Source organism: Molothrus aeneus, chromosome 12 (genome assembly GCF_037042795.1).
Source record: "Molothrus aeneus isolate 106 chromosome 12, BPBGC_Maene_1.0, whole genome shotgun sequence".
NCBI classification, from domain to species: domain Eukaryota; kingdom Metazoa; phylum Chordata; class Aves; order Passeriformes; family Icteridae; genus Molothrus; species Molothrus aeneus.
In genome coordinates, this window is record NC_089657.1 from 16,285,576 (window position 1) to 16,346,523 (window position 60,948).

At 46.8% G+C, this 60,948-nt stretch overlaps 2 protein-coding genes across 4 annotated transcripts; one reads left to right on the forward strand and one right to left on the reverse strand.

Annotated features, from left to right (window-relative positions):
- Positions 1-24,226: 24,226 nt before the first annotated feature.
- On the reverse strand, positions 24,227-34,826 carry C12H3orf18 (chromosome 12 C3orf18 homolog). 2 transcript variants are annotated; one of them, XR_010784401.1, is made up of 6 exons: positions 34,747-34,826; positions 31,023-31,417; positions 29,661-29,686; positions 28,061-28,190; positions 25,621-26,806; positions 24,227-24,698 (listed from the first exon to the last, which is right to left on the reverse strand). XR_010784401.1 is itself a non-coding variant. In XM_066558200.1 (5 exons), the coding sequence occupies exons 2-5, from the start codon at positions 31,254-31,256 to the stop codon at positions 26,726-26,728; spliced, it is 471 nt and encodes a 156-aa protein (XP_066414297.1). In that variant the 5' UTR covers positions 31,257-31,417; positions 34,747-34,826; the 3' UTR covers positions 24,227-26,725. The 2 variants fall into 2 exon arrangements, 1 of the variants encoding a protein (XP_066414297.1); XM_066558200.1 differs by having other exon boundaries at positions 24,227-26,806.
- Positions 34,827-35,040: 214 nt separating this feature from the next.
- Positions 35,041-60,256, forward strand: HEMK1 (HemK methyltransferase family member 1). 2 transcript variants are annotated; one of them, XM_066558040.1, is made up of 11 exons: positions 35,041-35,174; positions 37,561-37,987; positions 38,453-38,544; positions 39,517-39,610; positions 51,155-51,304; positions 53,335-53,399; positions 55,196-55,245; positions 56,459-56,564; positions 57,277-57,372; positions 59,103-59,216; positions 59,553-60,256. In XM_066558040.1, the coding sequence occupies exons 2-11, from the start codon at positions 37,727-37,729 to the stop codon at positions 59,587-59,589; spliced, it is 1,065 nt and encodes a 354-aa protein (XP_066414137.1). In that variant the 5' UTR covers positions 35,041-35,174; positions 37,561-37,726; the 3' UTR covers positions 59,590-60,256. The 2 variants fall into 2 exon arrangements, with proteins under 2 accessions (XP_066414137.1, XP_066414138.1); XM_066558041.1 differs by lacking the exon at positions 35,041-35,174 and adding an exon at positions 35,248-35,475.
- Positions 60,257-60,948: the final 692 nt, after the last annotated feature.

A 60,948-nucleotide genomic window follows, 5' to 3' on the forward strand; every position in this document is an offset into this window, starting at 1 on the left:
TGCTTTCTCCATACTCAAGGAATATACTAGGCATGGGAGAATTCCACTAACAGCTTCTGTATAGAATTGAATGAGAAACTGTCCCCAGCTTGGAGGAGACATGCCTGAGAAGTATAGCAAAGGTGGAAGAGCTGTTGACTGCCTTCCCCTGCACAGGAACAAGGGGTTTTCAAAGAAAGCCTTGGCTTGAACCATCATGAATGTTCTTGACTTCTCTGTTGTAGGGTGGTTTTTCTCATGTACAGCAAAATCATCTCTCCTGAGAAATGCTGCTTTCCTATCTGAATTTCTTTGCTGAAAAGGGAAGACCAAGTTCCCCTAGGTAAAATCTTGTGTGATAATTTATGCATTCATTATGCTGGCCCAGCCTCCAAATAGATGTTTGGCTGTGGAGGGAGTTTCCTCACCCAGATGAATCACTCACTGGTATTTATGCCATACATGCATGATAATCTTTTTGATCTCTGTAGGCATCTGGGATTCTTCTGCTTGGGTAACTGGCAGCCAGCCTGGCTCATCACAACTGGCAGCTGCAAAGGTGGAGGCTGGCTAGAAATAGCTGAAAATTGATAAGACCCTTTTGGAGACCTCTCTTCCTTTTGCTTTGAAGGTGTAGCATGCTTGATTGCCACGTTTGCACCATTGCTTACACACTGCCCTGTGTCATCTCTGTCCCCACAGCACAGGGCCTTCCATAAGAGCTGGGTGAGGGGGGAAGTGAGCACAGGGAGTTAGAAGGGGCAGGGCTCAATGTGGACTTCAGAGCCCCTGCATAGTCTTACTGGATGCTGAATATTCTGAATTTGCTCTCTGCAAATCCCCATCAATCTGTGGCTTAAAGAACCTGGGGAAAGTGTTGGAGTGGACAGTGTTTTATCACTAGCAGGCCAGCTCCCACCTGCATTAGCACATGGCCCCATCCAAAGGTCACTTGGGTGAGCTGAGCAAGACTTTTTCCTATCATGTAGGCTTTTTCTCTTTTATGTGCATCATTACAGACATGAGCCCTGCACCTTGTCTCTGTGCAAGGTGTGTGTAATGTTTAGGTCATAAAGATTAAGTCTTGCATTTGCCCCTGGACTTGAGAAGAAAAATCAGCCCTTATCAGGAAAGCCTGTATAAACAGCTCATTTCTACTTTTCTGTTACTCCCCCTTACTCAGTCCTGTTTGTCTGTCACAGTCCTATCAGCACACTATTATTGTCACCTTTAATCAACCCATGAGTGTCTAGCAGGGAGGTGTTTTGGTAGACATGTGTGTGCTTGGGAGTCCTTGGGGCCCTTTCCTCTAAGGAAGTTATGGAGAATAAATGGTCTGCCAGAGTTTAAAGTGGTGCTGCTGGAGTTATGGAAGAGAGAAGTGCTGTGGAAATACCTGAGATCTCAAAATGGTGTTGCCAGAATGTTGAAATGCAATTGAAGTGTGCAGAAAAGAAGGTGGAAGGAAAAAAGATCCTGAAAATAGATTTCCCAACAGTTTTAAAATTAGATTTTCCTAGTGTTTGGTTTCTAACAGCTTGTAATCAGCTAATGCTTGTGCTGTCAACGCAGGTGCTTGACCATCTCTGCGGGTTCCACGTTGTGTGTTTCAGTGACTGGTGGTTTCTGAAAGCCCTGCCTGCTCAGCAATGAGCTTGTGGGCATCTTGGTAATGGGGAAAAAACCTGCAGCTTTCCCTCTGGGAAATGTGTGGGCAGAGTGCCGCTGTGTGGTGACACGGAGCACGGCGTCCTTGGCGCGGGGTGGGGGTTGAAAGAGCATCTCTTTGAAGCTGATGGAAGGATGCCTGATTTCTTTCCAGGGTTTGGGTTTTGCCTGGTAAAGGAGCAGGAGCAACTCTCCAGACTCTTATATTTTGGTTGTATATTTCCTCCCCAGGAGCCTTTTGAAAAAGGTAAAGCAAAACGTGTTCTGCTCCAGTTGTGTGTTAATGTCATGCCTTTCCTCAAAGGACAGGGAACTAAAGAGGTAGGAACAGGACACATACAGATAACATGCCATGTTCTGAAATTTTGTCCAAACAATATGTTACAAATTGCCTCAGCTGTAGACAACACAAATTCAGGTAGTTGGGGCTGTGTTTTCTTGTACCTGTGCCAGCCATGCCAGGACTGTACTGTGATCATATCTCTATTACAGTGTGCATTCTGCACCCATAATGCTTATACTGAGACTAAAGTTGTCTTAGTTACTTGTCCTGGCATCCTCATAACTTGGTCATTTGGCTTTACTAAGAGGTCTCACACCTTAATTCTTGCTTTTCACTGCTTTTTAGCTTATATATATACAAGTCTGTGGATAATTTGCTTTGGGTTCTGCTGCAGGGAAGGGAAGGCTTGCTTCTGAAGCTGTTTGTTGTAAGATTGAATGCAAAAGAGAACAACAGTAAGCAGCAGCCACCTTGCCAGGGGCATAGCCTGCAGGCTTTCCCTGTGCTATAAACCAGGCACTGGCTCTGCAGCTGTGCCATCCATATGCTCAGTGGCTCTTTGCAGACATCATTCCAAAGCAGCCAGGCTTCATGAGCTCTTCAGCCTGATCATAAGAAATTTGGTAGAATTTAGAAGTGTGTGTGAGCTTCTCCTTTTCACTGTCCCTTTCAGTGTTGTAAGGAGGATTCAGCTGCTGGTGTCTTGAAGCTGCACATGGGATCCATGTTGTTAAATCAGGGAGGGGAGCATGGTATGCACCACATTACACCTTCAAATACACACACACTCTTTATGTGTGTGCTGCTCTTCCCTGCCCTTGGAGGGCAACTAAGGAATAGTCATGAGCCTGAGCTGTCTCCCTCAGAAATACACATCTTTCTCCATGTGTCCACCAACCCCCAGCCTTTTAGTTTCCCATCTAGTCCTCCTTCATACCTAGCTATTTGCTGGTGGAAGGTTCATTTTGTGTTACAAAGGTCCTTCAAGCCCATCCCCAGGCAGTCTTTCACAATGTCTCCACATGGCTTAATCGACCAAAGTGTGAGCTCTTTCTAATTCTAGCTGCACCTTTCTTGCCTGCAGCAAAGCTGTTCCCTCTTCACATTCTCAGTTGTCCCACCTTCCTTGTCTGCACATTGTCAGGAACAGTAACTGTCTGTTGCTATAAAGGTAGAAAAAGGTCACCCTTTTTACCAGCTGACAGTGCTTATGGCATTACTTTGGCAAGATTTATTCTTCCCATTGCAAGAATCAAATTCTATCGCCTCTGGTAATTAATTTACAGAATTTTGGGTCTGAAATGGTGAAATATTCTTTAGCTTTTCCATATGAATCACAAGCTTTGTAGCTGTAGAACCAGATGGGTTCTAAAGCTTCAAGTAATACCCAAGTAGTTCAGGAGATTTTGCAGCCATGGAGGACAAGTAAAAATTCATTCTGGTCCCCAGGGATCACCTTTTCTGGCCCTTTCATAGATGATTCTGCATAAACATACTTGACCACAACTTAGTTAGAAACTTCATGTCACAGAAAAGAGAAGTTGCCAGACACACTTCATTTCTCAGGGAATATTTGTTACTATCTGTGCCAACCCTAGTGCTTGTGTGACCCATTTGTAGTTTCTCCATGGGAAGAGGCTCCACAAACTCATAACTTAGTCCAGTGCTTTGCTGTCCTGACCATTAAGTCATTAGACTTTCCTCAGTGTTCAACTTAACTTCTGCATTTAAACTAACTCTTTATCCTATCCACATTATTACTTTCCTAGATGCTGCACTACTCTGTGTATTGGAAAGTCATTATCATGTCTGTCCTTGGTGCTCTCCTATCTCTTTCTTCACAAGCCATGTTTTCTAAGCCTCTGATTTTTTGGAGGCCTTCCAGCAAGTTCACAACTTTCTTAAAGTGAGATTTTGTAACCCCATGTCATCCAGAGAGTTTGAATGAAAGAATTAAGAAGTGTAGTATTGTGGGGCACACTTCCATTACAATAATAAAATAGAGCATGGCAAATCTATTTCTTATCTTGTGGAAATCACACCTCAGCCTAATCTCCAGTTAAAATATTCATTAATGCAGTCTGAATAATAAGCACATATAGAACAATTACTGTGAATCCAGCTTTCCTTACACTTAGGAGATACAGGTTTGTACACATGAGAGGTTCTGACAAGATCAGGATAGCAGTGAATGGAGCTTTTTATACACACCTGTCTCTAACAGAAAGGGATTATACATAAATGAATCTCCAGCTGGTGTTAGCCTACATATCTCACACTGGGCCACAGTGACCAGTCTGGTTTCTGGAAGACTGAAGATAAGGAATAGGAATACAGGCAAAGACTTGCACTGCATTGTGGTAAAATCTGGATGCTTCCTAAAGGAAACTAGTGAGTGTCTTGCAGGCATAACCTAGCCCTTGTGCATATCAAGTCTTGCTGCAAATGTATGAAACTCTCTGGGAACATGAATGTCTTGGCAGGTCACTCAGACTGTGCTAATTTGACCCCATGCCATCTAAGGAATCCTTGTACTCTAGATTTGACTGCTGCTGCTTTTCTGTTGACTGGTGTAGGTCATGCTTGTTCCTCCTTCATGGGACCTCCAAAGGGGACATTTCATCAGATGGTGCAGTTGAGACCAGGCTTTAGCCCTAGTGGGCACACTGCTTTGGTACCTAATATTTGGAGATGAGGAGAGGGGTGCAACAATGTTTGGGGTTTTGGGGGTTTTTTAAGGCTTTAGAGCGTGAGATTTAAGGATCTTTGTCTGCCTAATTTTGCAGGAAAATTGTTTGAGTGGACTTGATAACTGAGCAGGGAAAGCTGTGTGCTTTTCTGAGAAAAGTATGATAGGAACCAGCACCTGCAATCTGAAAGCACAAACCAAACTGTAAATTAGGCACCCTGTTTAGAGGGATTAGGCACTGAAACGCGTGTCCAAGGGTGTGGTACATTCTCCATCCCATGAGACCTCATTATCTGCAACTCCCTGAAAGGAGGTGGTAGCCAGCTTGGGGTCAGCCTCTTCTTCCAGAAAACCAGTGTAGGATAAGAGGAAATGGCCTCAAGCTGTGCCAGGGGAGATTGAGGTTGGGCATCAGCAAGAATTTCTGCACAGAAAGGGTTGCCAGGCATTGGAAGGGGCTGCGCGGGGAGGTGATGGAGTCACCGTGCTTGGAGCTGTTCAGGAAACAGCAGGATGTGGCACTTGGATCCATGGTTCAGTTAACATGGAGGCATTTGTTCAAATGTTGGATTTCATGATCTTGGAGGTATTTTCAAATCTTGATGATTCTGTGATTGTCTTCAGAAACACATTTTCTGGGACTGATGGTTTTGTCAAGTGTAAGATTTTTGGGCTCAGTCCAAGAATAATGATGAAATGTCAGTCATTTACATACAGAATGATCAAATAATTTCTCTTAGCCTTAAATACTTAAGAAATTATGAAGTGTGGATATTAAATTAAAGACACTATTTTCCAATATGTGCCAAATAAATATTAAATAGGACTCCATGTTCCAATTTTGTATCTGACATTTCCTAACTGGAAGTTTAATTTCTAGAATATTAATAATGTTCTTCAGCACTTAAGGACTGTCAGCCATCTCTGGTTTAGTGTTGTAGAATCAAGTTTAATACTGACTTGCTGGGAGGTGTTTGTATGAAATGCAGATTTCTTCATTTTGTACCAAGGGTAACAATTCAAGTTCTGACTCGGTCATTATGATTACACTATGTTCATACAGCATGCTTGCAGCTTTTTCTCTAGTGATATTTAAAAACAACTTTTTAAAAGTCATTTAAAAATGAAAGAAGTTTGCATATTTTCATATGGAACAGTAATGCATATGTAGGAGCATATTTGATAAATATTTATATATATACATTTAAATTAACAGACAATAATTTTCAGGTACTTGATTTCATACACTATTTAATGATTTTTGGATTAGACATTGTTGCAGGGGTGATCAAAGGGCTCTCGTAGCCTTTCGTGTTGATTTTGCTTTATTAGTGGTTTGGAGCTCCAAACAAAATCTTGAGCCACTTTGCCTAAGACATTAAATTACATGGTAGGAAATGAATCTCTTCCCAAAGGAAATATTGTCTAAATAAGCCAGATGCTACCTGGTTTGTTATCCCCCCTTTACATGTGGAAAATTGAGTACAGAGCAAAGGTGCCATTCCTGAGGTCACAGGGAAAGCACGTGGCAGCCCCAGGGACTGGACACATTTCCAGAGCCCATGTCAACAGCTTTAACCAGAAGATCATTCCCTGTTTATAAGGTAGGGCAAGATCAGTATTGTTCCAGACTGCAGTAAATTATTTAGGTGCCATATTTAGATTTAGAGACGTTACTGAGGAGCTCAAGTGATGCAAACCTTCTGTATGGATGACTCTAAGGAAAAAAAATTGTCAGTGGTACTGTCACTGTAAGCTATTTACTACTTGACATAAAGAAAAGCCTCAGATTTTGTCTCTAAGATACTGCAATGGGTTTTTTGCAGGTGCAGATTGAGGCATTTTAAGTCTATAGTTTTGCTAATGGTGGTGTGCCAAAAAAACCCAATATAGGTGTCTTGAATATGTCAAGGCAGTTGCGAAAAGTCTGTGTTTTCCTTGGCAAAATAGTTTTGGGGAGTTTTGTGAGATCTAATGGCTGTTCACAGAACTAATACAAAATACCTAACTTAGAGCTATGCAACATCTCCTTTTTAAGTATGTTTATGCTTAACTGAGCTCAGCTTCCCATTTTTATTTGTGGCTTAAAGTAAATGCCCTGAGCACATTTTGCACTCAGATTAATAACCACTTTATCAACACAAGCCTTCCTGGGGCTGCCCATTTGGGGTTTTTGTTTTGGTGTGGTTTTATTTCTTTCATAAAACAGGGTCAGCATGGTTCTCTCTAGCATTTGTAAAGAGGGAAGTACATGAATAATCTGTCCCCTTTATTCAGATCATTCCTTTCACTTTTGGAAACTGGCCTTATTTTCAGTTATCAGGCCGATACGTGGAAGCTGGCTGGTGTAAGTGGTCTGGTTGGGGATTTTTCTTGGTGCTGGTGGTTGTGTTCAGTGTGTGATTCCAGGCGTGTCGAGGGGAGCTGGGTTTCACTTGCAGTCACTGCTCAGGGCTGCCATCTCTGGAGATCTCCGGCAGCGCTGGTTCCATATCACAGACTGGGAGCACAACCCACGGTGCTGGGCTCGGTCTGAGGCTCCTGAGATGAGTGTGTGTGGAGACCTGGGTTAGCTGCCTCTCACCACTACAGGGGGCTCCCAGCTGCTGGATACCTCTCTTTCTCTCCTGCCTTCACTGCTAGCTCTGCTGGGGCTGCGTCAAGCGGTGCTGCCCAACTTCTCAACAGGTAAATCTTGTTCCTTTCTTACGGCGTCATCTGAAATGCGTATGCAGAGCCAGTCTGCAAGATGCTGGGGTTTATTAAAGTGTGGGGATTAGTGAATTGCAGGTTGGTAATTGGGAAAACCTACTTTCAAGCAGCCTGAAGTACAGAATTTGCTGCCTTGTATGTCCCCGTGCCAGGTGCCACAATGCCAGTCCTTGGCAGGAAGTGCAGAGGGCCATTTCCTGGCTTGGCACAAGTGGACAGTGTTTTGCAGATGTCAGTAGTTGAGCTGTACAAGATATTCTGTAGAGGAAAAAGGCTCGATGCTATCTCAAATCAAAATAGCTGTGATTTTTAAATTCTTAGTAGACACAGATTTCTGCTTTTCCTGTTATTTTCCTGTATATACTGTTGGGTTTTTCTCCACCAATTTAACTCTGCAGTGCTTGGGGTGCTTGCTTTTTGGATGAAAGTGTCTGGACAGAGACTTTAAGATAAGAAAGAGTTCTTTGGCTAATATTTGGGTCTTTGGACAAATTCCTTGAGGGAGAATTCTACCAGGCTTCTAATGTGTACTGCTAGGAAGTCTACAATCCACATAGGAGTCTCACTGATCTGGCTTGATCATTTTGGGAGAATTGCTGGAAGTGTCCAGAGTGTGAATGACAGGTGTTTCAGACCCCAGGCCCCAAGACTTGGGATCCTGGGTCTGGTACAAGGTTTCCTTGGATAGAGGCAGTGAGCTGAGCCGTGTCCCCTGCCTGCTGGGGTTTGGGAGGGGTGGGAAGTGCTGTGTGCCTCTGGGGAACCCAGCTCCCACTCAAACGCTCTGTGCCGGGTTCCCAAGGGCAGGGAACTCCACCTGACAGCTTTGGGCCAAACTGGTCCCACGAGCCTTCAGCTTCCTGGGGAAAGAGGGTGAGGGTGTGTTCTGCTGCTCAGCAGGATGTGGCTAATCCTGAGCTCTATTTCTTCAGTTGCCACCACCTCTCCTTTGTGCTCCTGAGCTCAACATGGGGGAGGCTGCTCATGCATTCCTCTAATGATGCCTTGCTCTGTTCTCTGCTGCTGAGAGTTCTTCGTGTCACTCTGCAAAAAAGGAATTACTTAATCCTCAATCCCTCCACCCCAGGTTGAGGGAAGTATTAATACTTCAGTGCTATTCCATAATCTTACAGAGAGAAAATGTGAAGCGTAGAAAGATTACATGACTTGCCAAGTTCAGAGTCAGAAAGAGATTCCAGATCTCTCTTCCTTTCTGCTCTTGGTATCCCCACAGTGCTTTTCCATGGCTCCCTGGGATGGTTAACCGCCTCCTTGGTTTGCTTTTTCTGACCATAAGAAGCTTGGAGCTTTGATAGGGTTTAGAGGCTGATGATGCTGAGGTAGGATTGAGGTTGAACTCACTGTGGAATTCTGTGGTAACTTCAGGGAAAGTCCTGTGCATGTGGACTGAACAGGACCCCAGCACAGCCCGGACCGTATGTGTGGCTTGACACATTGCACAGGCAAGAGCAAAGCCTCCCTTTGCTGAGGAAGAACTGGGAATACTTCAGGCTAACTACAGCAGAACTATGGTGGTATTTCTATGACTAGATGGGGTATGGATTAAGGTGAACATGGTGCCTCTCAGAGCAATAACTGGCTTAGGTATCTGGACAAAGAGAAGATGGCAGACAGTGCATCAAGCAAGGCTCATTCAAGAGAGCTCTTGCAGTGATGTGCTGATGCTGGGCATCGAAGAGTTGGGAAAGAGGAAACAGAGCCTGTTCATGTTCACATCATTGCTTGAAACTCCATAATCATCAGCCCTTTTCCCATGTTGCTGTGTGTGTCTCTAATGTTTAAAAAAAAAAAAGAGCTCCTAGACCCAGTTTTCTGGTAGATAGGTCATTATTCCATAAGCTCCTGTCCCAGCCTTGCCTCCTTTGGTGGCTGTGTCAGAGCAGCCCCAGGCAGGATGGCCTTTGGCCTCACTCAGACTCTTTGCCCTCAGCCCCATCTGCAGGGTAGCTCAGCATTCAGGGAGCTACACACCAGTTTGTGGATGGAGAGCTGAGACACACGGGGACACTTTGATTGGGGTGATGCAGAGGAGTCTATAACAAAGTGTGAAATGTAGCTCTGTTGAGCTACAGAAGCTCTCATTCAGACCTTGAGCAAGTCTCTAGAGCTAATGTGAAGCACGGAAGCCCTTATGGTTCCTGTATTTTTTGTCCTCTGTAAATTTAAATAGTTTGTCTTCTGACCTGGGTATTTTATCAGTCAAGATATGCTGGAGGTGGTGGAATAGCTTGCTGGTTGAATCATTTTGGAAGCCACTGCTATTAACGTTACACAAGAACTGAATCTTTCCCACTGAAGTATTGCTTAGCTCATGCTTCTCAGATTCATGTGAAGTTAAGTTAGGCTGTCTTTACTGCAAATAGTTTTGAGAGTAAGCATCTTTATCATATTCAAAGTGTTGAGATCAGATTGGAAAGGGTGCAAATGACAAACAAAATGATCAGGAGATACAATCGCATCCAAGAAACAAACGTGCTGGTTTATTCAGCCAGACAAGAGAGATGTGGAATCTGGTACAGTTTAATAATGGAGGAGAGAGAAATGTTGCTGCTGAAGGACTTGGTGATGCAAGAACAGGTGACAATAAATTGTTCATTAAAAAAAAAAACAACTAACTAGCAAGGAACTAGGAGACTTTTAAGCATGAGATCAAAGAAGCTTTAGACTTAGCCACTCAAAGTAGTCAGGGAAATCACCTAGAGAGGTTAGTTATGATTTTGAGAAATGATTTATGAGACAGTGGCAGTTACCTTCTGTTGCCACAAACCTGATTTAGTAGCTCATAAGTTCCTCTTTTTACAGAAAAGTCTGGCAGAAAAGGCACATTTGCCAGAGTGTTACTGCCACTGTACTTTCCCAAGGGAGCTGTTCCAGTGCATGGCTATCCTGCCTTTCTGGTAGAACTGTCCATGGGGAGCTGCAATGAATTGTGTTATATCTTGATCTACTGCGAGATCTGAAAAGATGTGAGCGTTTGATTTCTCGGAAGGTGAAAGTAATTTCTCGTAATACGAGCGCAGGTTGTTATTGCTGCAGTTATTGGAATGAGAGTTTTCTCCCTGCCTGGCTCTTTAGATGCCTTGACTAGCAAAGTCTTTTATCCCCCTCTGCTTGATGCAGGGCTTGGGCCAGATTTTTCCTTCTGTCTTTTACCAGAGGAAATAAAGAGTGACCACGTTGATGGAGCCAGTGAAGCTCCCCTGGGTTTGCTGTCACACATGACAGCAGCACAGTGGTGCTGTGCTGCTAAGTGGGAGTTGTGCTTGGGAGATAACTCCATCACTATCTCTATCATAAAATGAAAAGTTAAGGCTATAATGCAAGGTCTCTTATAATCACACTCTAATTATGCTTTGTAAAAGGCTTTGCAAGCTTTTATTTTTTAAGTGAGCACTGCAGCCAGAGCAGTGTTTCTGGCAGTGAATCACACACGTGGTTTGGGAGGTTTAGTGCAATGTCTCAAGCATCCCTGTGTCATACTGTGTCTGTCCCAAGGACATAGCCCAAAATGTAACCTCACTGAGGAAACAAACAGGGAGGGGTTCTGCCCTTTAATTTACCTGCCCAAGTCAGCAGCCTCATCCCCAAGGCTTCCTCTGTAGTCTATGGAAAGGGAAAAGTCCCTCAAGAACACTGTTCAATACTCTGTGTTAGGCTACAGCTGCATTGTCCCCAGGAGAAGCTTTTCTTTCTGAGAATTTGTGATGTGAGAAAAACTGGCTTTGTACAACTTAGGACTTAAATCAGGTGTAAAGTACTATGACTGTGAGCATTCCCTGCCCTCTGCCAGGTGCCTGGGAATGCATCTGGGACATGATGCTTTCTTTTGAGTGATGTCTCTACAACACAGAGGTCTCAATCCTGCCAAAATCATGCATTCACATCCCTGTGCCATTTGTAAAGTTTGTTTATATGGCTGACATAAAGGTGGTCTAAAGCCCACAAACATTTGGATAGGTTTTTCAGATCTTGTGCCCTTGGTGGATACAGTGTAGGCCTGGGCTTTATCCCTGCTGGCTCCAATCCCAGCAGGGAATGCAGTGACCCTGGAAGGTATACTTGGCTTTTGCTATACAGTGTGGCTCAGAATTGGTTTGGGGGTTTATATGTATACATGGAAAGTTGTTGAGAAATTTGAAGTAACATTGCAGTGGGTGCTTTTGCTTTGTCCGTGTCTTGCTTGAGTCATGTAAAGGTGACAAAAGCCCTAAGGGCTGATGCTTGTATAGTTTTGCTTGTGTGTTTTTCTTTTCACACCAGGCTTTGAGAATGATGTGCCTTTGGTGGGTGATAGGTATGTGGAAGAGAGATGTACAAAGCAACTGCTATCTCTTGACAGTCTCTGGCATTTGTCTTCTGCAGTCCTGCCTGTAGAAAGCTGGCCAGATATGTTAAAGGCATTGTAGAATGTATTAGTTTAGTAAGGTTTAGCAAAAAGTCATTGTGCAAGAACTGGCTTTCTTTGCATCTGGGGAAAAATTCTGTGCACTGTGGTTGCTCCCACTTGAATAATGACATGCAAAATTTGGATTCCATGCAGGTGTCAGTTACAGTGAACTCTTGAGGGAGTTTGTGTCAGTAAGAGCAGTGGCTTCAGTGTCTTGTCACGACTGTGCAGATTGTGTTAGGATATGGAGTGAAGGTTGGAAGTTCCCTTGCTGCATCTGTCAGTGACACTGTCAGCTTCTGCATGTCCTGCCTGTGGTGACCAAGGAGGACATGCAAGCTGAGACTGAAAAATAGAATGAAAGTGTTGAACTTCACCCTCCTATCAGCACAACCTCCTCCAGATAAGGAGCTGTAATCTCTGCTCAGGGACCTGGTCTGGACAGCACTTTCACACTTGTCCATTCCTATGGCCATATCTGTTCCCTTTCCACTGGCAGCGGAGGGGAGGCTCAGGCTCTGGAGGCTTCAAGCCACCTTTGCAGCACACTGGGCTCATCCAGGAGCAGGTGTGTGTGACATGAGCTGGGCCTGGCTTAGACCTGCCTTAGGGAAGAGCCACTAAAGCTTCTCTCCTCCTAGGGCAGTCCAGAGCCTCAGTGACCCTCCCCTGCCTCAGCCAACTCCAGGTGCTGCCACCAGCCCGTTTGAGCCCCAGTTCTGACCAGAAAATGCAGGCTCAAGGAACTGTACCTGGCCAGAGGGCAGAATATTTGTTGCCATCCTCAGTTAAGGTCCTCTCTTCTTTGCAACTTGAACATCTGATCAGACCACAAGACTGTGTCTGTAAAAGCACAGCTCTTCTCTGAAAGAGACTGCAAGTGTTTCATGCTTGTCTCTCAGGGACTTGGTGGCAACTCTGCGTGGCTTGCCAGTAGAAAGAAACTTTTTTTTTTTTCCCCTTCGTGCCTCTCCTCCAGATGCAGCCTGAACTCAGAGACCTGAGCTGTAGTCTTTTCATCACCCTCTGATCAGAGGGTTTGATAGAAAAGCTGAGTGTGCAGCAGCACCTGTGAGCTGGGGCCCAACAGTGTGCACAAAGGGACATCCAGGGAGTTCTCTTGGTAGGGCTGCTCATGCATGAGCTGGAACTGAGCCCAGATGCTGCCCTCCAGCATTATTTTGAACAAAAAAGTCACACTCTTCTACATGGTGCAGCTGTGCCCTTACTTAGTGCTGCCTTTATTGCCTCAGGTAGAGCCTGCTGGAGGGACCTGGGGACTCAGCAGTGCTCAAGGCCGATGGGGCAAAGAGCTCTTTATGCTTGCTGTTGTTATCTTTCATTTAGCAGGTGGAAAAGAAGAATTAAAACAGGTAAAGTGAAGAGTTGCAAAAAAAAAAAAAATTGTCAGGTGATGGTTTAGCAGAGAATGTAGAAATGCATGATTCATCTAGATACTCCTGCTTTTCTAAGCAATAAATGGTGCCACTTTCCTAACTGCACTGTTCTCAGCTGTGTATTTTGTGATAACAACTACTGACAAAGGAGGATTCAGCTAGCACTGCTGGCCTCTGTCCACCTGAGCTCAGCCTCCTGATCCCCTCCCATCTTCTTGAGCCCTCCCTTGTGTGCAAGAAGGAAAGGAAGGCCAAGGTCTGGAGGTGCTGTAAGTGCACTCACATCCTTGGCTAGGTTTTGACTCCACACACAAGCAAAACTTCAGTGATCCCCACCTCTCCTAATGTGCCTGGGATTCAGGTTTCTGCTGAGGTTCTGGTCAAGGTCTCCCTTCCTCTTCCTTCTTTGGGATGTGAGGGTGTCCAGGCTTGCAGTCAGACCTCCACCTTCTCTGGCAGACCTGTCAGAGGAGAGAGAAGCAGGGAAGGTCACTGGTTTCACTGGTTTCTATGTACTCTCAACAGCTCATGATCTTGTATATTTCTTAGAGCAAATAATTTGGATCAGGGCTCATTCCAACCACAGCAGGCACTAAGCAGAGCTTGGGGCCAGGGAGGAGGCTCACAAGCCTGCTGATTCAGACTTCCAGCAGACAAGCCAGTGCTCAAGATCCTACCAAACCCAGGTCTAGGGGCTTGTGCTGTCCTGTAGAAAACAGTGAGCTTCATGTAGGACCAAGGGCTGAGTGCGGTGAATGGGGTCAGGCCATCTCTCCAGACAGTGCCTGTTCAATCAGTGACTAAGAACAAACTCTTGAGAGGCAGCTCCAGAGCCAGACTTCTTAGAATTTGTACCCTTGGACTTGTTCTCTTAAGCATCCTCATGTAAGGCTCTGTTAGCTGTAGATTTTGGTCTCAGGATTAGCTTTGGTATTTGACAGTATAGGAGCTCCAAAGGAAGCTTTGCCCTTGACTGGTGCATTTATAACTCACCACCACCACTTTATCTCCCACCTCCTTCCTTTTTGGAGGAAGCCTCCAAAGAGTAGAGCTTAGAGAGCTGCAGACATTCTCTTTTGATTCAGATTAAACTGGGAAAGGTAGATACAGGTACCAGCATAGTCCATGCCTGGAGCAATTCAGTTCCTTTGGACAAAAGCCTCAGAAAGCTGAGGAATAGGCCAGGTAAAAAAATGTGCTCTATAGATTTTCTAGAACCAGTTATGCTCCCAAATGTCTGCTGGGTCCTGAACTCTTGCAGCTGATGAAAACAATAGCAGCTGCCATGCCTGATTCTTTCTCATTTCAGCCTTGCAGGTAGAGGAGAATCCATAACAAGATAAAGCAAAAAGAGGAGACAAGTTTTCTTTCCCAGTCCAGGAAAAAGAACCTGTTGGATTATAACCCGCTAACAGTGGAGAGTGCCAACATGAGCAGCGACGGGGCAGAGAATCCCATCTCATCCACACTGACCCAGGGCCTGAAGAGAAAGAGGGGGAGACCAAAGAAGCAGCCACAGGTGAGAGAACATCATCCCAAGAGGATGCCATGGCAGTAGCTTGATGGGATCTGCAGGCAGCCCTGGGAAGCTGCTTGCTAACAAGGACAAGGGGAGGAGAGGTGTTCTGGGGTAAATGCTGGGGCTACCCAGGACAGCAGCAGGATCTGCACCCTGGGAAATCTCAGCTCCTGGCTTCAGAGGCGCCTCTGATGTGACAGGCAGTGACAGTTCAGCTAGGACATGTGTAAGAGGGGCTGGCCAGGTCTCTGTTCTAGCCTGGAGACTTTCATGTGTCATCACCCTCTGTTTATGCACCAGTAATTGGATAGAACAGGTGAGGCCCCTTGGCTAGAGTTCTTGGAACTTACTCATTTCCCCAGCCCAAAAGACAAAAAGAGGTAGGAATATTGCTGATCATCTTCTAATGCACTTCCCAGCTGGAAAAGCAGAGACAACCAGCTATTTAGGGGTCTGGGTGTTCTTAGTGGGGTAAGGCAGTTCAAGACCAACCAGAATGAGAAAACAAATTGTTTCAGGGATCATCCTGCTTAAATGGTTTTCTCCTTTTATCCCAGGAGGATGGTGGAAACACAGCTATTATCCCACAGGATGCTGTGGAACCACAGCCAGTGAAGAAACCACGAGGAAGACCAAAAGGAAGCAAGAAAATTACTGTTCTAACTGGAGGAACGGTGAGAGGAAATGGGTTATACTCATTTACAGAGGAGAGAAGCACTGCCAGAGAGACCAGCAGGGATGTTTCTCTTAGCTTAAAAATAGTCAAAGTTGCCCCTAATTCAGCTCAGCTTTAATTACCACCGTTGGACAAATCAGTTACTGTGGTTTTAGTCCTTACTCACCTCCCAGCCTTCCTGTGTTGCCACTGCCTGTTCAGCAGTTTCCTCCCAGTGTTTCTCCTCCACCACTGCCAAATAATCACAACCAGTGCAGTCAGGCAGGTGTTTCCTCCTCAACTGTCTTCTATCCTCACCTTTTGCTTTTTCTGTTACTTGTGAGACAAAACCTTTTCTACAGAGGTCACCTTGGCCATGTTCAGTGGTTTAGTCACAGTGCCCAGCAAATCTGAGAGCTGACAATATTTCCCCTTTGTTTTCAATAAAGGCAGGACCTTCTGCTGGGAAGAGGCGAAGAGGGAGGCCCCGCAAGTGGGTGAGTACGGTGTTCAGTCCTTTCCCTCTTCTCCAGTCACAGATCCTGGGAACTTGCAGCTGTGTTTGCCCTTCTTAGACTCTGTGTCTGCCACAACATTCTTTGAGCTTTGGTAGCCTGGAAATAATTAGGGAAGCTCTGACTGCCTTCCTGATGGCCTCCAAGATTCAGCTACTGAAGAATTCTGAGAGCCATGGGGAGATGCTGTACTTAATTCAAGACATACCAGACTTCCACAGTATAGCACTTTCTCAGGCTTGGAATGTCAGACCAGAGATTCCATCCTTTCTTAGAGAGGGGTTGTCTTCCCAGAAGACTTGAAAGACTGAAGCAATTGCTTAGCATGTCAGTTTGTCTCAAAAGAAGAAACTTAAAATTAAGCGAAAAGAGAAATTTGATGAATGGAGAAACTTTGAGTCCTGTCAGCAAGAGACTTTCATGCAACAAACAAAGGATTAGTAAGAGTTAGTAGCTAAGAAGAAAACATTTCAGGTGTAAAAACAAGACAAAATCCTTTTAATCAATAAGGATATTCAGTCCTGTGAACTACTCATGGTATGTTACCTGTCATTAGGAGTGATTAAAAACCTCCACAACAGCCACAAACCATTATTTAGTGTGCATCACGTTGCTAGATCCAAACCCAAGCTGTGCACTTGCTGCAGGAATCCATAGGTTTGTTGTACAGCTGTGGTGGCACAGGAGTGCTCAGGAGGGAAAGGAGCACTTCTGGCTCAGCAGAACCAGAGGGACAGAGCAGCCTGAGAGGGCCATGCAGAAGGCTTGGAGGGAAAGGTCCACCAGCCAGGAAGTGCCAGGATTTGGGAGAGAACAGAGGTCTTTTCTGATGTGACAGTGACCTTGCATGCAGATATTTCCTGGATAGTGGGAAGCTGTTTGCAAACCCTGTGCAGAAGGTCCCAGACAAGGGGACTGTTGCATAAATCTGAATGTTCCTTCTCTGCAGTCCAGGTAGACTGTTACCAGAGAAGGTAAGAGTCAAAGCCCATTGCTTTCCCCAAGTCCATTTACCTTATGTCATTTAAATACACTGATTAGGGAAGCCTGTGTTACCAGTGCTTAAAGCAACCAGCTGTGCAAACTGGGATCCTCAAGCTCTGTGGAAAATCATCAGAGGCAGAAGTGGCTGTGTCTTACAGAACAAAACCTTAGCCAGTGAGTTCTGCTGGTGTCATTTCTGGACTGACAAATCTCAAAGACAAGCAGGAGTTTTTAACATTTCAAGATGTGTCATTTTAACTTTGGTTATTGAAGGATTCTGATGTTTCAGTTCAGAATTAAAGAGCTGAAGAATTTTTGGGGAGCAAAACCAAAGCAGAAGAAAAAGAACAATAATTTTGGGTTTAACTGTCAATAGACAAAATGTTTAGGTGGTCAAGTCAGGGAAGAATCTGAATTATAGAAAATATTCTTGATTAAAACAATCTCCACAGCTGCATAATGGGCAGCTTTTTTCAAAGTGTTGGGCTGTGTGTCACAAGGCTGATATTGGGATGGTTTACTATGGATTCTGACAAGTATTCAGAGACTTGTGAATGTGTGTGGACACTGCATGCCCTGGTGTGTATTCTTGCCTATGGTTGGATGTAGGAGTTGGTGGCAAATGGATGTGCTGTCAGGGCTGCACAATCTTCTTTAAATAATAATCCACCTACTTTGCATATTTTCAATTTTGTCTTTCCATACCTAATTTTGCATGGGAGGGGGGGGCTTGTTTATTTTTGGTGTTTTTTCTTTGTAGCCTCAAGCAGTGGTCCAAGAGGGAGAGTCTCAGGAAGGAAATCCTCTGGAAAGCAGTGACTTGAATTTGAACTCGGCACCAGCCACACAAGGTTTGAAATTAGATAATCATAATTACATGAGACTAAACAGTAGAGCCACACTCTGGCAAACCATGCACTTACCCACAAAGCTCTGGCTGTAGTCTTCCTGGTAAATCCTATAAACAGAGGAGCATTTGGAAGGCTTCCAGGCACATTCCTTCCATCTAATTCAGTTGTTACTAATTCAGCAGGAGTGGAGGTAGAAAAAAAGGAAGGGAAGAAAATCTGTCTGTCTTTCCAAGAAGTCACATATCTGAGGTTCTGATCATTGCTACAGCTACAGCTCAGTGAAATTGTCTGGCTGGTGTGTAAAAAGTGAAAATAGTCTTTTGTAAATGTCCTGCTTTACTTGAGAAACTTTATGAATAGAAGATCCCTTGGTATTTGGGACATTTTAGTACTCTGAATTAACTCCAGAATGCTTCCTGGATGTTCTTCCTCTCTCCTTCCTGGCCTGTACTGTAAGGCAGAGCTCTCTTCTCTGGCAGTGGCTGGCACTGGCAGAGGTGCCTCAGCAGCACAGACATTGATGGCACTGGCCAGTTTCTGTGGAAGGCTCCAATTTATTTAAGGCTCTCTGAGATGAGATGCCAGATAACAGTTATTGCTGTTGTAGGAATGTACAGATGCAATACACAGAGCCCCAACCTCACCTGATCCCTGCAAAAATACAAAATCTGACTCTATACCATTCAGAACTGCTTCTGAGGTAGATTCCAGGAAAACTTGTGTGCATCTGTGTCCTACCTTCAGAGAGCCTTGTAGGAAGCTCTTCATGAAATGTTTTCCCTGGGGGGAGAAGGGGCCAGGAGCCCAGGGGAGGCAGATGTTGCCTGGTTTGCCATGTGGCAGCACAGCTGCTCCCTCCTGCCTTTGGTGTGCAGCCCAGCCCGGTTCTTAGAAAGTCCCTGGAAATGCCACATGCTGAAATGCCAGAGGAGTTAACCTCAGTTGCTCAATTCAGTTTCCTCTGGGGCTGCTGCTCCCATATCGCTTCCTGCCACGGAGCCGAGCGCTGACATCAGCGGAGCCGCAGGCTCAGGGGGATGAGCTCACCTCAGGCCCGGCCCGGCCGCCTCCGGGACAGTGAAACATCGCCCCAAACCACAGCCAGTGGGGCCTTTCCTCCTCCTTTCGGCGTGAGCGGGGCCCGCGGCAGCGGCAGGAGAATCCGTTTCCCTCCTGTGGCAGGGAGGCAGCAGCAGCTGGGACAGGAGCAGCGGATGCTGCGGTCGCTGGAGGGGCCGTGCAGAGATGATAGTGCAGCCCCAGCCGACAGGGGAGCGTCTGCACTTCTGTGAGAACAAAAAACGGCCAGGAAATCACTGGGGATAAGCATGTACAGTATGAAACCAGGCAATCCTCTGGAAAAGGTCTTAAGTTGTTATTTGCTTAGGAGCTTGAGATGGAGTGGTAATCCTGGCTTAAAACTTCTGACTGGAAAGGAGAATGCTGTTCTGGCTTACTGGAAACAGTAGATCCTGGGGCTTGTGTGCAAGCACAGTGCAGCTGTACCAGCAGCTTGCAGACAGGTAGCTTCTGGATTAACCCATTCTGTGGGTCTGGTTTAACTGGGGTATTATATGCCTGCAAGATTTTGTGCTACTCATGCAGGAGGCTACTGCTCTGAGACTTGTTAGCAGGAGTCTGTGATCACATAATGATCTGCTATAGACACAGCCAGAGCTTTGGCCATTGAGGGCTTTGGTATTTTTTTTTTCACTTCCAGGTGAGGATTTTTGAGGTGCTGCACCAGGGAGGGGATGGGAGGGTACAAGTGCTTGCCCATCCTGCAAGTTGTACACTGCACAAAACTCCGAGTGGAAAATGGATCTGCCTGGACTTTGTGTCTGCAGCATTCATCTGAATTGCTGAAATAAACACTGACTGTCTCTCAGTCTGTTATGGAGAAAATCATGATATGCAGCAAGAGCTGCATTAGAAATACGCAAGATTTGCAAGCCTCCAGTGGAGCAGAGAGCTACTTTAAAGCCAGCTGGTTTTTATATTCCGTGGCCTTTGCCTGGGGATCTAGCTCTGCTTTTCCCAAGGCACTGGTTATGGGCAACTCCAGGTTATCCAAGAGCAGGCACGAGTTTGTTCATGGATCAGGCTCAGTTGTGTGTTGCCACCTGTAGATGCCAATCACAACTCCAGCATAAACATTTCTGGTTTTATGGGTCAAGAAGCATTTGGGTTTTTTTCTGTGAGTACCATTACTGAAGGATTGATGAATCTCATTTCATGTGGCTCCTAAGCCACAGTGGCAGATGTGGTTTGTCTGAATAACTGTTCTTGGCTAATGGACTGTAGGTGTGAGGGAGAAAGAGGTTGCTTTATGGTAGAATTTCCAGGAGCCAGTGCAAAGCCCAGAAGCAGCCTTGGGATCTTGCTCTTTTTTGTATATTTTGCTATCCTTGCTTTCTTTTTCATACAAGCTTTGTCTACTTTGTTTCCTCTGCTGCCCCAATGGTCACCTCAGCTCTCCTGAAAGCCAGGGGTGAGGCACAGATCAGAGCAACCCTGTGTAGCCAGAAACATTCCCCACTCACACCATTTCCAGACATTCTGCACATCTACTTCCCTGGTATTTAATATTGGGTAGGGCACTTGGGTACTTGGTGTCTCATGAAGATTCAAGGAAATACAGAATTGCTGTCAGCAGAGGTGGTTGATGAGTGTTTGAAGAGCAGAAACCAGACAATTTGACACAGACTGTCACTTCTGGGCCTTCAGTAGCCTCATGCTGAGCCCTGCTGCCAGGGAAGCCATTTGTGTCAGGAGCTCCATTTAGCCTGGAGCTGGTACAAGAGCAATGGGAATGTTGTTGTGAAGACCTTTGGTTGTTGGGGAGTGGATCCTTGTCACCTCTCAGCCTTGTAAGAGGTACTGGGCAGCAGGGCTCCTGGACTCAAAGCTCTAACCCTCTGTCTCCTGTGATCTTTCCTTTAGACATCACTGGAAAAGACGGCTCCAGGTCTGGCAAAACCACTGGTCTTAGGAGATGTCTGAGTAACATCCCTGCTGCAGCTCAGTAGTGTCCCACCTGTTTGTGTCTTGCTGAAGCCAGAGGAGTGGAAAGCAAACAGGACTTTTAATGTTGTATTTCACATTCTTCATTTGTGGTAATTTTAGCCAAACTCTCTCCTGTTGCCTGTGGACTTGCTTACCCCAAACATCCAAACAAGGATTTAGGGGAAGAAATGGCATTTTGCCTTGTTGGAGAGATGCCTTTTAGAGTTTGTAGTATATCTTCTGTGAGTATAATAATTTCTCTTTAAAATACTTGGATAACCTAGTGCCTTGCCCTGTCACGGAGAGCAGTACTTCAACAGAAGTTGACTCAGCAATACAGGTACAGGAAAGGAAATCTATTTACACAGCTAATGGCTGAGCTTGTCTGCCATATCACCTCTGGCAGGCTGATGGAGTTAAGTTTTGCTGTGTTGCCCATAGGGACTGTATCTGAAAGACAGCCTTTGAGTCCTTCCTTGACTATTTCAGAACAAAACACCTTCATGGCATTTCCAGCTTGCCCTGCACTGCTGTTCCAGTGGCCAGTAACTTGCATGCTTTAGAGGAAAGTTTGCACCCTGATGTCTTAGGGATTGATTCTGAAATGTTTATCTTAATGTGATCAGCTCAGGGCCTTCTCCTATAACTTCTTCTGGCCTGGTGCTCTCCCCCCCGAGTTTGATAGCGGCTCCAAGTGCACAGTGCTTACAAGCTTAGTCACAGCCACTGGATTTCATCTCTTCAAAGGAGTGTCTGTAAAGAGCCAGTTAAAAAGTTGCTTCCTTGCAGAGCCTCAGGATTCAATTGAAATTAGTTTAAATTCAGTCCCTAACATGCGTGTGTGGGGTCCTCTAGTGTCACAACTATGCAAATAAAAGCTGCTGATAGTTCAGTTTTGGGAGACAGCAGTAGCCACTTGGTTTGAGATTGTTGCTGGCTGCTCTCAGTTTCACACTGTTTGAAGATTTGTGCTTTTGGTGTCAGAGCTGTTAAATTCTGAGGAATTGAGGGTATTTCCAATATCCAGTTACAAATAGTGAAATCCCGGTGGTGTTTTCCATCTCCTGGATGTTCTGCCTGCCTATTAAAGGGACAAAGTGGGTATTTCAATTATCTCTGACAGGATGTAAAATTGGCTAGCTTTACAGTGTTAAATATTTAAACAGAACATAATTGGCTTTAAATTTATGGTGGTGCATAGCAGAAGCCCATGAAATGGCTGTCTATATTGAACTCATTTATTATCTTTTCATCAGAGTTCTGTTCCCTTGGCAAGTATTTATTTAACACCAGAAAATGTATGCAGAATTAAGAAGGGCTGATTGGAGAGATAATAGGGGGGAAAGTGGGGTTTTTTTTCCTTTTGGGTAATTTTGTCCAGTCCATCTAGTTTAGTACTGATAGGTCCTGATCCCATTAATTCTGCTTAGTAGTGATGAGAGTCCTAGTCCTAATTCTGTGTGGTATCTGCTTTGCCCTAAGGGTATTCTCTTGTCTATGGAGCTTGGTGGTCACAGCACAAAATTGCATCACAGATAATCTTTGTGCCTCCACTACCAAGTAGCAGAGAAATCTAGGACTAAATGGATTAGATCACAGGGACTGACCTAAATCCTGTGCTATAGGATGAGCTGTGCTGCCAGATACAAGGAGTTTGACCCCCAGCTCCTGCTGTGGGGATAACTCTGGGTGGGACATGATACAAGTGAATCTGTACTGTTGATGGGGACATGAGAAGGTGCAGTTTCCCTGAATTCTGCTGCTCTTCAGTGCACTCCCAAGTTCAGCTGCAGTTCATATCTGCATTCAAAGGCTACTCCAGTAGCAGCCCAATATATTTTACCAACTTCTGTGCCTGATTTTCAGTTGAATTGGCAGGTTCAGTACTCTGTTTGCAGGCTGTACTGCCTGTTTAATTAACCCCTGCTACCTGAGAGCAGTAGCTGTTGCAGTGTGAGACTGTAACTTCAGCTTCTAAATGGATTAGGGATTACATCTGTAAGAGACTCAAGCTTTTCCTGTGACATCAGTCAGTCCTTTCTCAGCTGGTGGCATGGAATAGGGGTGCACACTGCCTTGGCTAGATAGTAAATCCATCTGCTTTAGGTCAGCAGTATTCCTCTGGGAAGTGCATGCAAAGTACTTCTTAAAATTAGATTTTAATTTTTTTTTTTTTTTAGTCTTTGCTGCCTCTTACCAGTCTGCTGAAAAACCCCAGAACTTGTTTCCATAAGAATGCGAGTGCTGGAGGAGAACAGAATTCCACTCTTTTAGCAGCTCTTCTGTGTGTAGTTGAAACCCCAGTTCATAACTTCAGTTTCCATTAAAATGGAAGTTAATGCCTATGAAAGGTGGACAGAATTCCAGACATCTTCAGGGAGCTGGGATTTCACGCTGGATCACTTGGATTGTCTTTTTTGAAATGATAAATGTTTTTATTTCCCAATTAGTTAATTACCTTTTCTCTGTAGACAAAGCTACCTCTAAGCAAGTGCATGTCAAGTGTTTTTAAGCTCAGGCAGTTTTGGTCTGACTTGGCCAAAAATAAGAGGTCATTACAGTTGGTTAAACCACAGGAAGTGACTGAGGTTTGTTGTCTAGCAAAGTTTGGAAGTTTCCCATAAATGGTTTTGGTGAAGGCATAGAGAGTGTTGGCAACTTGCAAATTAGCCTTGGAGTATGTTAAATAAAGGTCTTAAACAAATGCCCCTCAGGCTCCTGCTTTGCCTCCTCCTTGTGCAGCACCTTCAGCACACACATGGCTGGATAAGGTGAGTGTCTCTTGACCTGGACTTCTGGGGATTATAAACAAAAATTTGGTCGTTCAGGAGCAGCCCCAGATTGATGTGAAAACAAGAAATAATAAGCATGAGGAATCACACATGGAGAAAATCAGCCTCCTCAGCCCAAATGTGGGGGCCTAATTCCATCCTTTTGTGTGTCTTGGAGGCTTGATTGGAACACAAGCCAGTTCTGCTTCACATGTACACCCAGAAGTCTCCACAGTCAAGTCTGTTTCTCCCCCACATGGTTCTGTGGGCTATACAGCTATTTAGCTTTAAATACAATTAATTCTCTGCCTGTGCACTGCCTCTTGAGTTCATCTGACAGCTTTCCTAAGTAGTCCCAAGCTTTGGGGCTGTGGGCCAGATGAGGCAGGAGCAAATCTGAAATCTATCAGCAATGTCATCATGTTATTCCCCTCGGTGTGGGCAGAGCTGCAGGTGAGCTGATGAACCCCTGGTTTGTACAGGAATTCATCTTAAGGGTAAGTTGGGATTTCTTTTTGGGCTCTGGATGCCCAGGACTGGCAGCTGGAAGCTCCTGCCTTCCTGCCTTCTCCAGCAAGCCTTTCTGAAGGGATATGAGTTTCTGTGCTGTAGAACACTAAACTTTGACCCCCACAGAGCTTCCCTTTCCAAGTTTTTCACATTGAGTTCAGTTTTTGAAAGAGCAGGGGAATTCACTGCACACAAATTACCAGCAGATACTGGGGTAACACTCCAGCAGTTCCTGTGGGAAATTGCAAATGACAGGGGAAAAAGACAATCACACTAGACTTTCATGTAAATAGTTTAATTATATTTCAATGCATTAAAACACAGAAACACTTGAATTAAATTACATCATAATGCTTCTGCTAAATTATACATCCAAGAACTGTGAGAGGAGGCGCTATGGAACTAAAAGAATATGAGCCCAGCAATTACCCATAATATTCTTTTAGTCTTATTATCTGTACTTCTTTACTCTTAAGGGCAGTCATCACAGGACAAAGCCTACCATCACAGGGAGAGAGGTTCAAGACAAGTCCTGTGTAGGTGTGTTTGTTGTTGCACTGCAGCACACAGAACTGGGAGAAGGGCACACACTGGGCTGAGGCATTGAGGAAACAGCTCAGCTCACACTTGCTTTTTGTTGACTTTAAAACAACCATTCAAATTCCAGTCCTAAGAGTTCTGGGGAAAATGCTGCAATTTAAGACAGCTGGTCACCCGTACTGCCACGTGCTTCCCTGTGCTGCTGCAGAGCCTGGAAGGGGGGACAGGCAGGAAGGGAGAAATCAGCTGTGGCTGCTCTCAGTGAGCACTTGCAGGAGCTGGCAAGTGTGTGTCTGTGTTGGGAGGTATTTGTCTCTAGGCTGATGGCTGGGAATAGCCACAGACGGACTCCAAACGCTAAGGACCTAATCTGCATTACACTGAGTGTTTGTACCCATGCACCTTCCTTCCAGCAGCATCCCCGGGGGCAAACAGCAGCAGCCTGGGAGTGCCTCCTGCCACATCTCCTGGCAATGAGGATTGGGCTGTTTTTCATATCCCAACCCCTAAAATACCCCCAGAAATCCCTAGTTCTAAAAAGACAGCTGGATACTGAAAAACTAAAGCAATTTAGCCCTGCAAAGCTGCCCTGAGGGAAGCTGGAAGAGGGAAGGCTGGTAAGGAGCTGTACCCTGCAGGGGTCAGGGGCACAGGCCCAGGAAAGAGTCTGCATTTAATGAATATGGGAAAAACAATCACACAGGGGAAGAACAAAAACTAACTGGCAGGTCCAAACTTGCAACAAAGCACATGGTACCTGAATTGCCACTCTGAAACAACTCCTTGCATAAAGCTTTAGACTGCATTCAAATTTTGGCTTGCCCTGATTCCCTTTTAACTGGTGCTGTGGATGGAATAAAATCTGATTGACAATGCCTGTAACCACACAAAGATCAGGAGGTGATCAGGGCACAGCTGGGCACTGATGCTGCTCCCTGGCTGCTCTGCAGCACTTGGGGCCAGTGCCCACCAAAAGGCTTTCAGCCAACAGACCCCCACACTGCTCTGCCACATGCCAAGGTGGCCAGAGACCCCTTGGCACTCTATTCCTCCTGCAGCCCTGAAGGATGCACAGGCAGAGATGCTTCAGGGCTACAGGGAAACCCCTGGCTTACCTGTCTAGTCCCACCTACCTGTTCCTAGCAGGTAACTCGAGCAGAGGCTAAGGCAAAGCTCTGTGTTCCCTTCAGCAGGAAGAAGAGAAGGCTCTGACTGCAGGTCCTGGCAGGTAAGGAAGTACAAACCAGCTGTTAGTCATCTCTGGGGGCAAACACTGGGTTGTTGTTGTTGAGCCAATACATGTTTTTCCTTTTTTAAAAGAAAGTATTTCAAAGCTTAATGTTTTTTCCTGGATAACGCTCTGCACTGTAGAAACTTCCCTGAGCCAAAGCAGGAAGGGAGAAATGGTATTGGAACCCTAGTTCTGCTTAACTCCTCTTTGTGGCCCAAGCACTCTTATTCCTAGCTCAGCAGCAGGGCTCACATAGCCAGATAGTGATAGGCCCTGGCTCTAGCTGTGGGAAATCCCCTCTGTCTATAGAGTAGCTCTAATTTGGGATATTCAGCCACTTCCTCAGTTAAGATGCTATCAGCCAGATCTTCACTGTTTCACTTTTTCAAGCCAGTGAATTCCCATGCTACAACACCTCCCTGGTGCACATTTACCAGCAGCCACAGGCCCGGGAGAGGATAATCCCTTGGTTCTGTTCTCCTTGCTGTGCCCCAGGTCACCCCTTAGCTGGGGCAGGCAGCTCTCCTGGCTCAAAGAGGCTTTGCCACCAGTCCCCAGGACTGGCCAGAGCTGTGGTCACTGCACAGAGAGGCTCATCCAGCACTTTCCTTGGGGCCTGGGCACACAAAGCCAGTGCAGTAGTTCTCTGAGATGTGCCCCTCTCTCCTTCCCTGACCCAGCGAGCACAGCTCTGTGCTCTGACAGGTTAATCTACACAAAGCAGGCACTGTTCCTAAGCTCAAAGCTTGGTAGGTGGTGTCAAGCAGTGCCAGCCCAGAAACTGGAGCTCAGGAGGTTTTAATGGTAACACACACACCAGAAAATCACCACTGCCCTCACAAAGGGTTTATTTCCCAGAGTGGTGGCACTTCCTGTGCCCATGTGTAACACAAACCAACAGGTGACCAGCTGGGCTCAGTGGATCAGCCATGCTTGAGGGAAGTCACTGCTTTGTTGGTTTCATCCTCCTCGTTGTCAGCAGGATCCCGGGGCAGGTCAGGGCCCGGTCATGCATTGATGGCGTTGGCCACGTCAGTGAACACCAGGCGGCTCGGTCTCTGCAGGGCTCCCTGGCTCGGCAGCAGCACCTGCAGGGGAGCAGGAGAGCTCAGAGCCCTCGGGGCTGCACCTTGGAGCGGCATTCACCCTCCCAGGGGAGCCATTCACCCCTCCCAGGGGCGGCTGCCCGGCTAACGAGGCGTTAACAAGGCTGTGACAGGAAAATACAACAGCCTGGAGAGTTAGTCAGCACATCCATGCCAGTTTAAAATCCCCACGTCATTGGATTACTGGGTCTCACTATTTATATATACAAGGCAGCATGAAAAGCTTGAGATATCAAGAAGGCCTGGAAATGTGCATTTGCCTGAACTTGAGCTGTTGTTTTAGACTCTCCCTCTCTTTTTATATTGAATCTTTAAACTCTTGTATTTCCCAAGCATTAGCAAGAGGGACCTGAGGCATCCTGCTGGCCAGTCTGTCCCTGGAGAGGATGATTCTGGTTTTACTGGGATGAGGTTAACTCTGGCCTTAAAATTTCCCCCCCTCTACTACCTCCAGGTAAGCCCCCATGTGAATTAATAGAGGGATCTGATGTTGTTCTAGTATGTGCTACTCAGAGAATAAGATTCTTTGCTTTTATAGACCACATTTCCTGCTTTCCAAACTAGTATATTTCATGTTGGTTATCTTTCATATTCCAATGTGAAATTTGAGCTCTTCAGCATGTTAAGAATGTCTCAAGGTAAGTATTTTATAATTACACTTGTATTTATTATTTCCTCTTTCCTTTTCTGCCTACACCAAGCTTGCTACAGATTTTCTGAAGGTATAAAGTGTGTGGAAACTGAGAACCGTTTGGGAGAACTCCTGCTCCTGGACAGGAAAAGCAGGGGATGACATGGGTAACAGAGAGCAGCTGGAAAGGAATGCATGAAAGGAAAGGTATGTCTGCTCCAAGGACAGGCTGTGTCACTGGGTAAGGGACACCTGTTCCAACCATCCTGCTGGCTCTTTTAAAAAGGCTTTTTGTGTAGTAGTGGTGGTGACAAAGGGAACAGACAACACTGTGAAGCTGGACCCAAACAGTGGTGAGAAGCCCTTCTTTCAAATATCTCCTACCTCTTGTTACAGTGGGCAGGAGAGAGCCTCCTGTCAAACACTGCCTGACTCCTCAGTCCACCCTAAGCACTCCAAAACACTCAGGCCTCTACCTCCAGGGCTGGCAGAGATGGGGAAGTCCTCCTGAGATCTTCCCTACCCTGCAGCCCTACAAAATCTCCCTGGCCCTGTTGGAGTGCAGGGAGCAGTGCTGCACTGAGCCTGGGGTGGTTGCTGCCTACCTTGCTGTGTGATGCCTGGGAAGAAGCTGCATCTCGCCCGTGTTCCAGCAGCTCCTGCTCCAGCTCATCCTGTTCCTCGGTGGGATCAAAGTTGTACATGGGCATGAGCTGGTGCCGCAGCTTCTCCAACCTGCCCAGGGGGAGGGAGAGGGTTGGCTGAGAAGGACAGAGCTCAGGCTGCTTCCCCACCCCACTGCTGAGGCTTTCTGCAGCCTGCTTCTCCTGCTGCACAGGGATTCTGCTCCTGTGGCTCTTGCTGGATGAGGCTAAGAACCTACTACACACAGCTGGCAGGAGTGCAAGGCACCCAGAGTGCAGTTACAAGGATTAACTGCCATCACTAATCTATGTTGGCAGGCATTTACACACAGAGGAATCGGGATTTAAGTTCTTGCAGACCTTAAAAGATTAGGCTTTATGTGGAGGGACAAAAAGAAACAGTGGAACATACTGGCTTGGCACATTGTGACTTTTCCCCCTGTCCCTCTGCCCACACTGCACTTCAAGCTCCAGTGGCCTGAGAGTACTTTAACTCTGGGGCTGAAGCACATAAAATTAAACAGAAATAATGAACAATAAATAGAAAATAGGAAAGAGAGAGATTCTCACAGGGAGCTGATGCCTGTGGACACTGTTCCTACTCTTGTATCATTGCTCCAAGAGACAGAGCTATGAATTATTACTCAAAGGGTCTCCTCAGAGCTGGGTGATGGATGGGGTGGCTCCTGGGAGAACACTGAGTCCTGCCTTTGGCTATAGCTGAGTTTTGAAGTAGAAGGAAACACACAAGCAGTTACTGGCAGTGTCACCACAAGTATCTATTTTGGCAAGTGTTAGGATGACACATTCTTCCCCTGCTTCTCTATGAGCTTACCAGCACAACCATTATCTCCAGCAGTGCTACTTTCACAGGCCAAGCACTGCTCCTGCAGCAGCACCCAGACCTGGGCTTTGGGGCTGGGCTAGGAAATTTTACAGTGGGCAACAGCACTTTCTGGAAGTCTGTGCATGGCCAGATCTGCCCCAAGGAGTGGGGGAGGGAGGAGGTACCAAAGCTTATGGATCTTCACCAGAGTCCCTGCTGTGACACAGAAGAACCAAGATGTGATTCTCCCTGTGTGCTGCTCTCCTCTCTATTTTCAGCCAGGAGCTTAGCAAGGAAATTAAGACATTAACTCCTGGGCTGAAGCTGCATCTCTGCACTGTGCTGCTGCCAGTTGCTGTCACTGCCTGGGCTGCTAGAAAACAGCAATCTGGGAATGGCTGAAACCTGAGATCTACACCTGTCATGATGGAGTTCCCAGCTTCTTTATACAGCCATAACCCTCTCCTCTGTTTCGATGCATCTCATAGGTGAAGTGTGATGAGTTTGTAGGATCCCTGACCTCCTCCTGCTCAGCCTTATTCTCCTTCCAAAGCTGTGGAGGAGTCTTTGACACTCTGGTGTCAGAGGGATGCCCAGTCCCAGGAGTCAGTGTGCCAGCCTCAGTCACACAATGTTCTCCCACAGCCATCACTTGCACTCTCCCCATCTCCTCCTGAGTTCACTCTGCATTTTGAAGCACTGAGTTCCCTTCAGCCAATAACAGATCTTACTTACCTCTTCCTCTTCCTGATATACAGAACCTGAAGGAGAAAAAGAAGCATCATTACAGCAGTCCCAGTAGGATGGGGAATAGCTGAGAAGAGGAATTTTGGGCACACAGGAAAGAGGTAGAGAAGGTTGGTGTCACTGTGCACCAAAGTGGGGGAAGGGAGAAGTGACAAGGAAAATGACATTTCATATGCATCACTGTGAGCTTGGCAGCACATCATGTCTGACACTAAGTGCTCAGTGGCCTGTTATTAGGTGTGTTAGTAGGAGTAGGAGTATTAGGTGTATTACCAGGTGTAGCTCAGCACATTTCTGTGGCTGCAGGACATATATGGCAATTTAAGAGTGGATGAAAATGCTTCCCTTTGTGATTTTCATGTGCAGATTTCCTACAGCACAGAAGTGCTGCTACCCCCTCCCCAGTAGAAAGGGAAGAAGCAAAGAGGGAGGGCATGCTCAGGGACTTGCCTCTGTCAGCCTCTGCAGGGAAGAAAGGGAGGCTTTGGGCCTCCACAGCCTTGTTCTGAGAACTACGGACGCTGGATGCTGCTCTTGGGAACTTTTGACTGTTTCCAGGTTTTCTTAGGGGCTTTTGGAAAAATTCCTCCGGGGGCCTGCAATGAAATTTTGCAGTAGGCTCCTCTGATGGCTGTATTAGTGAAGCCCTTCCTTGCACAAGGGATGGGAGCTTGCTGCTACCTTCTGTTCTCTGTTGGCAGGGAAATGATCTGGTTACATAAAAGGAGAGCTGCAGCCCTTGCACTGCCTGCCCAGAATCGGGGTACCTGAAAGCTTCTGCCCACAGCATTAATGGCAAGGTTAGTGACACACCAAACCCTCAAGGACTGATACCTAGCAGGCAGAACCTTGGAAATGCAGTCCAGGGTGAGTCTTGCTAAGATGGATTCAGGCCACTTTAATTCAAAAAGAATTACCCCATGTCCACAGGGGGGACTTACATGGTTTCAACAGTCTGCTTGAAAAGTTAATATGGATAAACTTTCTTGTGGGGCCCAAGAGAAGGTTTAAATCAATGCAGCTGTTCCAGGTAACAAGTCAGAACAGAATCTGCTTTTTTCCCTTTTAATTGAATTTCCTATTGCTATTAAAAACAAATACTGTTACATATGGCTGCTCCTAGGCCTGCTGAGCATCCCATTTGGATCAGACCTCAGGGAGACTGCAGAAATACTGGAGCACTTGATAGAGGCCTTAAAAAAGAAAGGACTCTCTGGAACTATCAGTTCCCAGCAGTTCTGGGTGAAACAGTAATAGAATTCAAATAAATTATTCAGTGTAAATCAGTCCTAGAACCTCTAGCCACCCTCCACCCTCAAGAGACAGGAATGTTTAGCTGGGCTGTCTTACCATTGCTACAGCCAAGCCAATCACAGTAATGATCCCAAAGGAAAGCAGCATGGTGCTCATGCCAGGTCCCGTGCTGGCCATGTCTGGGATTTTGGTGCTATTGAAACTGGCAGTCTCAGGGCTTATGGTGGCTGTTTGTGGTACAGTCACATCCAGAGCTGTCCCTGGGTCTGGCCTGGCCGTGCTGGGGGTGCTGTGATGCAAGTCATGCACAGAGGGTGAGCTGTAACTCATCCTGCCAGCTCTTGGTAGCTCCTGTTACCAAGCTGTTGTCCTCTCCCATCAGCTACAGGAGTGCAGAGCTGCCCTTCCAATCGAGGGCCCCACGTGAGACCTCTCCTGCAGCATCACCACTGATGAGTTTTCCTCAGGGTAGGAACCACACTGGACTTGGCCTAGGACAGAATGAGAACAAATGAGCAGTGCAGAGCTCTTGGAGACAGGCACAACCTTTCCCACAGTTCCCCAATTCACCAGCACAGTTTTTGAATGCCTGCTCAAAATAAGAAAAATGTTTTTTAAGCTTACTGAGAGCCCCCAAAGTCATGCCTGATTCACTTGGAGTTGGTGATAACTCTCCCATCACTACTCCAGCTCTGCCTCCTTGCAGTCACTTGGAGATCTGTGTGGGGACAACCTCAGAACCCTTGTCTCTGGAAGCCCCAGGCTGAACCAGGCGGTCTCTATCTGTCCCAGGATAGAGCATCTTCCTGCTTCTGTCTCTTGCTTTTAATTTTTGAAAAGTTGTATTGATCCCCTTATCAGTGGGAATATACCCAATGAAATGACACTCAGCTGTGAGGCATCCATATCTCAGAATGCTTTTTATTGAATCCAAACTAGGAGTTCCCTGTTGTGTGCACTGTCCCACTGCTGCTCATCCCAGTGCTCTGGAAAGGGTGGGTTGCATCAGTCCTCCATCTAAAGACACCAAGTATTTCTCAATCCCTCATGAAAGCACCCACTCAAGATTAGTCATGCACTGGCAATTATCAATATTAATTTTAAAATTAGTCCAATTTTGGATTGGAGTTGTGAAATTTGATAGATCTGTTCATGCTGAGAACATGAAAGGCTTTAATTGCTTCATGCTTCTATTGTGCAAATGATCAAGAGTTGCAAAACACCATGGGATGAGCCTATGGGAAGTATTTGCACACTTTGTTTATAAAAACACTGTATGTAACTTTAGATCATCAGTTGCTTCCCTGAAAACGCAGCTACCTCTGGAGCTGAGCTGACCTGAGAACTTCTGTAGCAGTTCTCTGGTAATTTCCCTGCAATTTAGCAGACATTGCATCTCTGGGCTGGAATGCAGCTGGGACAGAGGGGTTAGTGAGCTCTGAATAGAAAAAGATGTGCCTGCAAAGAGAAACGAGCCATTGTTCTGCTCCACTCTGTTCCATTCCAGGCAAGGTTACTGTGCAGTTCCCACACTGTGGTGCCTTACTGCTGTCCACAACTGCAGCAAGCAGCATGATCAACATCTGCCACTAACAGCTGGAGCAGGAAACCACCCCAGGCAAGCAGCACCGGCCTGTGCTGTGCTCAGTCAGCAGCTGGAGCAGTCACCTCCACTTGTCCTGCAGCTCCCTGAGCAGGTAAATGCTTTGCCACTCATGCAGGGTCTGTCTCAGTCCCCTGGAAACAACTTTGTGAAGCAAAGGGGAATTCTGAAGTGTCTGGAAGACACTGTCAACTCCCTGGAGTTTCTAGAGAAATGTGAATAATAACAGTTCTGGTCTGGTCCCTCCTAACATTGTGCTGGGCCACAAGTCATTGCAGCTGAAGGGGATTGTGCCCTTCACTGACCATCAAGCCCTGCACTCTGCTTAAACCACAGGCACTTGGACTTCTCCAGCCACTCCTGACCACAGCACAGCTCAGGTGCAGTGCACACTTGGGCACAAAGATGGCAAATTTGAAATCAGTGTCATAACAACAGCAGCAGCAGCAGTCACAGCCCAGCAGGGAAAGGGAAGGAATTATTGAGCAGATCGAGCAGCTGCTCAGGCAGAATCCATCAATTTGTGCTATTCAGGGAAACTTTCCATAATGATAATACCCATTTTTTAAAAAGCCACTGCCAAGGAAATAGTGGAAAAAGAGCCTAAATGAAAGGAGTGAAGCAGGCCCAAGGGCTTTGCAGAGTGTGACTCTAGATCTTGAACAGCTCCTAAATTTTGGAAACAAAATTGGTTAGTTCTTCAGCTGAATGTGGTGTCACTTCTAAAAAACTAAAAGGGCTGGATTGAAATAAGCCAGCTGAAATCTGGTTGAGGAAGAATGGAGGCTCTTTTTCTTGCTCTTGTCATCCTGCTCATGCTAAAGGATTCCTGTGCCCACAGACCTACTTCTAAAAGCAGTCCTGTGTCAAAGGTTTCTGACCTGGCTTACACAACCACTCCCAGGTTCAGATAGGGCTGTTTCTGCTCCCCAGCTCCTCCTGGTCCAGGCTGCAGACAGACAGAGAGGCTGAGTGCAAGGATGGCCCAGGGCCCACAGCTTACACAGCAGAGCTGGGGGGGATCATCTTTCCCCACCACCCTCCTTTCCCAGTTGTCATCCTGGTGCTGGAAGTTTGATCTGCAGGCTGGGCACACTCCAAGCCTCTGATGGCAGCTGTAGGGCCAGGGACAGCTACCACCTATCACTGGCAGGTTCCAGCACAGTCCATGCACAAATAGAACAGAAGAGGAACCAGATCCTCAGCTGCTGCCAGCTGGCATTGTTCCACTGCCTGCACCAAGAGAGCTCCTTGCACAGCCAGGAGTGCTCTGTGCTGGGCTCTGCTGGGTCTGCAAATAAGGAGAACACGTTTGTTTCTCTCCCAAGCCAGCATTTCCAAACTGATCTCTGATAGGTGCTGCTTACTTCTGAGTTGCAGAAAATTGTTCTGGGCCCCACCTTGCGCCTTTTCTGAAGTATTGGTTTTAATCTCTGTGCTGCTGTTTCATTTTGGGTGTGACAAGAACAGAGATTTGTGTCACTGGGATGAAGATGGGTCAGTGGGTTTCTGCATGAAGAATAATAACAAGTATAGTTTCTTCATTACTTCACCAAGATGAAGTATCTGTGGTAACTCAGCAATACAAGCGGCACTGTGTTGCTGCTGGCAACGGGACGTGGCTTCCCCGTGGGTGAACTTTTGGCTTCCCCCACCGCTTCTCCAGAGCTGACCAGGCTCCAGGGCAGCGGGGAAGCCCCGACCGTGTGTGCGCACTGCCCCGGAGCTCCCCGGCTGTCACCGTCACCCTGTCCGAGAAGGGCACGGTCCCGTCACACCCTGGCCCAGGCGCGGGGACCGTCCCCAGCAATGTCACCCTCCTGTGACCCCGCTCTGACACACACCGGATCGGCAGCGACCGCCCTGGCCCCGTGCGCACTGCACCGCTGCCGGCACTCCATCCCTGCGGGAAGTCCCTCCTTCCCCATCCCGAGAAGTTTCCGGGCGGATAACGGGTTACGGGGCCCTTCCCGCTGCCCAGGCAGCGCGGGCTCAGCCGCGGACTCACGGCCGGCTCCCCGCTCCGCCGGGCCTGCCCGAGATACGGCCAGGACCGCCCCCCGAGAGGCCGCGGCAGCCCCGAAGTGCCCGCGGGAGGGACGGGACGGCGCAGCCGGACACCCCCGCGGCGCGGCGCGGCCCGGCCCAGCCCACCCCGCCCGTCCCTGGAAGCGCCCCCCGCGCCGGGGCGGCCGGGGCGGCCGGGCCGGCACTTACTGCGCGCTGCCGCCGAGGCGTCCGGTCCCCCCGGGGCGCGGGCGGAGCGGCCGCCGGGGGCCGGGCCCGGGGCCGCGAGGGCCGGGCCGCGCCGCGCCTCTCGGCTCCGCGCGCACCGCCGCTGGCCCCGCCCCACCGCACGCCGCCCCAGGCCATTGGTCAGCGTCCGCGAGGCGAGGCTTGCGATTGGTTGTCACGGCTGTCACTCGCGCGCGCGGCGGCGGCGGGCCGGCCGTGCGCTCGGGAGCGGCTCCGTGTGCGGCTGCTCCTTCACGGCCCTGCCGCGGGACGGGAGGCTGTTCCCACGGCCACGGCTACGGCCCCGGTCCCTGAGGCAGCCGGCTGTGCCCCCAGCCCCACTGGGAGGCGGTTTGGCTCCCACCCCCGAGGGAGCCGGCTGTGCCCCCGGCCGCGCTGGGAGCCGTGAGGTGAGGCGTCGCTGTGCGCGCGCTCGCCTCAGAGCAGCCCCGGGCCCACTGTCGCCCCTCAGGCGAACGGAGCCCCAGCCGTGCTCGTGGTGTTTCATGTGCAGGGAGAGCTGAGAGGCTGGAAGAGGAGCCGCCTCCGGGCCCGGCGCTGCTCCTAAGCCTCGTTCACCGCCGCGGGTTGGCAGCTCCTGGCTGCCCTCCCCGATGTGGCCTCGGGGCTGTGCGGCGCTGGCTCAGCCGGACACTGCCAGCAGCTGGAACGGGACCGGGACAGTGCGAGCTCCAGCCCTTGCTCGAGCCTGTGAGTGGGGCAGGGCCGAGAGTGCGAGTGGCCGGGCCTTTCCACAGCCACCTGTGCACGTGTGAGGCTACAGGGAGAGGGAGCTGGGGCTGAAAGGACCAAACTACGAAACTGCAGAGGGGAAAGGGAAATCTGCCTCCTCCCTGTGTCCAGACTGGTATTTGTACCAAGAAGTAGCATGCAGGGATTTTACATAAGTAGCTGATCTCCTTTATTAAGGGAAACAAAACAGGGAGCCACTGGAGAGGGTCCAGCAGAGGGCAACAAAGATGAAAGGTCTGAAGTATGTTGTGTCTTGTGAGGAGACACCACAGGCGTTGGGCCTGTTTAGTCCAGAGAAAAGTGAGAGAGGATCTCGTTAATGCATATAAGTATTCAAAGGACGTTGTCAAGAGGGTGATGCTCAGCAACAGGATGAGGAGTAATGGCCATAAAGTAAAACACAAGAAGTTTCACCTCAACATTAGGAAGAACTTCTTTACGCTAAGGGTGGCAGGGCACTGGAATCGGCTGCTCGGGGGGCTCATGCAGTCTCCCTCTCTGGAGATACACTAAACCCACCTGGCCATGTTCCTGTGTCACCTTCCTTGGTTGGGAAGTTGGACTGGATGATCTCCAAAGGTCCCTTCTAACCCCGGCAGTTCTGTGTTTCTGTGCAAATTGTTTCAGCCGTGGCCAATTAAAGTCTTCTCTGCCTCCCTTAGAACGGTAATGGTTGTTAATGTTTTATTCTTTTAGTGTTTATCTTGTAGCAGTAAACAGGGCCTTGGAGTGGGAAGCTTCCCAAATAGATACTGTAGCTGACAGACTTTACATGAAGGCAGGTTTTCATGGAGGCTGTTTGTCTCTCTGCTGAGAGTAGCACAGATCCTTGGGCTCTTAGAGCATCCATCCCTTTGCCAGGAGGTAGCAGGTAAGACAATCTGGAGATCTTCACTGCAGGATATTCCTTCTGCTGCTTCCCTGGGCTATGTTTGATTTTACAAAGGAGGGCAGTGGAGGCCTGACTGTTCCAGGGTTTCCCGGTGCAGCAGGAGCAGAACTGTGGTGCCAGTGCCTGCCAGGCTGGAGCCCAGTTGGTCTCCCTGGCTCTCCCTGCAGCAGCATTCCTAGGGGGCAGCTGCCAGCTGCTCAGTAGTTGTTTGTGTGGTGATTTTGGGGAGAAATTGGAGTAGAGGAGGTTGTGGCCTCTCTGAGACAGTGTTGAAAAGCAGCCATCAATAGAGGAATGGCAATGAGTGCTCAGGGAAACCCATAGTTGCCCCAGGGACTGTGAGTCAGAAAAGAGAGGGGCCCTCATTTCTAATGGATCACAGCAGGAAAATGTGGTTGTTGTTCTGTTTGTCTCCAACAGTTCCAAGTGTGATATGCAGCAGCTGTTTTGTAAGGTTTCATTTCCTTTGTCTCCTGCAGTCATTTTGTTTGTTTTTATTCCTCCTCTGTCTGGCTCTGCCTCTTCTCTCCTTTAGGAGACCACTTCCCTCTAGCAGGGTTTGCCCTTTCTGACCTTTCCATCTTTCAAGTGTTTCTCTTCCCTCTATTATGTTGTGAGGGGGCTCTGTCCCCCCTTGTTTGCCCTCTGGGGATGGTAACAGTGTGAAACACCCTTGATCCATGAAGTCCAGGTCTTCTGTGAGCATCCCTGCCAACCTCTGACTTCTGGTTTATGAACAGAGAGAGGAATAAAAGAAATAATCTAGGAGAGACTGAAGGTCTTCCTAGAGGGAAACCAGGGTGACCCCCCTGCGGGGTGGAGAGCCAAGGACTGGAGCTGAAGGTTGGTGTGCCAGGAACTTTCTGGGCCCCAGGACGGGCAGCAGAGCTGTGCCTGTGTGTGGGCAGCTCACTTCTGCCCTGCCATGGGCATAGCCTGGCCTCTGACCTCTGGAGATGGGCAGCTCTGGGAAGGAGCAGGTTGCAGGGCTTAGCTGGTTGGCTGGCACGTGAGTCTTTTGTTACTGGTACGGTGTGAGTGATTGGTTTTGTGCTTGTGGGCTGGGATTAGGGCAAGCAGTCTGCATTCTGTCAGAGGGGAACCTGTTATTTAGTAGCCCAAGGAACTCATGCTCTTCTCTTGTTTTCTAGCCCAGAAGAGCTGCAAACGCTGTCCTGTGGAGAACCCACTGACTGTGGTCAGCTGGTGCTTAGCCAGTGACCTGTGGTAGCACCAGGTGAATCTCAGCACTGACAGATCAGTAGGTGGAAACAAGGAACAGGTGTGGAAGTCAGAAACTTCAGGAACTTCACCACAATGAGATGCCTCACCCTTCCACTGCTCAGGAAGCTGTTGAGCTTCCCAGCTCAGTGTGTGCCAGGGCGAGGGACTCCAAGTAAAGGTGCTGTGCTCAGTGCAAAGCAGTTGTTTCTGAGGCAGAGCTGCAGTGAAGGACCTGGGCTCATGACTCCCACTGATATGGTCAACTATTGGCAGAAGGTGTTTGAGACAAATGGGATCCCTGAAGCACAAGAATCCAGTCAATATATTGTGTCATTTGTCCTGGGAGCAAAAACAGTTAAGTAATAGGAAAAGAGTAAGATTTGTGTGTGCTTTTTACTTCTTCATTTTCATTTAATCTCTTACCTTTTTATCTGATTTAGAGGGAGTAGAACAACTTATCCTCCCTTAGATGGCAGAGGGGGTGAGGGGTAGTGTATTATTGCCAGTAGAACACTCAGGGGTCTCTTAAAAGATCTCTTTTGCAGACACTGAAGTGTAACATAAACATCCACCCTGACTTGCCTGATGAAGTGATTCTTAATTTTAATTGGTTTTGTGTACCCTAAAAAGTAGCAGAAGAACAGCTGTAAAGGTTTGTTTCTAAACATGCAGATAAGTTCTTCTGATGGCTCTCCAGCTGGTTTCTAGCAGTCCCAGGCAATTGTGTTTGTCAGCATCCTGTGTCACCCTGGAGGATGCCCATGGAGAGGACCCTCCAGTGGCACAGGTGGGCAGATTTTAAAGTGACTTTGTCCTCAGTTTCAGAGTCTGGATTGCAAAAGCCTCCACACTCCACTTACAGCACTGCAGCAGGAGCAAATCCAGCAACTGAGCCACAAGCGGCTCCAAAGGTAGGAGCATCCTCTTGTACCTGTTCCTTTGGAGGGCTTTCCTTCAGCCTAAAAGCAGCCAGGAGAATGGCAGCAGAGAGAGGCAGCTCAGATGTCAGCTGTGCTGTGGTGGTCTCTCATGGTGATTCAAATGAGGGGCACAACTTGTCCACCTGCAAGCTACTGTCCAGTTGGTCAGGCCTCAGCCTGTACTGGTGCATGGGGTTATTCTTCCCTGGTTTATATGATTTCATATTACTCCTCGCTGATTTTTATGGGATTCCTGTCAGCCCATTTCTCCAGAGGTCTCTCTGAAAATTTGCACACCCATCTGGTCTGTTAGCTACTCCTCCCAATTAATTCTGTCACTGCAGGCTTGCCAAGGGGGCTCTGTCCCTTCAGCCAGAGCAGTAAGGTGTTATAGGATATCGATCTTGGAGTACTCCACTAGGAATCAGCCTTCAGTTGAGCCTTGTGCTGCTGAAATCAGCATTCCAAGGCTGACTGTTCGGTCAGTTTCCAGCCCACCTCATTTATCCAGTCTGTACTGCATCAGCTTGTACACGAGGATGTTATGGGAGACAGTGTCAGAACCCTATGGTTTTGATGTGCTAGACTGGTCATTGTGTCATGGGTGACTATCAGCTCATTCAGGAGTGATTTCCCCTTAGTGCATCCATGCTGACCAGTCTCAATCACCTTCCTGCACTTGGCATGTTTGGACACAGCCTCAAGGACTCTGTTCCATCACTTTCCCCAGTACCAAGGTGAGGCTGACTGACCTGTAGTTCCCAGTTCCAGTGCTTGATGACAAGCTGGGCTGTGGGCAGGGAGCTGCCCCTCCTCCCTCAGAGTGCACATGCACATTGCTGATGCAGTTGCTGGCCCTGGGCAGGGGTTGTGGTGAGCAGGGAGGAAAGCAGCGTGCCATGAGAGCGCCTCCGGTCACCCAGCGCAGCCCCAGAGCGCTCACGCTCCCCTTGCCTGCCACAGGATGCCAGTGCAGTACGTGCTTGGAGAGTGGGACTTCCAGGAGCTGACCCTGAAGATGAGACCCCCAGTATTTATTCCACGGCCTGAAACAGAGGTATGAATGTGGGGAATGTGGTGGGGGCAGGCTTGGATGTGTGAGTTACATGGCACGATACAATCAGGGCGCTGCTGTGAAGGCGTCCTGCATGCTGTGAGGCTGCAGTGATGAGGAAATCACATCACTTCTTTTAGAATGGGGGTGGTTCAGAGCTTGTGATCTGGAGCTGATGCTAGTAACCTTTACCTCCTGCCTCAGAGGAAGGGATGCTGCAAGCTGATGTATCTCCTAATTACACAGAAATCAATTGCCATTGATGGAAGGGCGTGGCTTTGCTTTCCTTAGTTCTGCTATAGGAAGGACTCCTGAGAAGTTCAAAACATCTACTGCTATGTCCCATCCCCTGTATGCTTAGGGCATACAGGAATCTAAATGTTGTCCAGAGGTTGCCAGCAGAACCCTGCAGTAGTAGGAAAACAGTAAAGCAATCCAGAGAGCCTGAGTGTCCATGTGCTGGCTGGTAGGAAGTGGCGCCTACCATCTGTTTCATGGCTCCATGGTGGTTTCTGGACAAATACAGGAAACTGAAAGGTGAGTTCTGAGCTGGGCTGGAATTAAATGTGACTGTCAGTCATAAGAATGTAAAAGACAGCCATACATGACCAAGTTAAAACTCTGTGTTCCCCAGCATTCCTACTGCTATGGAAGAGCTTAAGATCTACATGGTGACACTTGCCCTGACAATAGCCTAGTTTCACTTTCAGCACATGGGCCATCCTAGCAAGGAAACTTTTTGTTTAGTAGTCCTCAGGAAAGCTTAGGATTTGCAAGGTGGGCTTTTTGTTTGGTTTTATTTTGGATTGGTTTGGGGGTTTTTTACCTTCTGAGAATTTGTTTTCTTTTGGAGCCTGTGTTAACTTTTGGAGAGGAAGTGGTCTTCTTACTTTGTCTATTTATGAGTACCAGAAGTTTAAACCTGTTTCAGTCTAGTAGTCATTTCTTCAGTTGTTTGCCTGTTGTAATGGGCAAAAGTTAAAACAGGAATTTAAGGACAAAGACAACCTGAGCTTCTGTTGTGCCCTTTGAAGAAAAGATGCTATTGAAATCTGTGAGGGGGTTCCAGAGCATTTAGTGGGAATCAGCACAGCTACAGCATAGACATCCTCTCAAGTCACAGGGAGGAAGAATATTTAGAACCAGAGTCTTTGTTTGGTGTGGGGCATGAGCAGCACCTCATGGAGAATCTGCTGGGCCCTAAGTCATAGTGCTGGCACTTGTGTCCAGAAAAGTTGGGAGTTCTCTGCCTGCTCTGGGTTGATCACTCTGTAGTGATTGAGTTTGGAGATGGAGCTCCAAGGAATAATTTTGCCAGTTGGAACCAGCAATGGTTGCCTTTGTTATTGTCAACAGTATTTCTGCTCTGGATGATCCAAAAGAGTATTTCCAACCTCCAAATCCCAATTAGTTCATGGATGCAATGGGAGCATTGAAATCAGGGAAAACTTGTATGTTCTGCAAGTCAAAATATCTGCTGGTGAGGCTTCCTCTGGAGCTGTGCTCTGGTTCTTCACCCCATGCAGTGCCAGGCTCAAAACAAAGGCCTATTGTGTGGGGTGGAAGCTGGGCTGGCCAATGCTTGAGAATGTTGTTAATTGAGTCCAGATGCCTGATTTTTGTAAAAGCATCTCTGCTGGCCCAAACTGGAGTGCAGTGCTGTGTTTGAAACCACTTAACATATCCTGGTGCAAAAATGGGAGTGTAAACAGCTTAACCCAGACTCGTCTCTGGCAAAACTTTATTTGTTGTGTCACTTAACTTACTATGAAGGCACATTTTTAGCACATTTATTGCAGAAGACCAGAAGTTTATGATAATGATTCAAGAATGGAGCTCTGTGGGCAATGGAGAGTTTGCTTGTGATGTGCTGGGGAGGTTCCTGTGACAGAAGAGCCATGGGGACAAAATCCAGCTATTGAGCAGCACCTGGCAGGACACGGCTGTATACTGGTGCTGCTTCCAGGAGCTGTGTCCTGTGTGTAACCTGTACATTAAGTGGTGTCCAGATCCTTTCCTTCTGCTGGAAGAAAGGCTGGTGATCTCTGACTTTGTGTGATGGGTTTGGGTTGGGCTTTGTCTATGTTCTTTTTCATCAGAGCAATTCTTTTCAGCCTTCACTGGACTTGAAAACTGCAGTGGAAGTACCTGCTTTCAGAAATGTTAAAGTTCTTTGCATCTGTTGCTTTCCTTTTATTTAGAATTTGTCTGCAGTGTTCTTAAAGCAGTAGTGCTGAAACTTTTCACCAGATAATTTCTGTAAATAATCCTTGTTCTTTAGGAAGCAGTTAATTGTTATCCCAGGTTCAAGTTTATCTGTGACTGCACACACAAGCCACGTGTCTTGTTTTTGGCTGAGAAGATGTGACTCCCTAAACTGTGCAGATACACAGGCAGCTTCAGAATTTTCTTCCTAATTTTCTTTGTGTGGCTTCTGCAGGTGCTCCTGTGTGTTGGTTTGAGTCTGAGGAGAAGGGGAGCCATGTTTATGACTCATGTGTTGTTCTCTGGTTGCAACAGAAGGATTATGACTCTTGCTCCAGGGCCTTGCTAATGGCATGAAATTAAACACAGCATGACCCAAACCACAAGCATTGTTTCAGGCCTGGGGACAGAGACATGCAGAGAGAGAAGCTCCCTTGTCTGCTTCATTCTGTCCTGTGTGAAATTTGCCCCCATGTGATCTGTTTAATTCTCTCTGGTAGCTGTCCCCTCTCCTGTTCGCTCCCTCCGGGAATATTTGTGCAGCACATGTGGCTTTGTTCTGCTGGTCCATGGGAATCTGGCTGGAAGGGGACAGGCAGCCAGAAGCAGGGAAAGAGCAGGTCCTGTTCAGGCTCTGGGAGGAAAGCTTTGGACTGGCTGCTGTGAGTGCTGGGTGGGTTTGGGAGGCCCTTGGAACTCAGCATCCTCCCACCTTTCCTCCTGTGGCACCAGAGCCAGGCTTCTGCACTGGGGAAGTTTGAACCAAAGTTATGGGGTGTACACAATGAGTTATCTTTGTTAGGTGATTATTGTAATGCTGAGGCATCCCTCTCTCAACACTGCTCCCTCACTATTAATGGAGAAGAAATACCTTGTCCCAAAGCAAGTATTTTTTTGAACTTCTAAAATTTTAGAAGTTCAAAATTTTGCTTTTTTGCAAGAAGTTCTTGCTTTGGGAGAAATAAGACAAAGAGGAGGAGTATTCAACCAGCCGTGGATATGTCAATCCTTTTTGCCCGGGTGACTGCAGGCTCTCTGATGCTGCTTTGGCTCGGTCCAGGCCGCCTCCAGGGAGGGGTGTGGGATACGCGGCACGCCCGCCTCGTACCCCCAGAGGGCGCTCCAGGCTCACGCTCTGTGAGTTCCTGACTGTTCCATTTCCCATCCGTTATCCCGGCGTTTCTGATGGTTCTGAACAGGCTTAATTGATCAGTGGAAACATAAATGGCCATCATTCGTGCCTCGCAGCTTTTGATAGCTCCTACAGCAGATGGTGGGAGCAAAATGCCAAGAGAAAAGGTGGGTGTGGAAGGGTCCCTTCTTCTCTTGACAGTCAGCAGTTAAGGAGTGTTCTTAGCCAAAGCTGGATTTGGGGCCGTCCTGCTTCGTAATTGTTAATGGATCTGTCTCGCACTGATTTGTTTAATCCTCTTTGGAGTCTGTCTATGTCTAACCTCCCTGGCATCATGCGACAGCAAATCTTGTATTGTAGGTGGGAAAAGTGTATTCTTTGCTTCTGGTGCTGCCTGCTTGTTTAAGCATAAAGGAAAACCTTTAGTTTTTACTGTACAACCTTAAATAATTCACTACAGCATTTGTAATTTTTAGTTATGTCTCTGTCTATTCTTTTTCCACCTGTGATTTTTAAGCTCTTTGTTTGTTTCCCAAAATAGGTTGTTTCTTTCCCATGATAACATGCTTGAAAGCTGAAGTCAATGCTGTTTACTTGCACCTGCCTGTGGAATGGCATTCATTGTGTGGGGTGTTCTGTGAAAACACTTGAGTTAAAGATTGGCTCAGAGAAACTTTTCATGAAGTTTAACTTCTAGATAACATAATCATTAAACTTTCAAGAAGGTCCAGCACACAGAGAAGGGAGAGTTTTCTTTTCCTGACCTGTATATGCAAATAAACAGATTGCAAGGTGGGCCCTCTCTCTCTCTCCAGTGTTTTATGTCAAAGCAGTGACACATTTTCTGTTCCAATCAGTGCTGAAAGGAAGCCTTTGATGCAGAAATGTCCTTTCATTTCTGTAATTTCTTTACCACAGATGGATACTTCTTGGAAAGGTCTGAAGGTCACACTGTCTAGTGAGTACAGCCATTAATCAAGAGTCAGAAGATTGGCTTTTTTTCATAGTTTTGCCTCTGAGCAGTTGTCTCTTCAAGGGAAGGCTGCATCCCCTTTCTGTGTAATGGGCTTCCCAGTTTGGGAAGTGAAAAGGCTAATAGTGCCCTGTCTTGACATAGTTTAAGGTCCTTTCTTGAAATATGTGTAGACTTGTATAAGGCATATTAAACATAAATACAGTAGAGCATTATTTAATAAATAAAAACTACCTGCTATCTGTCAAAATAGAGCTGTAAGCAAATGTGCTAAAGATGTTGCTGTTGTGGCCTCACAGATCAGATTTTGCCCACATGATAGACAGCACTTTATCCATGTATTGAAGGAGAAAAATATTTTCTGCAGGTTGGCTGTGGCACAGAGGGTGGGCAATGGAGGTCACAAAGGGAGTGGAGCAATTGGAACTGCCCTTTGAGCTAGGCACAAGGATCATATAGAGAGAGACAAATAGAGCAGCCTGTGCCTTGTGGCTGAGGTACTTGTCCTGCCAGAAGGGCTTGGAGAAAGATTTGGGATTGCCAGTGTCTCAGGGATATTGGCTGACCAGGAGCACCCACTGTTTGCTGCCCAGTGGGCTCATGGGATCCTTGCATGTGGGACAGGGGAGTGCCACATGCCTGTAGCAGCATTAAATAATGAGTATTGCAGTAGTGGAATAGCTGCAGAACTATTATGTCCAGTTATGTTACTGACTGCTTGAGGAAGAAGTGGAAAATTAGATTTGGAGAAAAAACACTGTGTGGATTAATAGGTTGAAAAAGTCTGCCTTGTTGTTGAAGACTGTGTAGCTCATCAGAGACAAGCTTAGGGGTAAATTATCTGGCACAGACAGCAGAAATTTGAAAGCTGAAGTCTCTCTGGTTTCACAGACAAGTGTATAATAAGCACTATAAATGCAGGGCAGAAGAAAAGGTGCACATCTCAGCAGAGAGTGTAATTAAATGCTGAAACAGCATAGCAAGAGTCTATTGCTGGCCACTTGAAAATCAGGACAGAATGTTTTCCCCGGACAGATTTCTTCTTGTTCAAAAGGAAATGATGGAAGAAACAGGGTTGTTCCTGGCTGACTGGCCAAGATGAACTGTGGTGGTAGTTTCTGCTGGCTTCCTATGCAAGAAAACAAGACTCTGTTAGTGCAGAGAATTTCTTCCTAGCTGGTGATTTTCAGGAGAGACAAAAAATGGAAATTTAAAGCTAAAATTTGTGCTGAAGGCGAGGAAAGCAGCAGCTGTTCTGTTTTAAGTCATGCACAAACCTGTCCCCCAGGTTAACTTATATAGACTTTTCTAATATGTTCTCACAGATCTCTCTGTTGTTAATACCTGTATTTTTGGGGGGTTTTAATCTCCCTGTTGTGATTGAAAGAGCCTCCTGTTCCCATGCATTTCCACTGAGTCCTGTAGCTCATCAGCAGTGAAAGCAGGACATAGGACTAGAACTGGAGAAAAACAAGCATTAAAATGGCTGTGACAGATGGGACTGAAGGAGATTCCCTCATGAGGGGGGGGAAATCCTTTTCCTCCCCCAAGCTCTTTTCAAACATCCAAGTAACTAGAGCTAGGGATTAGCAAGCTGGACTAGTACATCTGTCCAGATACTGTGTCTGGCAGTGGTCAATACCTGTATCTGCAGAGAAAGCAAATACCTTTCATCTGGAGAGGTGTGGCTGGCTAGAGCTCTGTGCTGGACACCTGAGGTATGGCCACTGTACAGCAATTGGATCCACTCTTGCCCCTCAAGCATGGCTACATTTAGATGTGACAGCTGTGGCAATTTCTCTTGGGCACGAGCACAGACAGGCTGCTGCCTGTTGGTAAAGTCATTCCTGGGTGCTGTCACAGCCTCAGCTCCAACAGATGAAGCAGCACGTGGCATGTGTCCTGACATCAGGAGCAGCTGCTGTGACCAAAGCCAAACCCCTTCCTCAGTACTGGGTGTGCTTTGACATGCTTGTGTGTCATTGGCAATGCCTAAAGCCACCCTGTCTCTCAGGATCAGTGGCTCCTCTGGAGTTACTCAGGTGCTTTCATTCCCATCCATTTATAGTGGGACTTCCATGGGTTTGATTCCCTATGGGCCAATTGCTTCAGAGCTGGACTCAGTGATCCACGTAGGTCCCTTCCAGCTCAGAATATTCTGTGATTTTTCTCTTTCCTACTATAGTGCCAGGCAGAAGAGGCCAGGACAAAAGCCCTGCCTGCCCATGAAGCAGTGGTTGGTTTGATGGCTTGGTTTTGGAAGTGGGATACTAGCAGGGATTTTCTAGTGCCATTGCCATGGAGTTGGGTTTCCAGCTTGGATTCCTGGTGTTTGTCATGAGCTGATTGGGAGCCAAGTGAGCAAACAAGATGGGAGAGGTGATTGGGTTAATATCAGATCAGGTTCTATGGAAAGTCCTGGATTCTGAGAATAGAAGTTTCTGGAAAGCACACAGATAAGTGAAACATTCCCAGGAAGTGAGTGAGAGCAGAGAGAAGGTTATTGGTTATCGGGGTTTTCCTGAGTTTTTTTGCTTTCCTTCTTCAGTTTAGTGACCTGGGAATTTAGAGTCTCCTGCCACCCTGGCTCTTAGCCCTGGAACTTTGTCTTCCCTGCTTTCCCCTGGGGCATGGGAAAAGGGTGCCTGTAGGAAATGCAGTAGCAGTTTGTGACTTCCACCCTTGCCTTTCCCATTCCTCACTTCCTCTTGTTTTATTTAGTTAGTTTGTCCTTTTTGATGGCAGAAACATATGATAGGGCCTTCCCAGGTGCTGGGCTGTAGCAGAGGATCCCCTCAGCTCTGCAGCCAGCCTTGAGCCCAGGAATCTCTGCTGCCTCCTCCCGACTGTCTCGGGGCTGGAACCCAGCTGAGCCTGTGCTGGTTCTGCCTGGGCTGCAGCTGTGCAGCCTCTGTGCTTTGGGTGCTGGCAGCCCCTGGCCTCTCACTGCTTTGTGCAGCTGCAGTTCCAAGAAATGCAGTGAACCAGAGCCCTGGCCACAGGGCAGAGGTGACATCAAGAGCTTGTGAGAGCAGAGAGGGTGCTGGGGGGCCTTGGGGAACCACACTTGTGGGTGGAAGGGTGAGGCAGAGGCTCAGGGGAAGCTGGAGGTGTTCAAAAAGTTTTGCATTTGTTGCACTCAAAGAGAAGGTGGGGGGTGGAGCCCAAATAAAGGACAGTGTGAACTTAGGGTGAATCTGGCAGTCAAGCAAGATTTCCTGGAACAAGGTGAGAACAGCCTGTGAGTGGTTTGGCTAAGAGACAAAAACTTGAGAGCCTCTTGAGTGCTAGATGTTAGGTAGCATGAGAAGCAAATATTTGTGTCCCCTGTACATGTAAGCACAGGGTAATCACAGAATGACAGAACAATTGAGGTTGGAAGGAACCTCTGCAGATCATCCAGTCCAATCCCCCTGTCAAGGCAGGGTCACCTGCTGCAGGTGACACAGGAATGTGTCCAGGTGGGGTTGGAACATCTCCAAGGGGGACACTTTGTGTCTTCTCTGGGCAGCTGTTCCAGTGCTCTGTCACCATCAATGTAAACAAGTTTCTCCTCATGTTGAGCTGAAACTTCTTGTGTTTTAGTTTATGGCCATACATAAGATTTCCTTCAAGGAGAAACTTCAAGAGGCTACTGAATCCATTTTTCCATCTGACTTCTGTCTCTTCCTCCTGGCTGTTTCAACACCTCTGCTCACCTATTATGGAATGAAATGTGCAGTCTGTCCCTGCATGCAGGTGTCACCAGCTCCATCATGGGGCTGCCCAAACCATGTTGGGGACCTTCCTTCCCTTTCACCTTGCTGCCATTGCTAGCAAAAGCAGGCAGAGGATTTTAGGTTTTCTGGTTCTGTCTGTTTGCCGTTCAGTCCCTTCACTCCTTCCAGAATTGACTATGCTGCATGAAGGAGCTTCTTGCAAAGACTAGAGGAGAAAAATTCTTTAAAATGTTCCATTTCCCCATTCTGACACAATTATCACACTGATACCCACGTGTCTGATACCAGGCTCCAGGATGAAAGTAGTTCTGCAGTACCTGTAGTACTGGTTAGCAGATTTTTTTTTTTGTTGTGGGTTGGGTTGTAACTGACAATAATGACTCACACTGTAAACAATAATTTGAATGTTAATAACTCCACAATTGAGAGTTCATTCTACCCAGTGATTGGCATGCTGTGAGCAAATATGGAATTGGGTCACAAAGTGTTTTCTTTTATTTCCCACTGGAATTTCTGTAACTTCATATCTCAGCCTTCAAAGCTGGTGATCGAACTGATGGTTAAAATGGCTTTTGGTAATGTTGGCATTACATTAGCAGGTGTTTGTGCTCTGAATCTGTTCAGTCTGAGAAGACATGGGGTATCCTACCCAGTAAAGACCCCAGCCTTTGGCCAGTTGCAGTTGTCCCAGTCTCAGTTTCTCTGTTTCTCAGTTTCTCAGTTTCAGTTTCTCAGTTTCTCTGTCCCAGGCACCTCTTTCAAGCAGCATCAGCCTCTTTGTTGCTTTTCCCTCGCTGTGGTTCCAGTAGGATTCTTGTGCAAAGGCTGGGAATGTCTGACTTGTCTACTTTGTAGTCTTTGTATGAACACTGTAATACTCAGCCAGAGATACTTCATCTCCAAGATGAGATTGAAAGGGGCTCTGCTGTGTTCTGCAAAGTGCTGTAATTTATCAATTTCCAGTGGTGATATTTTGGAGGTGATGATGTGATTGGAGAAGTACAGATTTTGGCTGGATCATTTGCTAGAAGGTGAAAAATACTGAGAAGAATCTGACAAATACAGTTTCAAAGCAATTTTTGATAATTTAATCATTCCTGAAACCTAGTGGCAATGAGAGTGGGATGACTGGACATACTCTGTGTCATGATTGCTGGATTTTCCTGATTGCCAATTAGAATACATCTTCTTCTTTGCTGGTCAATCAGGTTGAAAATAATTATTCAGCCTTTTATTGTAGTGAGGTACTAATGTGTGGAAAATGATGCCATTCCTTTAGGTTGTCCCATTATTTTTTATGTCTTTTACTTTTGCACTATTATGGTAAATGTGTATTATGAGAAAACCAGCCTTTGCCTCAGTAAGAATTGAAATTAAATAACCAAGACAATGAGGGAAGGCAGTCAGAAAGCAGGACTCAAAGCCTAAGTAATATCAATGTCCCATTTTATTTGTATTTTATGTGGTAAAACCTGAAATCAGTCATGTTTAAATGGGAGCCTTGGCAAGCACACTAAAATGCTTTCACTGTGGAATGTGTAAAGTAGGCATTCCATTCAAACCCATCAAGCTTGAAATTACTAATGAGAAACCTTAAGGAAGTTAATAAATGGTTAGAATAGTTCCAGTGTATGGAAGTCATATTTGGACATTTGTAATCAGTAACTTGTGCTACTCTGGGAACAGATGGTTCTGAGTTACTGTGGAGATTTCCAGGAAATGTTTGTAAGTGTCCAGAAATGGCTGGTATTTAAAGAAGTGATTTAATAGCCAAGCAGAATTTTTTGTGTGCCTTTTCTTCTGTGGTCTTGGAATCCTCAGCACCCCACCTGCTTTGCCAAAGGAAGCTGTGGCTGCAGTCTCTGGCTGGCTGCAGGGCCCGAGTCTTTCCAGGCTGATTCATCTGGAGCTGTTTGAATGGCCAAGGCCTCTTCTCACAGAAGTGGAGAGATCAGGTGTTTATTTTTCCCTTTTGCTGTCTGAGTCCTGAAATAGTTTCCTCCAGGTTGGGAGCCTGTGAGACTGTTTACATCCATAATTGTCTAGGAAGGGAATCCCAGAGCAGCAGTGAGGAATTTGGGATTTTGGAGGCTGTTAGAAAACCTCCCATATGAGGGCAATGCCAGTAATGACATGGTGACCAGGGCAGGGCAATTGTGATGTGGCTCCTCATCCCTGGCTGAGAATATTTAGATATCAGTCCCCAAACTGCTCCAGGGATGGTTCATCAAAGCTCATCTAGGTGAATGCTTCCTTTTTGTACCTGTTTGCATCTCCCTTCCCACTTACTGCACACGTGGAGTGGCCTGTCATGAAGGATGACCAACAGCTGTGAATCTCTTCAGAGGTACTGCAGCTTTGCACAAGGCATCTCTTACGCTGCACCCCAGTAAGGATGAGAGATCCAAGGAGAGGCTTCTGCCCTTGTGCACAAGCCTGTCCAGTTCAGGCTCCTGACAAAAGCCATTGTAAAGTAACACAGAAGCTGACCTGCCTGCCAGGACTTGTTCCTTTTAAATATTCCAGCTTATGCCAGATATTTTTTGTAAATGTTGTTAAACTTTCTGGATTTACGGGAGAGATCCAAGAGCAGCCCTCTCAAGTAGAGAATCCTAGGGAACACCTAGGGCAGAAGGCCTGTGTGTGCTGTTGTGCCCTGGAAGCACAAGGATGGGAGGGAGCTGAGGGCACTGCTGAGCTGTTGATGCACTCAGAGGGTTCATGAGGTTTCCATCTTACAGTTTTCTCTAGTGAATAACAAAGGAAGTTCATGCTGCAGTTGGAGGGAGCTACATGTGTGCTTTCTCTTTTATCTCATTTTCACAAACCTTAGAAAACTTTGAGACCTCTCCTGCTGTATAGGATTTTATATAACATTGCAAAGGGATTTAAAAAAGAAAAGATTGATGTGAGGGAGGAGGCAGACATGGCAGAACTGCATACAGATCCAGGAGCATGGATAAAAATCTTTTCCATGTGATTTTATAGCAACAAAATGTAGTAGGATTCCACAATCTGAAATCCATGCAGGGAGCTGCTCATTTGGATCATTTAGTAACTCATTGCCTTGACTTTTCATCTGCAGGTTGGATTGGTTCAGATGCTATCAGGAGCTGTGTAACTGCCTCCTGGTCACCTACTGTACTGAGACTGTGTAGAAATCTTGGGTTTTGAAGCTTACAAATTCTGAAAGCCAAATATTTGGAGTAAATGGTGTTGCAGAAGATAATGTGCTCCAGCTGTCTGGTTATTGTTTTTCCCAACAGTGGTAGAAGATTTCAGAGGATCTGTGGGAGATTGTATCCTGAGGATTTGGTCACTAATCAAAGCACCCTGTGGAGCAGATGGAGCTGAAGTGACTTCTGGAATGTCAGTTCCATTACTTCCATCTGTGTTTTTAAAATTAGCAACAAAAATACATTGGGTACAGAGTCAAGAAATTTAAACTTCAGTCTTCAGATCACAAAGGTGTGAGTCAATACAGCTCCCTTAGTAATTTTGTTTGTTTGTTTTCTTAGGACCTTGTCTCTTTAGTTGTGGAAGAAGAATTTCAGAAATGTGAGAATTCAGCCCTCTGTTTCCCAGTTCCTGTTCCTCATCCTGTGATCCTGGAAATTGGCTGTGGGTCTGGAGCAATTGCTCTGAGTCTGCTCTGTAAACTGCCACAGGTGAGCTCCCTTCAGTGCTCCTGGTGCAATAGATGGCTGTGTTAGAGGACAGTCCCACTCTGCTCATCTTCACTGAGATGTCACAAACTTCTCTGAAGGAACTTTGGCAGCTCAGGTCTCTGACAGGCTTGGTAAGTTCCTAGCAGGTAGAGGAGGGATATTTGGGAATTGCTCCCTCTCCCCATCTGTCTGCAGGAATAGCAAAGGCATAATCAGAATGAAAGAAGTGAATGTGCTCATTCTTGAGCTGCTGCAGCTCACTAATAATCACCTTACCTTGAAGCCCTGGTGGGTGTTGGTTTAAGATACTAACCTGGACTGAGGACAGGAGGACTGAGACATGGGCTCACACTCTATTTGTTGAATTTATGGGGCAGTCATCTCTATAAACCACATTGCTGTGAATCAAAAGATCTGCTCTGTAGGAAGCTGAAGACTAAATGATACAGGAAAGGGATTACCATAGCAGTGTCAGTACTTGGGATCAAAAAGACAAGCAAATCTCACTGCCACAACTGCCAAACCACATTTTTGTAGTCTTCTGTTCCCTAGTAACAACCCACAGCTTCTGAACAGAGTCAAAAAAGCAGGAGGGGACTGAGATCTGGGTGACCAAAACCCTTCTTGCCCTGATTGTTGTGGTGTGTAACAGGTTTATGGAGATACTCTTGGTCAAGAAAATGAGAAAGGAATCCAAGATCTCATTGCCTGTGGTCAAGGGAAAAATATTCCCCTCTCCTCAGAACTGCAGACCAGCCAGTTCCTTCTCAAGAATGAGAATTGCTGTGGCCAGCCCCTCCTCTTGTAGAAATATAAGCCTGGCTGTGTAAGAATTAGAGGTTGATGCCTCTAATGGAAGGGGTGTTCCTCCTCCCAGTGACCTGAGAAGGTTAATATTTGAGCTTCATGACTTCAGAGTATCATTGCTCTGATTTTCTGAGCTGGGAGAAGAGCTTCATGCTCTTTTCCTTGCTTGTTAATTTAAAGAGCTGTGTCAGTCTGTCTCTGTAATTCTTCATGACAGTCCTTTCCCAGCCCAAACTGCTGTACCCAGGGAAATAAGGAGCCTTGACTGATTAGAATTAGTGGTAGCCACACTGACAGCTTAGTGGAGTTACACTCTGGGTAGTCTCCTTAGTGTTTGAGGCAGAATTTGGCACTAAGGTACTGAGAAAACAGCAGCAGTTTCTCATTTATGGTCTCAGCTGTGTCCTTCACCTTAAGGGTGAGCTTCATGTGTGTGGGTGCTGGCCCGGGACCATGAAATTAATCCCCTTAGGAGTGATGGCAAATCACACCATCATCTCCAAATGCCAAGCAGTTTCTTCAAGCATGTGTCCTCTGTGTAAATCCTACCAACATCTGTGCTTAAAAAAACATTAAGCGTAGCAAAACCAAGTTAGGCCTTGTCTGTGGTTTTCCCAAGGTGGAATTGAAGGTCAAACAAATCTCTCTTTGTGGAGCCTTGTCTCTTACCATTATGCTGGAGAACTTTCAAATACCTGACACACTGTCAAGTACATGCAGTCAGTACAGGCAGTGAATCTGTCTAAGGACTGCATGGAGTAACTGGGTAAAAGGTGTCTGCATAACAGATGGAGAATGCCAGAATCTGTGTCCAAGTGGTTGTGCTAGTGTCAGAAGGGATCCTGTCTGTGCTAGGAAGGATAAATCCACCAACATGACCTTCCAGCAGTCTGTGCCTAGCCCAGACTAGCCATAGTGCTGAGTCTCACCCTGTCAGGAGCAGTGAGGGGTCAGTGAACTGAGTCACTGGGGCTCTGTTGTTGTCTGTTCTGGTGGGCTGCTGGCTGTGCTGCAGAGAGCTTCAGTCTCCTTAGTGCTTTACACACATCACTGTGATCCCAGCTATGCCCTGCAGGCATTCCTCAGGAGCTGTTTCTTTCAGGAGCCAAGAGTGAGCAGTCTCTTGTCAGTTTTGATCTTGCATGTTTGGCAGAGCATGTCTGCTCAGGAATCTTGATGTTATAACACCTGCTTGGTGGATTTGTTGTTTTTTTCTGTTCCAGAGCAGAGTCATAGCCATGGACAAAGAGGAGGCTGCTGTGGATCTCACCAGGGAGAATGCATATAGGTACAAGACCACATATTACTCATTTTTTTGTTAATTGTTGCTTGAGAAAGACCAAGAGTTGTCAATACTTGTACATGTCTTTCATGTTTATCACCACTGGAAACCAGAGACTGTTTAGTTGTTGAGCTCCTAAAGTTTGTAACAATTCAGAAAAAAAAAAAAAGCTTATGCTTACCAGAGTGTATTTCTTTGGCTTGTGAACATGCTTTGCAAAGACAGCAGCCTAAATAAAGCAGTGGTACTCCATGCTGTTTGTCAAGGTTTTTCAGAGTGTTTTTGGTAGCTATTCTTACCCCTGTCTGTGAACTCAGGAAGCTCAGGACTGAAGTAGGAATGTTTATGTCACTTAGGAGGTTAAGGACGAGTGTATCCTGAGCCTTTCTCTCTCTGGCTCCCTCAATCATTATTGTTGTGCTTGTTTCTGTCCTTGCTCCTCCAGAAATGCTTGCACAGTCAAGTAGCACTTTTCCTCTGACGTGCTGCCCGGTGTCCCTCAGCATCCTCCCTGCAGTCTTGGTTTGGTGGGAACGGTGCTGCTGGATCCCATGCAGTTCAGGCACCTGTGCTGTGGCAGGATGGATGTTCAGAGCTGCTGGCTCAATCACATTGTGCTGAAATCAGAGAGATGTCTGTCAGGTTGTCCCTGTCCTTCCTAGAGCTCCACTTCCTCAGCTGGTTCTTCTGTCAGATTGTTCTGGACTGTCACTAGCACAGGGAACCCCAGAGCTGGAATCCCAGTATGCTTCTGAGTCTCTGTAGGCTTTGTCAAATGAGCTCCAGATTGCATTCACATCCTCAGTAACTGCTGGGCCCTAGCCATTCATTAGAACCATCTCAGAAAAAGTTCCTGTTGCTATTTCTCATGGAGTCCAGTACAGCTGTGAGTCTCAAGAGGTGCTCTTTAACTGGGATTTCTGTCCACAGACCCACATACCCCTCTTTTCCCAAGCTGCTGCCAGCACTGGAGGGGCTACTTCTGGTGCTGGCTGCACTGGGCTGCATTTCTTCACTTCTTGCAAGTCCCAGCTTGTGTGTGAGTCTGAAGAGCTGAGTAGGAACAAGCTCTTCCCAAACTGGTCACCTCACTGTTACCCTTTGCCTCCTAGCCCAGTTACAGAGAATGGGGAGCAGAGGTTTCTTCCTAATGTGCCAGTGTCAAACCAAATTCTGTTGCAATTTTTCATAGATATAATAAAAGCTGGCCAGATCTTTGTCTCCTTGATAAACTATAACTCTGGCCTCAGGGGGAAATTGTCTTGCTTATTAACATTGCTTGTTGGCTCAAGAGTGGATGAGGGAGTATAATGCCACATCAGAGAGCTAAATATTTCTCCATGGATATTTTCATTGTGCCTTTGTGATCTTGTCCCTGGCATGGGGCCCTGTAGCTCTTGGGAGAGAAGCTATCAGGATAAGCTGTGTTACTGCTTGACTGAACCCAGCTTAGGTCCTGCCTGCTTTTCAGAGCTCCCTTATCCCAGCTGTGTTCTCTGGATGCTTAGATGAGTCTTACTGGATCAATCCCAGTGCCAGATCCATCTGGGCACATGGCACACAGTGCAGGAATCCCTCCCTTTCCTGATGCCCTCAGCAAAGGGAGTAGAACTTGGGTGTGAGGCCACTGTGGTGGGAGGAGAGAATAGGCTGGGAAGATCTTGGCAGCTGTCAATGTATGTTATCATATAAGAGGTGCAATATTTAATGATCTGTTTGTAGAATGTATTGCTCATGAACACAAATACACCTCCTAATCTTTCTTCTTTCTGTTGTTGCATCTTGCATCTGGAATGTTACAGGTTGCAGCTCCAAGAAAGGATTCACATCATCCACCAAGATGTTTCACACAGTAACTCTTTTCTTTGTTGTTTCCCCTTTTTGTCTTTGATGGGTGGAGGGAGGCATGAGAGACAGCCAAAAGATCATTCTGGGATGCAGGCAGCAGAAGAGTGTTGAAGTTAATAGAGAAAAAGGTCAGTAAGAAGTGAGCCAGTGAAGCTTTTCCCTGCAGAGATTTCCAGGGCAAATGATCAGCTGACAGAAGTCCCTAATGGTATCAGAAAGTGAATTGTTCCTGGGTTTAGGTGTCCCAAGGTTGTATCTGAGCTGGGAGTCCAGGTGCTCTTTACTGTTGCTGGGGAGAGGCAAATATATAAAGAGTGCAATTCATTCCATGCTGACATAGAGGCTTTAGATAAACGTGCATGCCTGTCTCTCCATTGATGGTAGAGGGAGCCCATATATTTAGATTAAATGCCCAACCATATTCACCTGAAATTAGGTTAGTTGAACCAGGAAAGGATGCTTTTCTTCCCCAAAGCCAGCTGAAACCAGTTAAAACTAGCATTTGGGGGGGCCTGTCCAGCTAGGTCAATAGTGCTTGGCTGTTTGTCAGCAGCTGTGGAGCTGCAGCACTGTGGGTACATTAGCACACCTTTCTGCACTTGTTTTTGACACTGCTGCCTCTTAGAGCTGAAAGCCCTGTGCCAAGAGGCTGCCCAAGGACAGTGCCACACTCACATGGTTCCATGAGGTCTGATTCAGGGCTGGCCTGTGTCAGACACAGCAGGAGTGTAGGGAGCTCTCCTGGTCTGCAGAAGAGCAGCTCATTGCTGTTTTTGCTGAGGGCCCTGGCTCTGCAGCTCGTTGGAGGTCCTGCTGCAGCTCTGTAAGAGGAGGGATGTTCACCTGGACAGCCAGTCTAAGCTCCCACTTAGGCCTTTGTGGGCTCTCTGAGTACTGGTTGTTGCTTTAGATCTGGGTGGGCACAGAGTTCCAGGGCATCAAGCTCCTGTGCTTTTTAACATGTTTTTTTAAGCAGGCTCTTGATATGAAAAAATGATACTTCATCTGTGCTTTCCTTTGTATCACTCTTGCACTCCTGGGACAGGGAGCAAGGCACACTATTGCAGAAAGAAATATGATAAAGTTTTATGATCACAAAGCAGCGTCAAACACATTTACACATGCCTGGAGACAGTTTCTTGGGGAGGATCTTGACACTGAGCTTATAGGGAAGATGCTGTGGTTGAGAGCTGCTTGTGATTCTTTTTCTTTTCTAGGTTCTGCCAAACAGCTGTTGCTCTGGGGCCCCATAGATGTCATAGTCAGTAACCCCCCATACGTTTTCCATGAAGACATGGCTTCCTTGGATGCAGAAATCCTCTGGTAATCAAACAAAGACATTTTTCCTCTCCTGTTCTTTGAAGCAAGGTTTTCTGTCTGCTTTCTGTACTACACACAGTTGCACACAAAACATGCAAATGTAATGTACACGTGGAAAATATAGGTGTGTTTATTTGGGATGTAATAACACAGGCTTGCTTTGATACTGCTTACATGCCTGAAGCAACATGGAATATTTGTTAAAATAGAAAAAGTACACAGTTTGAAATTAGCAAGTTCCCAGTCCAAAACTGATTGTCATGCATGTGAGAAGAAAGTCCTGCCCCCACCTCTGTCCAAGATGTGCACCAGAGCAGGTTCTGGCAGCTGAACTTTCTGCATCCCAGCTGGCTCTGCTGGGCCAGCCACAGCCTGAGCTGCTGTTTGGCATGGATCAATCAAGCCCTTGCTGTACAACACCCTTGCTCTCTGGCCAGCTTAGGGAGAACAGACCTATGTGTTGGAATTGTGAGACCCCAGCTACAGTTGGCTCCTAATTTTCAGAAATACTTCAGGGGATGTTTTCTCCTTGTGCTGAATGTGGGGTTTCTCAGCCCAGTGGTAGCTGTCTTCTCCCTCCCTGTATTTCCCACAGAAGTGGGTGAGTGCCATCCCCTGCTCTGGGAGTGCTGCAGTTCAGGTTTGGCAGGTGCACTTTTCTTTGTGGGGTGATGCAGGAATTGCTGTCAAATGTCTTTTCCTTCCCACACTCCAGCTATGAGGACCTTGATGCCCTAGATGGGGGAGATGATGGCATGAGAGTCATCAAAACAATTCTGGCTTTGGCTCCTTCTCTTCTCAAGGTTGCTGGGTAAGGACTACCATCTTTTGAATTTCATGTCTTTTATCCATCCACTTCTGTAAATTCTGTACTTCCTGTATGAAAACAAAACAGAGGGAAAATAGTTGCCAATTGTCCCCTCATTGCCCCAGTTAATAATAGTTTTTTAAAATGTCATGTGTGTAAGCAAAATTAGCTTGAAATTAATAAAGGGGTGTGAGCCCTTTCCTTGGCTGTTGGTGGCATTTCCTGGTCATTAGTGAAGTGAGGATCTTTGAAGGTGAAAGCAGCAACAAAAAGAACATGGAAGAGAGCAGCCAAGAAAGAGAGTGCAGAAAGCAGGGGAGCTTTCTGGGGTGAGTACCTGATGGAAGGAGAAGCAATGGAGATCTCTTTGAGGGTGGATATAGATCCCCACTTCCCTCACACCCTTTCATTAGGGGAAAATTCTTTGTTGTACCAGTACAGAATGCTGAATATCCCAGGAAAATGAAGATCAGTTAGGGATAGTTTCTTAAATGTTAAATTTCTCCCTGATTAATATTCAAGACTGATTGTTCCTATTCTCTGTTATGTGGGATCCATTTTGAAGACCAACATGCTGATACCCAAAAGTCTGGGTGTATTGTTCATGTGCCAGGGCATTCACACATCCCATTGAATATTCCTGACATTTGGCCACCATAAGAGAGGTCATTGAAAATCTGCAGTTTTGAGAAGAAGAATGAGAATATTGAGAGGCATAGTGCATGCAGAATTCATTCCTCATGCTTTGCATGACCACAAGAGCAGAAGATGCTCCTCAGAATTTCCCAGCATTAGAGACTGGTACTGTGGGGTTGTTTCTTAAGACTATTTCTTTTCCTTCTTTTTTTGCTTGTTTAATAAGGTCAAGCCCTCATTGAGGAGTGGAAGTTTTTTAAGGTCAGAAATGAGATCCACACCCAGCTTGTAGTTAGCCTGGTGAATTTGTAGGGAGTATTCAGTGTGGGATGCTTTAAGCGTTCTCAGGAGAGCATTTGAGGGGTTTGGCTTGTGTCCTTAGCCTGCTAAAAGTGTCTCTTGCTGTGTCCCAGGCTATAACCAGCTCCGTCACTCCCTGTGCCTGTGAGCTGGGGTGGTTCTGCTTTGTCACAGGAGGGAACATGGGGAATGAGCCAGTGTCATAAAGTCTGGCAGAGATGGAAATTGCCCTGCAGTGCCCAGGCCTGGTCCTGGTGCCCTAACTGAGGTTATTTGGTCAGTTCTGTGTAGGTCTGAATGCTGGTGTTGTTTTCATAACTGATTTATGGAGACATTTACTGTGGAAAAATGTGTGTTCTGACTTGTACTTCGTGTCTCTTGCTGCTTATATACAGAGGGACTTCAGGCTGCCAGGCTGGTGCTCAGTGCTCCTGCAGCATAAAAACTGCCTTCTGCCTTTAAATCTTGGGGGGTTTCAGAAGCACATGGCTGGTAGTTTCTCTGGGTGAGCTTCAGAAGGGCTCATTACATCTTGATTCAAGGCTTTAACTGCTCAATAGAGTACCATGAGAATTCCCCCAGGATCAACACTTTCTCCCCTGAAGGAGGCAGCTGGGATCTGCATCTTATGTGGACAGCTATGATCTGGTTTGGGGTTGTTGGACTGCACTGTGTTTACTGACCTTTTCATTTCCTGCACTGGTCAGAGTCATGCAGAAAGAAAGATCTTAATTTTTATCAGTTTAGCAACCTACATGTGCATCTCTCCAATTCTGCTCCCAAATGTGCCTTTTCAGGAGTGTATTTCTGGAAGTTGATCCCAGACATCCAGATATGGTGGAGCACTGGCTACAGGCACACCCAGAATTACTGCTCACCCTCCGTGCCATTCACAAGGACTTTTGTGGCAAGTAAGTCTCTTTTTGCCTTTGCATTTTTGGAGGTTTTGTGTCCTTTGAAGAATATGTCCCTGCACCTTTATGTATTGAGTGAACCCAGAGCAGCTTCACAGCTGAAGCCAGTCTTTGACAAAATAGGGGCTCCCTGGTTGTATCTCAGTTTCTGATATTCTGAAACAGCCTGGCAAGTGTTTGAGTTAGAAATTCTGACCCAGGTGAGCATTTCTGATGGGGTGACTGGCTCTGGTGGGGTTATTGCCCTTGGAAAATTACTACTTTTATAGGATGGAGGTAGAGGCACATTGTCCCTAGTGAGACTTAAAGCTCTGGTCTTTCTTTTCTCCACAGGCCTAGGTTTCTGCACATCCAGAAACAGAGCAGCTGACAACTGTCAGACATAACTCTCCTTGCAGGATGCTTTTTGCTCTTGAGCCCAGCTGAGCAGCTGGTTGAAAACTCCTTCTGCCTTGTGAAAGCAATCTCCATTCCCCAGAGTGTTGGACTTTCCATGCAGTGACAGACCCCTCATATCCTGACACAGACCTCATCCAGAGATGCAGAAGTTCAGCTGAGCACGTGCAAGTGTTCCACCTTCCTCAGGGAACTGCATGAAACATTTTAGTCTGCTCTGCTAAAGTGACTCAATCCTCTCAGGACCTAAGATAGAAGAGTTCACAGCTCCAGATTAAAAATACAACTTCTCAACGTGCCAAATCACCTATTTGGCCTAGAAAGAATTTATTATATTTTTTTCAATTGGCCTTGAGATACATTTATATAAAATATGACCAGATGGGGTGATAAGCTCAAATCCTGGCTTATACTGGCACATAGATTTGCAGGTATAACAGGACATAACTGTTGTGCACATTTCAAATGCAGTTCTGTTCCAGGATCCTGATGCTCCAATAGCAAAGCAGCCTTTGTTTCCCACTCCTGCTGAGTGATTGTCTCTGAAGGATCTTACAGCACCTGAATTTACAGCCTTTGACATTTGGTGGATGCTGCCAGAAATGGTCAACACGTTGTAATAAAGACAGTGCTTCAGACCAGAGTCCTTAAAAGAATTTCACTGCAACTATTCAGAGATGCTGGCAGGCCTGAATAAACATCTGGCACCCACACATTGCTCTGATAGTAATAGAAATGCCTAAATTCCACATGAGGCATTCAATTGCAACACTTTAAAGAGAAGGCCAGAGTCACTACTCCACTTTTGCAGATGGAGAATTTGAAAAACAGGAGGTGAAATGACCTGCATGAAGTTTGACAAGCTGAGTTTGGAGTAGGACCCAGTCTCTTGACAGGTGTGGGAGTAGCTGAGGTCTGTCTCTTTGGGAAGGATGAGTCAGACTAGGCCTGCCTGAAACAGCTCTGAGAGAAGTCCCTAAAGTGGACAGTCAACATCATGTCAGTGTAAATAATGGCAGGATTAGATTCAAGCTGCTGCTTGCTGCTGCTGTTTCCAGTGGTGCAGGTTCCCTTCTGGAGCACAGCTAGCCAGGGAAGGAAGGAAGGAAAGAAGCCAAGGAAAGGGTCTGCTCTGCCAGGACAGATGGAAGCAGTTGCTGGGCCAGTGGAGGTGAGCACTCAGGAGGGGTGGGAGCATCCAGCCAGGGCCCTGCTGTGTGTGCCAGGGAGGAGCTCCCAGGCTCTGTCCAGGCTGATGTGGGGCTGCACAGCCAGAAGCATCAGGCAGGACATGCAGCAGCAAACTGAGTCTGTTGGAAGGCTGCAGCAGGGT

What these genes read in the sequence shown, in the direction of transcription:
- HEMK1 (XM_066558040.1), top strand. Translation starts at nt 37,727, where the DNA reads ATGAGATGCCTCACCCTTCCACTGCTCAGGAAGCTGTTGAGCTTCCCA. An exon ending in CCACCAAGATGTTTCACACA is followed by an intron (nt 55,246 to 56,458) that starts GTAACTCTTTTC and finishes TTTCTTTTCTAG; the next exon opens with GTTCTGCCAAACAGCTGTTG. An exon ending in TCTCTTCTCAAGGTTGCTGG is followed by an intron (nt 57,373 to 59,102) that starts GTAAGGACTACC and finishes GTGCCTTTTCAG; the next exon opens with GAGTGTATTTCTGGAAGTTG.
- C12H3orf18 (XM_066558200.1), bottom strand. Translation starts at nt 31,256, where the DNA reads ATGAGTTACAGCTCACCCTCTGTGCATGACTTGCATCACAGCACCCCC. An exon ending in TATATCAGGAAGAGGAAGAG is followed by an intron (nt 28,191 to 29,660) that starts GTAAGTAAGATC and finishes CCCCCTGGGCAG; the next exon opens with GTTGGAGAAGCTGCGGCACC. An exon ending in CCCAGGCATCACACAGCAAG is followed by an intron (nt 26,807 to 28,060) that starts GTAGGCAGCAAC and finishes GCTCCCCTGCAG; the next exon opens with GTGCTGCTGCCGAGCCAGGG.